We start from the raw sequence: 72,089 nt of genomic DNA, 5'->3' as shown, positions 1-72,089 counted from the left end.
AGCAATCACCAGAAAATCGTAACGTGGGCAGCATTCACCAGAAAATCGTAACGTGGGCAACAGTCACCAGAGAATCGTAACATGGGCAGCAGTCACCAAAAATTTGTAACGTGGGCAGCATTCACCAAAAAATCGTAATGTGGGCAGCAGTCACCAGAAAATCGTAACGTGAGCAGCGTCCACCAGAAAATCGTAATATGGGCAGCAGTCACCAGAAAATCGTAATGTGGGCAGTGTTCACCAGAAAATCATAATGTGGGCAGCGTTTGCCAGAAAATCATAATGTGGGCAGCGTTCGCCAGAAAATCGTAATTTGGGCAACAAGGAGTTCATTGGGCAAGACTCCCTAACAGTGCTACTGCCTACTGAGTGCGCTCTAGTGGCTGCCTCGCAAGCGCTTTGAGTCCGACAGGAGAAAGGCGCTATACAAAAAAAGGAATTAAAAAGGAATTATTAACAATCACCAAAAAAATCGTAACGTGGGCAGCGTTCACCAAAAAATCGTAATGTAGGCAGCAATTACCAGAAAAAAAATGCACCTGTAAAAAAAAAAAAAAAAACAATTGACTCACCTGACAGAAGTCTCCTCTCCCGGCCGGTCTCTGGCATGCAGCTCCCACGACAATCCTCCAGCAGCAAATCTCCCATGCTGATAGGCAGAGAGCAGGGCTACGGGAGGATGGTGCCCCGAAGCCCTGTACTGGAGACACAAATAGTCTCCAGTGCAGGGCTTCGGCAGCCATCTTTCAGTAGCCCTGCTCAGCCTCCCAGGAGACTGCAGGCTGTGGGGAATTAACTGGTTGAACACCTGGCTGGGGGGTCCCAGAATTGGGCGGGCGGCAGCGCTTCCCCCACACACGGCGGGCGTGCCCCAGAGGGGCCCCGAGAATCCCTGTGGCTGATGGGTCACATCCCCGGTAGTTACGCCAGTGCCCCAGGGCCTTCAACCCCCCACTTTACTCTCTAGTTATCTGGCTGGCAGTCACTGCCATGTATCCCCTTTTCTTATTTCTCTCTGCTTCAAACACAATAGGGGAATGATAGCTGAGTGAGTTGTGTGCCCCCTCCTACACTGCGCCCTGAGGCCGGAGCCTCTCTCGCTTCTGCCTTGGCCCGCCCCTGCTTGGGTTGCACTGTTACTGTAGTGGGCCACGGGACGATCTATTTTGCACTGTTGCCAATAGCGCGGCCATACGGTGGACTGTGTTGCACTGTTACTGTAGTAGGCCACGGGGTGGTCTATGTTACACTGTTGGACAATTATTTACACTACTGCAGTGAGGCCATATGTTGGACTGTGTCGCACTGTTAGTGTAGTGGGCCAGATGTTGGCTATGGCACACTGCAGGACAAAATTTTGCACTATTCCTCGGCGGCAGTGAAGCAGGTACGAACTCATGCCTCATGCCTCACATGCCACCCCACCCTCCGCGTACCACCTACACCAGATCACAGCTCCTAGAATGGGAACCATACGCAGCTCTGCACTCAGTAGACAAGCTCCTGCTCAACTCCGTCTGGAGCCATATCCAGAAAATCACTGCTGCTGTGTCAGGGCCAGGAAGAGACCAACAACGGAGAGGCTGTCGGACAGGCGCCCATGTGAGGCTGAGAAAGAAAGGACTGCAATCAGCCATCCCAGCGGTCTTCCTGGCAAATGTCTGCGCCCTCCCTAACAAGTTAGACATACTGCGGCTTCTCAGCAACAAGAGGGAGCTTGGCAGCAATACCCCGGTCTTCTGCTTCACAGAATTGTGGCTGCACAACGGCATCCCTGAAAGTGCCCTAAATCTCCCAGGTTTCAGCATCATCCGGGCGAATCGCGACAGCATCCTCTCTGGTAAAAGGAGAGGGGGCGGCATCTCTTTTTACATCTGCTCCACCTGGTGCTCCAGCACCTCTGTACTTGCCAAGAAATGTTTCCCAGATTTTGTACTCCTTCTTGCAAACTGGGAGTTTTCCTCCTACGTCCTTGTAGAAGTGTATATTCCTCCCGACACTGAGGACAAAACTGCCCTGCACGAGCTTAGCGATACCATCGCGCAGTTAGAGACGTCCCTTCCGGACTCACTGTTCATTATCATGGGGGACTTAAACAGGGCCAACCTCCGCCAAGAGCTGCCATGCTTCCATCAGCATGTCACCTGCACCACTAGGAATGTTAACACTCTAGACCACTGCTACATGGTGATGAAGAATGTATACAAAGCCACCCCGTGGGCAGCACTAGGCTCATCTGACCACTGCCTCATCCACCTGACACCTACCTACAGGAGACGCCTGGAGACTGCAAAACTGGTCCCAAAATCCACCAAAGTATGGTCAAATGATGCTAAACTTTAAGCCTGCTTCAAAAGGTACAGACTGGAAGGCAAGTCCTTTCTGTAGGTTGAGATGGATCTATATAGGTAGATGTTACAGGGGTCCAAATATGTACTCTCAGGGTTAGCCAATTCTCGGATTCACGATCACTAATGTACAAAGAAGGCAATGATACAGTAAGTGTCCAGGATAGAGATATGCAAAAACTAGGGAGGTGATACATGACGAGGTGTACAAGTGTACATATAAATGCACCTCAGTGAAAGGACTTGTGGGCGGATCAGCTAAAAATAGTGCTAATAGATTTGGGCGCGGCTATATTTCTAATGTTAATTATCGTTTTTGTAAATTTACACTCAATTTTGCATATGTTTGGGCTCAAGTGCCTAAAATCGATATTTCACGTAAATTGATAAAGTAAACTCGGTAATATTCCTAATTGTGTTGTGGAATCGGTAATATCGGTAATTTAAAGTTTATGATAATATATCAGAATTCAGAACGAATATCATAACGCTAAATAAAGAAAAACGATGTCAGTCATAACGATAACTTAAAAAGTCTTTTGGTGTAATAACGGTAAATGAACATGTTTAATGATGGAATGTAAGCAAATTCTGTCCAAATACATATAATTTTGTAATTACGAAAATATAACATTCACTGTACAGATGTAATACCGATATTTGACATTTCTATTTACGATAATATATAAAGTATTTACGATAATTTAGGGATAGACACCACCAGGGGGGTGGTTAGGGTTAGGCACCACCAGGGGAGTTTTAGGGTTAGGCACCATCAGGGGGGTGGTTAGGGTTAGGCACCCCCAGGTTAGTTTTAGGGTTAGGCAGCACCAGGGGGGTGGTTAGGGTTAGGCAGCACCAGGGCGGTGGTTAGGGTTAGGCAGCACCAGGGGGGTGGTTAGGGTTAGGCAGCACCAGGGGGGTGGTTAGGGTTAGGCAGCACCAGGGCGGTGGTTAGGGTTAGGCAGCACCAGGGGGGTGGTTAGGGTTAGGCACCACCAAGGGAGTTTTAAGGTTAGGCACCACCAGGGGGGTGGTTAGGGTTAGGCAGCAGCAGGGGGGTGGTTAGGGTTAGGCATCAATAGGGGGGTCTAGGGGTTAGGGATAGGTACAGGGAGGGTTCTGTGTCAGAGTAGGGTTAGGTACATTTAGGGTTAGCCACCACCATGGGGGTTTACGGTTAGGCACCACCAGGGGGGTGGTTAGGGTTAGGCATCACCAAGGGAGGGTTCTGTGTGAGAGTAGGGTTGGGTTAAGCTGTGTTGTTGAATTACATTACGATATTTAACGTTATTATATTTTCGTTTTCATCTCACATCAGTTTTATACCTGTAATAATAATAGTCAGAATTATCGATTTTACATTACAAATACCGTTAAATTATCAATATTTCGAAATTACGATATTTTTCTTTTTCCGATAAATCGCGCCTAAATTTGACCGCGACTTTTTCAAATGTACGCCTTGTGGGGCATCTCCTTATGCGTGGCTACAGATCCATCAGCTGGGCTCCCTCTGCTGGTGGTTTTTGGAACTCATTTGGAAATGGACCTCATCTCATCCATGGATGTCCGTTTATGTTTCTGTTTTCTCTCTTGGCATTTGGCCACCTCAAGATATTCATAAATTATGGACGCTAAGTTTGAGCGCATACTAAGCATGATAAGATAAGTCCAGCAGTATATGGACACTATGCATTGTGCCTACTGCATAAATTGTAATAGCTGTGATCGTGATATAGGCATCTGGATATGGCAGTGCGCCCCTCACCATGGGTGTTCATGCTTTGGGTTCTGTCGTGCTGATTCTACTATTAGTATTTTGTTTATTCTATTGCTTTGATCATCCTTGTATAAATTCATATAATAATGTTGTTTATTTCAAACATTGTATAATACTTTGTAAGTGTTTTTACCTTTATGGGACACCGTAGTTATGCCATGGAGACTGCTAGTGCTCCAAGTTGGCATAACATCCTCCGGTGGTGACGCACTTTCGCTTGCCGGCTCAACAGCCTATGCACGCTGCTCACTATGGGTAAACACAGACTTCCATGTAGCGCCATTACGAATGCGCTCCAGGCTTGGGTCGGCACGGACTATTGCGCTCCATTGCACGTCATCATTATAGTCTGAATGCGGACGTATTTCCGCTTCAGCTTCAGACTCCCCCTATTTTGAAATTCTGTCCAATCAGTGCGCCACTTTGCCGGAAGCTCCCAGCTTTTAAGTGACTCCCTTCCCACAATGCATCGCTCCTGAGGAAGTGGTACTTGGAAACACGCCATGTGTTGAGCATCTTGCGTGCCTCCCGCTGCCCTTACTTTAACGCTGCTGGGGCTTTCAGTATCGGTACACGTATGTATATACACCCTTATTGGTTTTGCAATTTTGATCCCTATATGCAATCTCCATCCATCATTACCTTATCACTCATGTTCTCTGAGCATATTGTTTACACTGTCACTGTTTGCACCTTGGTTACTGTATCCATTAATGTTTGCACTTTATTACAGAAACTAGACCCGGGTCTGACATTGCCTCATATTGGGCATAATATTTGAACCGAGTTTGACAATTCATGCAGGCTACAGGGCTTATTTGCACATTGAGGTGGTGAGGCACAGTCGGATATATTTTTCCCACACCATATGTATTGTGGTGAGTTGCTGCTTGTCAGCTGTGTTGGTTTTAGATGATTTTATGTATTTACAGAGTGTTTAACCTTCCTGGCGGTAAGCCCGAGCTGAGCTCGGGCTATGCCACGCAGGAAGATATCTCAGCCCCTGGTGGGGCGATTTTGCCCAATTAAAGTGCTGTGCGCGCAGCTAGCACTTTGCTAGCCGCGCGCACAGTTTGATCGCCGCCGCTCTGCGGGCAGCACTATGGGCTGGATCGGAGGCGTCTGACGTCAGGACGTCGGCTGACGTCCATGACGTCATTCCGATCGTCACCATGGCGACAGGAGAAGCCTGCTATTGCTATTGATGCGCCCTCTAGTGTTGTTTCATGTAGCTACCACTCTGGTAGCTTTACATGAAACAAAAAAAATAAAAATAAAAAAAAAATGGATTTCTGCCTATTTGGCAGAAAAAATAAACCGCCAGGAAGGTTAATAAAGATTTTTACCAGTATACTTTTGAATGGTGGTGCGGCCTGTTTTTCCAGGACCTCTTTTTCTCTTTTTTGATAATTGTAGTGCTATTAAAGTTAATTTTATATTAATTTGTCTCCATTGAGGTAAGCCACCTCAAACTTTATTTTATTGTTTTTAATTCATTTTATTATTCTCTGGGCGCCTTTTTATCATGTTGTGCATTGTATACCCAGCCCGGCTCAGGGTAGGGGATACCCATGGATACCCTTTACGGGCTCCTAGGGCCTTTTTCTCAAAAAGTGCGACGATCTCCGGCTAGCCTGGACCCCCGAGTGGAGACGAGTTTGTTGCCCTTTTGCAACCTCCCTTTGTGAGTACCCTCTGCTCATATTTTTTTGCTTCTTCTATCATTTGTGACGTACTGCACCATTTGGGCTCCCAGTGTCTCTGTGTTTTTTCATTCCAGGGTGACTGTTCACCCTCTACTTTGTCTACTCTACTTAAGAGACTCACAAGCTGTTTGGTAGGGACTTAGGGCTGCTGCACACTGCAAGCCCCCTGCTCAGCTTGCAACTCCCAGCATTGAACACGCCGAAAGCCTCAGTGACCTCTATTGCAGATTTGAAAACCAGGTGGCACCCGCAGGGCCTCCAGAAACTCCTGCCTTCTCTTCTGCCTTAGATATCCCACATCCAAGGCCTAGGTTCTCAACGTGTGGTACGCGTACCCCAGGGGGTACTTCTGATGATTCCAGGGGGTACTTCTGATGATTCCAGGGGGTACTTGGGTTTAAAAAACTTAACCAAGAACAACAAATTTAGAGTTTTAGAAAAGGATAAATACTATTTAAAAAACACCAAATTAGTGTTTTAGCTAATTAAAAGCAATTGTAAATGCTTAGAAATTGTTTAGAACCAATTATCATGTACTATGAATAAATATATATTTCTCAAGGGGTACTTGGAATAATGTTTACAATGCTAGGGGGTACTTTGCAAATACAGGGTTTGAAAAGAGGTACATACCAATCAAATGTTGAGAAACACTGTTCTAAGGCACCAGATGAGGGTAAAAGTGAGGAAAGCCTCGGGCCCGGATGGTGTGTCACCAGCCGTCTTGAAAACCTGCGCACGGCAGCTCGCTCCTGTTCTCTCCTCCATCTTCACCAAATCCCTCCAGGAGGGTAAAGTCCCTGCTTGCTTCAAGAGGTCCACCATCATTCCTGTCCCCAAAAAACAGGGTGTCTCCGACTTCAACAACTTCAGATCCCGTGGCTCTCACATCTGTTATCATGAAAACCTTTAAAAATACCTATTCAGTTTTATGACCCTTAGGGGACGCCATCCGCATCCCTCCTGCCGGTAATGAGGTCGGAGCTGGAGGAGAACTTAGAGCTGTGCAGCCGCACTTGTGGCTGTGAGAACTGCGCAGCCACAGGCGGACCTGGCAGCCATCTTCAGAGGGGCAGCTGAGGATGACCCGAGGGATCTGGTCGGGACCCCCACGAGCCTGGGAATTGCTTTACAAGTACGGCAGAATGGAAGGGGGGATGCGGATGGCGTCCCCTAAGGGTCATAAAACTGAATAGGTATTTAACTTTTTTACCATCTTCACCTCGTAAGTCCTTTAAACTATCAACTGAGGCTCTGCTGGCAAACACTCGCAATCCAGTGCAGGGTACTTGGGCGCAGCAGATGCCACCATAGACCGTAATAGGAATTACGGCTATAGCGGCGCACAGTGAGTACCTTCAGTGCCGTCAGAAGACGGAGCTGATGTTACTTTAAAAACACTGTAATTCGGCCTCTAGCAATAGCTGGAAGCCAAATTACATTATTCTCCACCATCCACGTCGACCTAGAGGGGTAATAGTAATTAACGTCGCCCGGAACTTGTGCAGCAGCAGGATAAGCCATACTGGCTGTATCCTGCTGGGCGGCGAATCCTCTCATACTCTCTGCCGGACCCGTTCCAGTTTGCGTACAGTGCTAACAGGTCCACCGATGATGCCGTAAACATCTGCCTGGAGCTCATCAATGAACACCTGGATAGACCAAACTCATACGCCAGGATCCTCCTTCTTGACTTTAGCTCGGCGTTTAACACCATCTGCCCTCAAATACTTCAAGAGAATCTTGCTGCCCTTGGAGTCCACCCTACCCTACGCCTGTGGATCACAGACTTCCTAAGCAACAGATCTCAGGTCGTCAAGCTGGGCACTATCATCTCACAACCAAGAACCACTAACACAGGGGCCCCTCAAGGATGTGTACTGTCACCACTCCTATTCTCCCTATATACTAAGAACTGCAGATCCACGGCAAACTCTGTCAGAGTTATCAAATTCGCTCATGACCCTACCATAGCTGGCCTCATCTCCAGAAATGATGAGCAGGAATACTGCCAGCAGGTTGACAGAATTTGCAACTGGTGTAAGGAGAACGGTCTGGTCCTCAACACTGCGAAAACCGTAGAGGAGATTGTTGACTTTAGAAGGCACGCTCCTACCCCACCTCCAATCCGCATCAACGGCACATATGTTGAATGAGTTCCCTCTGCACGTCTCCTGGGCACTACAATCTTCAAGGATCTCACTTGGAAAGCCAACACAACCTCCACCCTGAGAAAAGCTCAGCAGAGGCTATTTTTCCTCCGCCGTCTGAAGAAGTTCGGTATGGCTCAAGACCTCCTGATGAGCTTCTACTCCGCCACAATTCAATCTGTACTCTGCTCCTCCATCCTGGTCTGGTACACTGGCTCCTCCTCCAGCGACAGATACAAACTACAGAGGGTCATAAGATCAGTGGAGAAAATCATCTGGAGACCACTTCCCCCTCTGGGTCAACTCTACAACGCCAGACTGCGTTACAGAGCTCTGAAGATCACCAACGATCCCTCTCACCAAGCTTCCGCTTCTTTAGTTGGCTTTCCTCAGGCCCTAGGTTCCAGTCCATCTCCACCAGAACCACAAGACACATGAACAACTTCTTACCTCAGCTTTCAACTCTTTAAACTCGGGATTGCTCTGCTGCTCGCTGTACACAATCTGTGGTTGAACTCCGTGCTGACGTTATGTTTGAACTGTTGTTTTACATTGATAGCTTAACCCATTCAGGTTCTGTCGTTTTCACGTGAGAAATGTTCACCTCCCATTCATTAGCCTATAACTTTATCACTACTTATCACAATGCACTGATCTATATCTTGTTTTTTCCGCCACCAATTAGGCTTTCTTTGGGGGGTACATTTTGCTAAGAGCCACTTTACTGTAAATGCATTTTAACAGGAAGAATAAGAAAAAACGGAAAAAATTCATTATTTCTCAGTTTTCAGCCATTATAGTTTTAAAATTATACATGCCTCCATAATTAAAACTCACGTATTGTATTTGCCCATATGTCCCGGTTATAACACTGTTAAAATTATGTCCCTATCACAATGTATGGCGACAATATTTTATTTGGAAATAAAGGTGCATTTTTTCCGTTTTGCATCTATCACTATTTACAAGTTTAAAATAAAAAAAATATAGAAATATTTCATCTTTACATTGATATTTAAAAAGTTTAGACCCTTAGGTAAATATTTACATGTTTTTTTTTTTTTTTATTGTAATGGTTTTTTTTTTGTATTGTAAACATTTTATTTGGGTAGTTTTGGGAGGGTGGGAGGTAAACAATAGATTTATAATGTAAATGTGTGTTAATTTTAAAAAATTTTTTTTTACAGGTGTAGTATTACTTTTGGCCATGAGTTTGTTTACATGACGTCACTCTAAGCGTAACATACGCTTACAGTGACGCATCGGGAAGGGAACGGCCAGAAAAGGCGCAGCTTCTGAGAGAAGCTGTCGCTTTTTCAGCGGGGGAGAGGAATCAATGATCGGGCACCGTAGCCCGATACATTGATTCCCTGGCTACCGAATCCGCGGCCGGGAGTGCGCGTGCACGCGCGCGATCGGCCGCGGGAGCGCGCCGTAGCGCGCATGGTTCCTGGACGTAGAAACTACATCCAGGAACCAAAATAGGTTAAATTGATGTCTTCTTGTATTGTATGTCCTTTTCCACACAAGCCCTGTACCTGCCAAACCCAATTCCGGACATGACCCAGTTGTACTTGGCGAAATAAAAGATTCTGATTCTGATACAGACTGCTAAAGTACAGTGCAATCAGAATGTTCACCACACTCCTGATTGAATCCACAAGCTGCAGTGTGAGCAGCTGTATAATCTATTTCATATATCAGTAGTCGAGGAGGCACTCCATCAAGCATACCTTTTTCATAGTCAATTAGCCCTTTAGGATAAAGTCCATCATTAAGTTTCTACCCTATAATCTTCCATGGTCTCCAGAACCGACCCTTTGGGATTGCTTTAATGGCAGAGAGACCATCAGCTTTGGGATGGTAATATACTTCACATTGACGTACTGTATATGCTCCCTAGAGATAGATTGTGGTGGGGATTCTGTGTTATATTATATTGTCAGTGTTGGTAACTATTATATATGTTTCTGTTACAGCCTAATGATTGTATTACATGCAAAAATATTTCCTGTTGATTTGATGAGTAAACATTTAATGCAGTGCACTGGAGGTTGATGGACTTTATCCTAAAGTAGGCATTGATGGGCTTTGTTAATTAGAATATGGAGGCAGTTTTTCTATTATTATTATTATTATTATGTTGTACTTATATAGAGAGTCCCATTATCCAAAGCACAACTAACCAGCAGTCTCAACCAACCAGCACAGGCTGTACTCACCAGCAGTACTCACAGTGGTGAAGGCCAACTTCTAAGACCCGGTTCATATTTGTACAAAATACTGTCCATTTGGCGGAGCTAAATGGATCCTAACGGAGTTGAATGGATCCTATGTCAATCAATAGGATCCATTCACATTGCTTCGTTAGAACAGATCCACAAGTTTAGGGAGGCTGCAATAATTCCAGAGCAACTGATGCATCGCATTGACCGTGCATTAACAGGACAAAGTAAAAACTGATGGCAAATAAAAACTGATCCGTTTCAAGTTAATATACTTTCAATTACTATATTTTAACATTTCATACAGAGTACATGTATGTAACTAGAGTGGGGTATAGTACTGTATTAGCTGGGCCTATTTTTAACACTCAGTCTAAAGCAACCAGAAAGCACACTTATCGGGTATCAGTTGATCCCCATCAGTGCCGGATAACTGAGACTCTACAGTATGTTTTTGTTGAGGTCTGTACACCCGAAGAAGGGGGGCATTATTGAAACACGTTGTATATTTAATTCATTTATGATACATGCAAGCTTGATGAGCTATTGGAGTGCCTCCTCGATTACTGATACATGCAGCTGGTAGTTGGGGGGGGATGACTCGCAAGAGGAACATGCATTGGTGTGCAGGAAAAGATGTTACCTAGTTAAAGGCCGAATTCAGCACACTGTTATTGGAACATACACAATGTAACATGCCTGAAGATATATGTTTTCATACGAGCAGCACTATGTTGGTGGCTGTGTCTACATTTGGCTGCAGTTCTGTCACACACAACTTATACAGTTATATTTAGTTATGAAGCTTGATCATGTGTTTTCCTGTAGATCTAAAAACTTCTTCATCACAATCTTCTACAAAAGATAAGAAGGAAGTCAAAGCATAGAGGAATTAGTATCTGACAACAACAGTCCATTTCTGATTATTATAGTGAAAATATATATCAGATATGAACTTTTGATACGTAAGTAGCTGAGGGTGTCTTAAGGGTCATACACACGCTCAACCAAACTGGCTGATTATCGTCTGACTTTAGTCTGTGTTGCTGACAATCAGGATGTGTACGAGAACACACGACTAAACGACCAACTGATAACAGGCAGTTTGCCTGATCCAACCGTCAGATCTAGTCACGCGACTTCTGGGCTGATATCGTGCAGTTGGTCGTGTGTGAAGAACGTGTACTTGTTTTCATTGCGGCCATATTGTGCAGTCCGCCATTCTGCTTGCGCGCGTAGTGTGTAAATGAGTTGGTTGTTTAGTCGGTTTTGTCGTGAGGATGAACAGGTCTTTTGTGCGATTGATCATGTCATCATGTTGGTCGTGCGCTTGTTGGACGTGTGTAGGAGGCTTTACACTGGCTTGATTCAACCATGTCTACCACTTTTATAGAGATTAAATAAGCTTGCTTGGCAGGAATTAGTCAGAAGAATGTCTCCTGCTATAAAGGAACATTGCTCTGATACAGTATTGTCAGTGCCAAGTCTGATATTGAGGATAAAAGGTCAGAAGTTTATTATTATTTTAACCACTTAAGTCTATCTGGATGGATATATCTGTCCAGATAGCCTGCACTGCTGCCGCTGCCTGAGGTGCACGATCGCGCTCGCTCCCGCCGTCTTTCATTAGCCCGGAGATCAATGAATGGGAACAAAGTGATCTAAGTCCTTGTATGAAAGATCGACACTGTCAAAGAGATGGCTCCGTCTTTCACAAATCCCCTTCTGTCCCAGCTTCACATTACTTCCACTTTGCATAGGAATACTATGCATGCAGAAGTGAGCCGTGAGGGCATCTTGTGGTCAAATAGTAAAATTACATCTGGAAATAAAATTTTCAGATAATGACATTGTTTTACTTTACCTTTACCTCCCACACTCCCCAATAGCTACACAACATTTTTTTTTAAAGAATAAAAAAATATATACAATAAAAAAATACAAAAATAGTTACCTTAGGGACTGAACTTTTTTAATATGTATGTGGTAAAGTATATTACTGTTATTTTTTAAATTATGGGCTTGTAATAAGTGATGGACGCAAAACTGAAAAAATGCACCTTATTTCCAAATAAAATATTGGCATCATACATTGTGATAGGGACATAATTTAAATGGTGTAATAACTGGGAAAAATGGGCAAATAAAATACATGGGTTTTAATGATGGTAGCATGTATTATTTTAAAACTATAATGGCCGAAAACAAGAAAAAAATGTAATAAATTCATTATTTCTCAAATCTTCCTGTTAAAATGGATTTAGAAAAATATAATTAGCAACATGTACCACCCAAAGAAAGCCTAAATGGTGGTGGAAAAAACAAGATATAGATCATTTCAGTGTGATAAGTAGTGATAAAGTTATTGGCGAATGAATGGGAGGTGAAAGTTGCTCGGATGCATAAGGTGAAACAACACTGAAGGCTGAAGCGGTTAATAAAGAACGTGTCATGAAACTAGTTAAATCTCTTAAAGGGAAGATATGCACAGACTATAAAAGAACAAACTGCACTTACCTCGGGGTTCCTCCAGCTCCTGGTAGTCGATCGGTGCCCTCGCCGCAGCTCCTCTCCCTCCCGGCGTCCAGCGGTGAAGAAGCCGACCTCGCCAGGTCTGCTTCCGGGTCGGCTTCATGTGCGCTCCACGGCGTGGGTCACAAGGTGTAAGTGACCTCATCTGGTCTCTACTGTGCATAAATATGCTGGATCCACATATCTGCAAGGTGTGTTGTCTGTTCCTCTCCTCGTTACCACTGGCACCTGTTATTTCTTTAAAAATCTGACTTTTAGCTAGTCAAATTTTCAGACAGGAAGAGGCAATTTTGCAGTAATGTCCCAGCCTATCACACTCCTACTGCAAAAAGGTGGGAATGAGAGGATGAGAGGAGGGCACATGGCAGCAAGCCTGCCTCTTCCTGTCTGAAAATCTGACTTCAACCAAAAGTCAGATTTTTAAAGAAGTGGTTATGGGTCTTTGTAGGGGAGGGGGCAGGAGAGGAATGGATACCAGCATGGACATACCTCTGTGCTTAGCTTGGGTAGCTTTTGCTTAGGTCAGGTATGCTTTCTGCTGAGACAATGCAACAAACTGATGCTTTAAGCTGAAAACAAAATCGCCATAAGTGTGTCACTAGAATATAAAATAAGCAGTGAGACATAAGATATGTGCTGATCATTGACTATACAGGGGCTGGGGTAGCTTATTTTAGACTGAAATGACACAAGTAAGGTTAAGTACATAATTTGACCTTAAAGTGGAATAAAACTCTGACATAGCATTCAATAACAATATGTTTTCCTACTTTTTATTACCCATACAATTATCATATTTGCGTAATATTGTCTGTTTACAAATTACAAGTTCCTAAAATACAGTTTATGTGCTCTAAAACTTGACATTGCATTGTATTGCATAGCTGCTGTATTTATATATTAAAATCTATCTAGAGATAATTCCTCACCTCTCTCTGCTTCTCAGCTCAGTACAGTTCAGTTTCAGCATACTGCTGGCTGTATACTAATTGTAGCTAACAAAGGAATGTAAGCAAAAGATAATGTTATCACTTCTTCAGATGTGGCCAGAAGCTTTCCACTGAAGCAAGGAGCTTTCCACTGAAGAACAAAATGCTGTGTTTAACTGAACGCTATTCTGCTACACTTTTTTGTGGTAGTAGATTTTACTCCATTTTCAGGAGCCAGGAGGAGCCAGGAGGCCGCAATAGCAGCATAGGGGGTGATATACAGGCTGGGAACGCGAACAATCACTCGCGTTCCCATGCCTGTCGGCCGGTGACGGCCAAACCGGAAGTGTTCGCCGGCGGGTGCAGGAGCATCTGAGCAGGGCTGCGAGGGCACCGATCGTCTGCAGGGGGCTGAGGGAAGCCCCAGGTGAGTTCATCTCATTTTTTTTTTTTTTGGTGACTTTAGGTTCTCTTTAAGTATTAACTGGTTAGATCGTCTAGCAGTCCAGGGGACTCTTCTCCAAACATTCAAAAGCATCAGTTTTCTACCCATAACCTTATTTATAGTCCAACTTTCCAAGCCAAATGTTACTACTGGGATGACCATAGCTTTAACTATCCTGATCTTTGTTAAGTCTCATTATTAGATCATTTCCAACGGGTCAGATCAGATTGCAATACATTTTGCAATAGATTTTGGGTACTTATCAATGCAAAATCTATCACAAAATTGATCAGAAACAATTTGGACATCTACACACATTGAAATGTCGTATCAGATCACCAGTTGATCTGATGGAAAATTGTACCGTGTAGATGAGGCTTAAGGATTTTGACATCTCTATCCTTTAGTATCTTGTCCAATCTTGTCCATAGCTTTTCTTTTAAGCAACAAGAGTCTCTTAATCTAATGGCTGCAGTCACCATCTCCAGAAATCTTCGATCCCAGGAAGATGAATTTCTACTTTTTTTCCATCTATTTGCAGATGGTTCATTGGAGTAGGTGACATGACTTAAGTTGTCTTTATGTTAAGCAGTAGACCAGCTTTGGCACTTTTTTGTTTGACATTCATGACTAGGCTCTTCAATTCTTCCTTAATGTCAGCCATCAGAGTGGTATCATCGGCATATCACAGATTGGTAATATTCCTGCCAGTTATTTTATTTCCAGCACGTGACTCTTCCAGGCCAGCTTTCCACACTCCATATTTGGCATACACGTTAAATAAATAAGATGACAACATGCAACCTTGTAGCACTCCTTTACCAATTGTGAACCAGTGTTATTCCACACTCTGTTGTACTGTAACTGTTGCTTCTTGATTTGTATATAGACCTCAAAAGGCAAATTAGATGGCTTGGTATCCCTATTTCCACACACTCACACTAAAAAACACCATCTCAGTCTATACAGAATCACCCAAGTCAGAGTGAGTCCTTCGTTTCTTCTTCTTTTTTTTTTTTTTCCATAGGTGTCTAACCTATGTAGTTGGAGGTATTTAACATGAGTGCCATATATTAGCCATGCCATGCTATATGGGCATCCTCCTGTTCTCTGCATCCGCCACCCACTGATGACCCCGCAACACTGGTACGTGCCCAATTGTACAATACTGTACTTAATGAATTTGAATAACACAAACTTTATATTTGCTACAACTAATCCAGTTAAAGCGGACCTGGACTCAGAACTTCCTCTCTGCTCTAAAAGAAACGCAACAACATAATAACCTTTAAAGAGAAACATTTCTTTGTTACAGCTGATACAAATTCTACAATAAATCTGAAGTTTTTCTGCTTCCTGCTTTCATGGAAGCAGACATATGGTTAACATCCTGTGCTATCAAATTAGCTTATCTGCCGTGGCAGTCAGCTGAGACAGGGGAGAGATCAAATTACAACTTGTGATTAGACACAGATGAGTGGGAACTAGACTGGCTAAACTCTCTAAATACACACACTGTATGTTACAATTTTGTTACAGTGTGTGGTAAGGTTAAAACGCTAGCAAAATCGCTCCATGCAGGTTTTAATGAGCCATTAAGCCAGCGTTTATATACTTTACATTGAAGCACTAACGCTCCCAAAATGCTGCATGTCCTGCGTTTGCGATTTGGGGAATCGCAAACGCTCCAGTGGAAGTTGCCCCATCCATTAACATTAGCTGAGCGTTTTGGCAAAACGCTAGCGCTTTGAATCGCTCCAGAAATGCTCACAAAACTGCTCTTGTGGATTCCAGCCCTAACTCTCTCTGAGTAGCTGGAGCACTCTTCTGCTTCGGAGGATACAGACCTGCAATTTGAATTGTGCCCCTGCCCTTGGAGTGCCAACACTTTACACTTCTCTATGCCCCATGTATAAACAATATTGACTCCAGGTCTGTAGTAGTTTCCTAGTGTACTCCAGACAACAGCCGATAATCCCATTAAACAATCTACATCCTTCAATATCCTGATGTTGTGTTGGTAGGCAGTCTGAGTTTACTTATGACACCTTGTTTGGTGACTTGCATTTTAAATGCAATACACATTTACACAGCAGGGGGGCATCAGTGGTAGGGGGGGAAACCTACTGGAGGCTCTACTCCTAATTGTGAAACATCACTAATTCATTGTCATTTAAACAGTAGCAAATCTGTCTCCTAATTAAGGTTGAATAACACCACTTCAACAAAAAACCTACCAGCCAGATAGGGTGTTGCACCGAAATGCATACAGTCATTGCCATGGACAATTCATCCAAATACAGGAAACATGGGCATGTCTGGACAACCGATGATTCTAGTATTTATATGTCGGGATTCTCAACCATATTGGGCTTTTGCAGTTCTGCTGTAAATCTATTATTTTGTAAAACATCATAACTTGGTGAATTTTATTGTACTACCTAGACCATTCAAACCAAGCTTTCAGAACAAACAAATTAAATTCCCTACTTTATACTTTGAATGGTCAGACAGATATATTTTGCCCTCACTAATGTTTACACACTCATCTAATTATTGTCACCTGTTGGGGATTGGGAAATGATCCCTCGGGTGAAAATTCAGGGCCCGATGTTGTACAGAGGCATTGCTAGCCTTCGGGCTAGTGATGCATTTTCTGTTGCTATGTAGGGGGGCTGAGCAATGACAATTGCCGCATGGCAAAGCGGATTCCCGTGGGCGGGAGATTTAAAAAATAATGCCATCGAGGCTGCTTGGGTGTTTTTAAAGGTCTGACATGTCGGATCCTTAAGCAACATCAGGCAGATACTGTACACACACTAGACAAGCAAACAACCATCTAATGTGTGTACTTACCTTAAAGGATACCAGAGCTGAAAATACTTGGAGAAACGGGGGGAGCGGGTGTGTATAGAGTGAGCTGTCCTTTCTCATCTAAAGCCCCTCCCCCGGCGGCCTCTTCCTGGTTACCGGAGTCGGACTCCACTGTGCAGGCACTAGCCTGGCTTGCGCGCATCCCTCAGCAGCCGCAAGCGGTCTGCGCATGTGCTTGACTTCACGATTACGTCATGTGCAAAGTGCTTCTGGCCGCTGTCCTGCCAGGGGGCTTTAGATGAGAAAGGAGGGGGATACATGAGAATGGGGGGAGCGGTGGCCATCAGGACAGCTCACTCACTATACATGCCGGCTCCCCGTTTCTCCGAAGATTTTCGTCTCTGGCCTCTTTTCTATGGATGCAGGTAGCCGGGATGCTGAACTGTCCAACAAGCAAGAAGTTCAGTCTCCTAGCTACTGGCCAAAAGCACCTTTTCGCTACAATGACATGCAGCAGAATGGCAGCATTTGGTAACCCCACGCTGTCAAGTTTCACATGCCTAGGCGTTACCCATTGGCCAAAAAACCAGCCAATGTTGTCTGAGGTGCTCAGATGCAACTGCATAGGGCACCTGTGCCAAGCATTAGCATGAGCCTGGCCAGTGAACGGGAGCAGCTAACATGAAGTAAATTCACTGCCTTCTTCTGTCTGTGGTAAATTCACCGCCTTCTTCTGCTGGGAATACACCATGAGTTTTTTTTTCGGCAGATAGATGGCTCGATAGATCATTTCCGACAGGTCCGATCTGATTTCAATCGTTTTTCTGAAAGATTTTCTCATAGAAGTGAATGGAGATCAATTGGAACTTCGTTAGGAAAGTAACTGACAAAAAAAACTCATTGTGTATTACAAGCATAAGGCCTCTTTCTTACAGACGGATCAACTGTTTGCTTGTTGAGCGCCTTTCAACTGCAATTTAAGGCCTGGAACCCACTACAAAACGCTATCGCTAATCGCAATTGCTAGCGTTTTGTATGAGCCGTTTGTAAGCGATTTCATGAGAGTTTTCGGAGCGATTTTAAAAAGTAATTAATTTGCCAGCGGTTGTGTAGCAATTAGCGTTTTTAATTCTGATTAGTCCTTTCAATTAATTTTCATTTTGTTACAGCGTGCAGCAATGTAAAAACGCTTGCAAAATCGCTCTGTGTAGGTTTTGGCAAGCGATTATGCTAGCGTTTATATACTTTGCAGAAATGCTAACGCTAATCGCTAACACTCAAAAATGCTGCATGTCCTGAGTTTTGCGACTTGGTAATGGCAATCGCTCCAGTGGAATTTGGCCCATCCATTAACATTAGCTGAGCATTTAAAGGGAACCAGAGAGGGGAAAAAAAGGTTTTATACATACCTGGGGCTTCCTCCAGCCCCATACGCACGGATCGCTCCCACGCCGCCGTCCTCTGCTGCCTGGATCTGCCGGTACCAGATCCCGTCATTGCCGCCAGTCGGCCGGCGGACGACCTCTATAGAAGTACGCATGAGGCTGCCTACTGCGCAGCCGCATGCGTACGGGTATGGAGGGAGCGCCTGTGATGCGGACAATTGGCCGCGTCCGCCAGAAGTGACGGGCCCGGTACTGGCGGTTCCAGGAAGCGGAGGATGGCGGCGTGGGAGCGATCCGTGCGTATGGTGCTGGAAGAAGCCCCAGGTATGTATAAAAGCTTTTTCTATTTTAATAAGCCATTCCACTCTGGTTCCCTTTAAGGAAAATCGCTAGCAGTTTGAATCGCTCCTTAAATGCTCAGAAAATCGCTCTAGTGGGTTCCAGCCCTCAGGCAGCTCAGTGGTGGGGTTTGTAATCCCAGGCATGTTATGAATTTTACACACAGTGGGGTAGCCCTGCTGCAAAAAAAAGCGACATGTTGTGTTGCTAGAAAGCACCCGGCCGGTGCACAGGAGGACCTGACAGATGCTGAATTTACCGCCATCAGCCTCTTATTTGTAACATGTCACAGTTGTTAAGATTTGTAAAGGATCCATTGGATTAGGCTACATTCACACTGACACGTTCGGTGCATTGCGTCAGACAATATAACCGCATAACAAATGCGTTGCATTTATACTGTAATGGTATGTTCACATCGGCGCGTTAGCAGAACGGTGCAATGTATTCTGTTGGAGTAATCAAAGCATGCTGTGCGCTAGCAGATAACGTGTGTATTTACAGTTGCAGAAGCATAGTTTTTACAAACGATATGCTTTACTGCACGCATTGCTCATGTACTGCACATAGTGACATTTCCCCTCCATCGATCCTGTTTTCACAGGGTATGCAAAACCGCAGTGTGAACCTCGCCTTATGGTAAGTCTACACTGAATGTATTTGTATTGGGATGTGCATAGCCTCTTCCAAAATCGTATTTAAATTTGAACAATTCAAAATCTGCATGTAAGAAAATTACATGAAATCCCCTCACATATGAATGCTGCTGTAAATGCATTTAAAGAGGGACTCTAACCCAGGATTTAACTTCATTCCAGTAAGCACCCCCCCCCCCCTCTTTCCATGAGAAATCTTTACCTTTTCTCAAATAGATCATCACTGAGGTCTGTATGGCTGATATTGTGGTGAGACCCCTCCCACATTGTGATGTCATGACCATGGTCCTGACAGTTTGCTGTCTGTGAGCCTTGTTGCACTGTAGGAAATAATGGCTATTTCCAACTGCCAAACAAGCAGTATCTCCCTCTGTGCATAGAAAATATCCTGTTGCAGAAGAAGTGATAGTCCTATGGGGTTATCACATTAGGCTACTTGCACACTAATGCTACGTACACACATGCGACAACGATCGTTCGTTGTCAACGACGAACGATCTTTTAATTGACGAAAGAACGACCGAAGTAAAGTTAGTTGTAAAAAGTATGTAACGATCACATCGTTAGAACGAACGTTACACCACGTAAAAGCACTTAATGCGCCTGCGCATAAAATTGTAAAGTTCCTTGGAGAAAAAGTGAAATGCGCATGTCCAGCCTGGTACGAACGATCGTTTCCAACGATGGGCCACTTTTGCTAACGATCGTCGGTGGTAAAAATCCGCCAAGACAGAACTTTGTTTTGTAGCGATTTGCCTCGTTCGTCGTTTGCCTTAATAGTCGTTGGTTCGTTTTTTGTAACGATCGTCGTTGGTAAAGATCGGGGAACGATCGTTACAAACGACTATAGTCGCATGTGTGTACGCACCTTTAGACGTTGCGTTAGGTGCCACGTTAAGGTCGCATAACGTGCACCTAACGCGACGCCTGGTGCTCTTCTATGTGGACGTCAGAGTGAGCCGCATTGTGCAGCTCACTCTGGCGTCCGTGATGCCGTGATGCGTACTCTTGTGCGCATGCGGCACCACGTGGTCCCGCCGGCCAATCACCGCACAGAGCGGCCGCTCCAGGAAGTAAACACTGCACGTCACAACGTGCAGTGAATATTAATTAGCCATGTGCCTGGCCGCTCTCCGCTCCTCCCCAACCTGACTGAGCATGTGCAAACAGTCTAACGCGGCTTAAGCCGCTCTAACGCCGTAGCATGCTGCACTTTCGGGAGAACGTGCAGCATTACATGTAACGCAACGTGGGTAGTGTGAACAGCCCACTTGTGCTACATTGCTGTGCGTTGGGGGAGCGTCCCTGTGTGTAAGCAGCCTTAATCGTGGTGTGGCGGCTCCAATCAGGACGACGCAAGAGTAGCTGTGCATCAAGTGCATTTAACCCGAAAGTGAGACATACTTCCATTGTATGCGGTGCGAACTTTGAGGACCGAAAAGGTGCGATTATAGGACAATCACATCACAACGGAATGTGAAAGGGTACGCAATGCATTTATCACATGCTGGAAGAAAAATCACATACATGCAAACTTTTTCTGGACTCCATTTGTGATTTTATTATCAATTACGTAGCAGCTGAGAAAAATTGTGGATATTTTTGAAAATAAAATTGCGTATGGTGTACGGAAGATGTATTTGCATTTTCGCATAGCTCAAGTGTGCTCCCACACCAAAGATTTCTAGCAATGCCTTAAAGTTTGTATACCCTTATCGATTTTCCAATTCCCCCAAAAAAGCCTGATTGATTAAAAATTCCAGTCCATTTTGATCAAAAGTATCAGCTGGATAGGATAAAAAATAAGTCGATTGGTGACAGAGCAGGAGGTCGTAGAATCCACATCCCATAGTGTTGCACTGAACAGTGCAATGCTGCAATTCAATCCATTTTCAGCAGATTTCCTGACGCAATCTATTGAAGCAGGGAACACAGAATTAAATGTGTTTTTTCATACAGCAGAAAACGCATGCAAAATGGCCGCACAAAAATTGCATTGGGATGCGTTGTGATTTTATGTGCATCTTCAAATTGCACAGCAAGTTCCTTCTTCCCACAAATTGTATGCAAATTGCATGCAGTTTGCATGCAATGCAAGCTATAGGAAATGCATTTTTGAAAAAAAAAATGTTTTAATTATTAAAAATGTGAAATGGAAATGCACAAAAAGAAACACATGAAAAATGAAAATGCTGTGAAAAATATGGAAATGCACATGGCAGAAAACTCATGGTTTTCTGCAGACAAGTCTGCTCCCAGCCTGGAATTCAGTGTGTTTGCGTGGAAGGATTGATTCCACTATGAATTGATTCTGATCGCGGAGGAATTGATTGCTTTGCCACATCGGCTGGCAATCTATCAGGCTAGGTTCACAGTTTCCTGTAACAGCAGCGATGTATCAGGAAACCGGTGCCACGCGTTATCCGCACATTCTGTCGCATATAGTCAGCATACGGTGAAGCATACTGTCAATGAAATGTATGCTTCGCTGTCACTGTGAATGCTTTTTGCAACAAGGCACTGCATGCAGTACATTACAATGCCGCACATCATTATACCGGAAAGTACCATAGGTGGTGCATTGCAACGTGGCAAGCCGCAACGCCCCACTGTGAACGTAGCCTAAAGGTATGTAACTACGACGTGACTTTTCGCTCAACTTTTCCAGTGACTACAAATTTTTGTACAAAGAGCAACCATTGCTGCGATTTCGCAACATGGGTACTTGTGTGCGATTAAATGAACAATGTTTTGCAACGCGCACCCAAATATGACTGTCACCGCAGATCGGATCTTTAAAGGATACCAGAGCCCAAAATATTAGGAAAAATGGGGGGAGCAGGCATGTATGGATCCTGATGCCCACCATTCTCCTCTGCATCCCCCCTTTCATACCTAAAGCCCCATCCGGCAGCCTCTTCCGGGTCGCTGGAGTCGGGCATCACTGTGTCTGTGCTGGCCCAGCTGCACACATCCTACAGCCTACGGCTAGGAGCGCTCTGCGCATGCACATGACATAATTGTGATGTCATGTGCAGAGCTCTACCGTCCACAGTCGCATGCTGTAGGACGCACACAGCTGGGCTAGCACAGGGGGAGCGGTGGGCATTACGACAGCTACCCATACATGCCTGCTCCTCGTTTCTCCTAATGTTTTGGGCTCTGGTATCTCCCGTGCAAAGTGCTGTGATCATTTGAACTCCCGTTCATACCCGTCGTTTGCTGTTGCGTGTTCCCATGGTAGGAAGATGGATAGGGGAACAATCGTTCGCCGGGTCACATCGCTGTGGGTTCCTCGATCCATCATCAGGTAAGTATGCTGCTTGAGGGCTCGTTTCCACTATCGCGAATCTGCATGCGTCCAACGCATGCAGATCCGCACATGTAATGCAAGTGGATGGGCCTGTTTCCACTGTAGCGTTGTTGAGGTGCGTTTTTTTCAGCGTGAAAAAAACGCACAAAAGAGCCAACGATTTCGCCTGCGTCGGGAATCCGTGCGAATCGCCGCTAATGTATTTAATAGTAAAAACGCATGCGTTTGTTACATGCGTTTTTACCCGCGATTTCGCGTGCGATTTCGCACCTTTTTCAATTTTATTTAGCCCTGGCAGTGTCATGGTTAATTTCGTATGGCACCCTGCCATGCAAAATCGCAGGCGAAATCGCGGGTAAAAACGCATGTGGAAACGCATCCGCATGCGTTTTTACAAGCGTCGGAATGCGGCCGAAATCGCGTCGCAACAGTGGGAACGAGCCCTAAAGGGATTCTGTGGAGTGCAAAAAAACAAAAACAGACACTTACCTGGGGCTTCTATCGGCCCCCTGTAGTTGTCATGTCCTGCGTCGTCCTCCAACGATCCTCCATTCCCCACCGCTGGCACTGGTCAATTATTCGTCTAACACAGGGGTAGGCAACCCGCGGCTCCAGAGCCGCATGCGGCTCTTTTTGACCTTTGCCGCGGCTCCTAGGACGCGGCTCAGCCATGGCTCCGGTAGTGTGACACACAGTGGCTGCGGCGCACGTGTGAAGAGTGCTGCCGCTGGCCGGCAGCCTATCAGAGAGGCCGCCGGACCGGTGCAGTGCAGGGCTTCGGGCGGCCATTTTCCCGTAGCCCTGCAGTGTAATGCAGGCAGGACGTGACGTCGGGAAGGAAGTGGGATCGTGGGAGTTGCGCACCACAAGGAGGTCGGGACCGGAGGAGATCGTGACAGGAGGTCTTCTGACTAGGTGAGTAAATGGGTTTTTCTTTTCATATCTGCTGAAGGATTGTGCATATTGGGGTCATATCTGCTGAAGGATTGTGCATATTGGGGTCATATCTGCTGAAGGATTGTGCATATTGGGGTCAGATCTGCTGAAGGATTGTGCATATTGGGGTCAGATCTGCTGAAGGATTGTGCATATTGGGGTCAGATCTGCTGAGGATTGTACATATTGGGGTCAGATCTGCTGAAGGATTGTGCATATTGGGGTCATATCTGCTAACGATTTGTGCATATTGGGGTCATATCTGCTAACGATTTGTGCATATTGGGGTCATATCTGCTAAAGATTTGTGCATATTGGGGTCATATCTGCTAACGATTTGTGCATATTGGGGTCATATCTGCTAACGATTTGTGCATATTGGGGTCATATCTGCTAATGATTTGTGCATATTGGGGTCATATCTGCTAATGATTTGTGCATATTGGGGTCATATCTGCTAATGATTTGTGCATATTGGGGTCATATCTGCTAACGATTTGTGCATATTGGGGTCATATCTGCTAACGATTTGTGCATATTGGGGTCATATCTGCTAATGATTTGTGCATATTGGGGTCATATCTGCTAATGATCTGTGCATATTGGGGTCATATCTGCAAACGATTTGTGCATATTGGGGTCATATCTGCTAACGATTTGTGCATATTGGGGTCATATCTGCTAACGATTTGTGCATATTAGGGTCATATCTGCTAACAATTTGTGCATATTGGGGTCATATCTGCTAACGATTTGTGCATATTGGAGTCATATCTGCTAACGATTTGTGCATATTGGGGTCATATCTGCTAACGATTTGTGCATATTGGGGTCAAATCTGATCCTGTATATAGCATTGAGGTAAGAAACAATATATGCAATGTTAGATTTGTTTTATAATGGTTTTGCGGCTCCCAGTTTTTTTTTCTCTTTTCGGAAACGGGTCCAAGTGGCTCTTTATGTCTTAAAGGTTGCAGACCCCTGGTCTAACAAGACGCATAGTGCACGCTCCCGTTCGCTTCTCTGGGAGCTAACTGCGCAGGCGCAGTACAAGGTTTTATCGTAAAAACTGCCACACAGCTGCAGTCTTGCTAGAGGAATAATTAGACCGGGACCAGCGGCGGGGAACTGATGATCGTAGCAGGACGGCGCAGGGCATGACAGCTAAAGGGGCCGATAGAAGCCCCAGGTAAGGGCCAGTGCACACCAAAAACCGCTAGCGGATTGCAAACGCTAGCGGTTTTTAAAGCTGTTTTTCAGAGCGATTGTTTAGAGAGATTTTCTAATTATGCCTAGCGTTTTTTGGAGCGTTTTTGTGTAGCAGATTTTATATTTTGTTACAGTAAAGCTGTAACTGAACAGCTTCTGTAGCAAAAATGCTTGGAAAACTGCTCTGATCTAGCATTTTTTCAGAGCAGTTTTCCACTTTCCTATACTTTACATTGAGACAGAAACACCTTAGAAGTCTCAAAAATGCTGCAGGACCCGAGTTTGCGTTGGGGGGGGGGGGGGGGGGGGAGGGGATAGGGAAGAGACGCTCTGGTGTGCACCAGCCCATTGACTAATGTTTTTCTACCCCCAAGCGTTTTAAAAAACACTCAAAACTGCTCTTGGTGTACACTAGCCCAGAGTGTCTGTTTTTGGTTTATTTTTTACACCCCACAGAACCCCTTTAAAGGAAACCTAAAGATTGAAAAAAAAAGACTTTCACTTACCTGGGGCTTCTGCCAACCCCCTGCCCACACCGTTACCATACACTCCTCCAGTCCCCCGCCGTGGCTCACTTTTACTTTCTGCAGTTGCCATCCACTGCGCCTGCGCAGCCCTGGCCGTGCGTGTCCTTGTAGAGACCTTCTCATACTGCGCCTGCACAGGACGCTCCCGGCGTTGTGAGCGGGAGTGAGGATGTGCGCAGCCAGGGCTGTGCAGGTGCAGTGGCCGTTGACTTGTAAGTCAGAGATGAAGAAACAGAGCCACGACGGGGGACTGGAGGATCGATTGCTAACGTCATGGGCAGAGGGCGGCTGCGGGGGGCTGGCAGAGGTTCCAGGTATGTGAAACCTTTTTTTTTTTTTTTTTAAATCTTCAGGTCTACTTTAAGTGTAAGGCCAGTTTTAGAGAATTACGCTTTGGCGGTGGGAGAAGAGGAGACTCCAAAATCTATGAATATGCAGAACTAATATTTGCAACGTGGACTAATTGCTTCTGATTTCTAGGATTTGTAAATTATATCTTAAAATCAAATCTTAATTTAAAGCATTAGTGTATGTGATTCTTTCTATAACTTTTGGATAACAAATATGGAGCATATCAGGACACATCAGTTATATTATCTCTTCTAATCCACGTTAACAAACAGAGCTGAATGGTCTGGAGGAAGGTGTTACTCCCAGCTTCCAATAGGCTTAGACTGAATGACCAGTTAAGAGACTTGTGAATATGCATTAGCTATTCAGAGCAAACCAATAAAAGCTTTCTGACATTGGATGTTGTCAGTGAAGTTTGGAACACACAAAGGTTACCCATGGCTGGCCCTGTCTTTTGTGGTTTGGTCTTGCTGCTTGTACCTGAGACAGCTAGCTTTATGAGCCACAAGCCAACTGGATTACAAGAAAATGCCAATAGGAGTGAGAGTGAAATGAGCAAAAATGTGCTCTCCCATCAATCACCCAACTTTATGATGAGTCTCTACCAAATCTTCCGTCACTCAGAGACAAGGCAAAGCATAGAGATGAGACCAGACGCTCTACAAAGGACTCCGTCTGCTCCTCAAGCTGATATTATTAGAAGTCTGGCTGCTAAAGGTAAGATCAGCTAGTCTAACTTCTTATGAAATACCTTCACGTTTTTCATGTATCAGGCTGGGATCACACTTGTTTGTGCAGAAAAACATGCATTTAAAGGGTACATGTACACTTATGCGCTGCTGTAGCAGTGCAATTTGGAACAATCGCACCACAGCCCAAAAGTTGGACCGCGTATTCTAGCTATGGTGTAATTGAAGGTTAAAAAATTAACACGCGACTTCTGGTGCACTTTTGGGAGTTGCAGGGTAATGCACTGCATCTTCTGTGCCACCCAGGGCACTTCCATTCATTGCATCACACTACAAGCAGCGTGCCCTATCTCTTTGACCAAAATGACCACTGCAACAAGCTTTGGTGGGGAGAGTACCGCAGTGCATCATGATGCGGTAAGTGTAAGGGCCCGTTTCCACTATTGCAGTGCGGAATCACCGGTAATTAACCACGGACGACATCGCATGCGATTTCGCATAGGTTAGGATATATGCGACTTTAACCATGTCACTGCCTGTGTTAATTTACATTAGTTTATATGCGAAATCGTGGGAAAATACGCATGCCAAATACGCACACGATTTCCCTATTGTATGCATTGCGTGCGATTCGCATAGCGGTGTGCGGAGAGCGAATTCTGACGGCTCTACCGTGCAAATTTTCCCCGCACACAAAAACGCTCAGTAATCTGGACAAGTGGAAACAGGCCCATCCACTTGTATTGGCTATGCGAATCGCGATAGTGGAAACGGGCCCTAAAAGGACCCTCACGTGCATTTCTGTGTTTTTGTTTGCGGTTGTGGAATTTTTTTTTTTTTTTCCCCCCTATTTGCCTTTTCAACAAGAAGAAAAATCTGATCTATTCTTTTAAAAAAAAACTATCAAAACTATGCTTTTTTAAAATTTTTCCATAGGAAAGCATTGCATGCGATTTGCATACAGTATTCAGTAAGAAGGAAATTGCTGTGCGGTTTTGTTTTTCCGCACACACAAATGCTTTGGGGATTGCACACTAGTGCAATTTTTTTTGTGCGGTCGATAGACTTACATTATGTGCAATTTTGCATGTGAATTAAATAAGTGTGTGTAATGCAGAATACTGTTGACCGATCAGTTATATTAAAATCTGCATAAATAAAACTCCTAAATAGAAATAAAACACAGTAGGAGTGTGTTACAATGCATATTATTATTATTATTATTTTTTATTTTTTTTTATCACTGCCAATCAGGTTCTGATCAATGTGCCAATAGCGCCTATTTGAAATGCTCATATAAGTTTGATGAAGGTCAGGGACCCAGTAGGAATTGTGCAAGCACTGTATACAGTGATTTCTAGACCGACTGCAATATTACATAAACTTTATTACACTTCAGGTGTCCTGATATCTGGCTTTTGCCTGTAGACCCCCCCCCCCCAGGGGAAGAGCTCTCTAGCACCAATCAGAGAAGTACCTGTGACTTCTTCTGCGGCCCAGTGCACACCAAAAACCTCTAGCAGATCTGAAGCAGATTTCAGAGCGATTCTAGGCATGTTAAGAGACGGTTTCTAAACATGCCTCGCGTTTTTGTGTAGCCGATTACAAATATTGTTACAGTAAAGCTGTTACTAAACAGCTTGTGTAACAAAAACACCTGGAAAACCGCTCTGATCTAGCGGTTTTCAGAACGGTTTTCCACTTTTCTATACTTTAACATTGAGGCAGAAACTCCTCAGAAATCTAAAAAATGCCGCAGTCTCTGAGTTTGCTTTTGAGGAAAAAACGAGCCGCTCTGGTGTGCACCATCCCATTCACTGTCATTAGCCAAGCGGTTTTCCCCCTGGAAGGGTTTTAAAAACTCTCCAGAACCGCTCCGGTGTGCACCAGCCCTGCTAGGGAGCGGAGCTACAAGCTGAAACAGGACATCAGGACACTTACAATCTTTATTTTAAAAATCAAAATACTCAGCCCACAAATCGCTGCAAAATCACTTTGAAAAACAATTTTGTAGCTCTACTATAAATTGTATTGAGTGCAAAAGCTCCCAAAATGCAGCATGTCCTGCGATTAACCCTAAACACAATCGCAGTAGTGCAGTGATCTGCAAACTTGGCTCTCCAGCTGTTAAGGAACTACAAGTCCCACAATTCATTTGCCTTTATGAATCATGACTGTAACTGTCAGACTTCCACAATGCATTGTGGGACTTGCAGTTCCTTAACCCTCTGGGCGATACAATTATATCGCCCAGGAGGTGGCGCAGCACTATTTTTTTAAATTTTTTTTATTTTTTAAATCATGTAGTGAGCCCAGGGCTCGCTACATGATAGCCGCAGCGCAGCGGCATCCCCCCCACCCACTCCGATCGCCTTCGGCGATCAGAGCAAGCAGGAAATCCCGTTCAGAACGGGATTTCCTGCTGGGCTTCCCCGGTCGCCATGGCGACGGAGCGGGATGACGTCACCGACGTCATTGACGTCGGAGGGAGTCCAGATCCACCCCTCAGCGCTGCCTGGCACTGATTGGCCAGGCTGCGCAAGGGGTCGGGGAGGGGGGGGACTGCACAGCAAGCGGCGGCGGATTGGCGGCGAGCGGCGGTGATCGGAAGTTACACGCAGCTAGCAAAGTGCTAGCTGCGTGTAACAAAAAAAAATTATGCAAATCGGCCCACCAGGGCCTGAGAAATCCTCCTGCGCGATATACCCCGAGCTCAGCTCGGGATTATCGCTCAGGAGGTTAACAGCCGGAGAGCCAACTTCACAGATCACTGCACTACTGGGTTCACCACCATTGCAATACATTGGCAAAGTGAAACAACAAACATGCCTCAATTCACTGATCTCTGCTCGGTAAGTGTAGCGGGGCAGCAGGCAGGCAGGGAGCTGTGTGTGTAACTCAGAGGTTGTCTGTCCGATGCAGCCTGTCATTCCTTTAGATGTGCAGCAGCCACCGGGGGAGCTGTTCTGTATGCTACAATACAAATATGCACATCTAAAGGGATGCAGGGATGCCCGCAGAATTGTCAGCTTCCTCTGATTTGATAAAATGAAAGACCCACCAGCATCCCTGTCACATCCAATCACAGTGAGAAGCAGGCTGCATGGCTCTCCCTGTTGGCTGCCTGGCTCTCCCAACAGGTTGTCTGTGAAATCTACTGCACAGAGACAGCATGGGGAGTGCCAGTTATCGGCTGCTGTGAGCTGGAGAAAAAAAAAAAACGCCTTTGGCCGGTAAATGACGTGCGGAAATCTTTGTGAATTGACATTTCCCGAGGTAATTACCGCACAAGTCAGTAATTTACCTCACTAGTTGGGAACTGTGATTTTCTGATAGATAGGTTTAGTGAATTGTAACTTGGGAAGGTGATCAGTAAAATCTGTTTTGCCGATCTGAAGGTGATCGGCAAAAAGCTGTTTTCAGCATTACTGAATGTGGTAATGCTTTGTGAATAGAGCCCATTATATCTAAAGATAATAATGCTAACATTTGATAGTATTTTTCTCCTGTCAGGACTTGCAGCGCTTGAGAGCTGCAACCACTAAGGCTACTTTCACACCAAGACGTTGCGTTTTAGAGGACGTTAAGGTCGCATAACGTGCCCCTAACGCAATGCATGGTGGTGTTGAAGTTGGACGTCAGATTGAGCCGCGTTATGTGGCTCTCAAAGCAGCAACTCCAGGATAGTGATGGGAAGTCCGGATCTTTTTAAGGATTCGGATCATTCGAATCGGATCATTCGAATAGGGAAGCAGACTGGGTGAAATGATTGCAGGACAGGACTTTCCCTGCACTGTACATTCTGTATGTTCCTGTTTCTTCCAGACAGACATTGAGGGCCTGTTTCCACTACACGCAGATTCTGCATGCAGAAAACTGACTCCAATGAATGTCTATGGGCCTGTTTCCACTGAACGTGATTTTTCTGATGCAGATTTCCCATCGGCATTCATTAGAGTCAGTTTTCTGCATGCAGAATCTGCGTGTAGTGGAAACAGGCCCTCACTGTGAACTGAATCTTTCATTGTGGTGATCCGGATGATTCGACTCACAAAAAAAGATCCGGATGAAATGAACGATTCGTTCATGATCCAGACAACACTACAGTCCCACCACGAGTCACCACAGTGCAGTGAATATTAATTAGCCATGTGGCTAGTCACTGAGCATGTGCAAACAATCTAACGCAGCTCTATAGGGGTATAACGTACAGCATGCTGCACTTTCATTTAACGTGCAGCGTTATACCCTGATGCAACGTGTGCACTGTGAACAGCACATTGATTTTACAGTGCTGTGAGTCAGGCTGCGTTACTGGCTGCTGTAACATGGGACTTTAACGTCCCACTGTGAAACCAGCCAGAGTGTGCAATATGCCGCCCCAGAGCTTTAGGGCCCTTTTCCACAAAGAAGCTAAATCTTTCTTACTATTTCTACTACTGTGATTCTTCTGCTATCCGTCAGCAGTACGGTGCAACTGCAATGTGTTTATGATTTCCCACAGAAGAAAGGGGAGGGGGGGAGAGGTGGTGAGGGTTGTTAAAATATTTTGAATTGCCAGATTTGCATAGCCGCATGATTGCTGTGCAATTTTCCTGCACGCCTATACTTTGTATAGAAGCTCAAGTGCGCAAAAAAAATGCAGCAAGATGGCAATTGCGTTTGGGAAAAAGCACACAGCAAAAACCTTGCATTTATGGTAATGTAATAAAAAAAAAAAGTACCCAGAATTTTGCAAGCGGAATCAAATCAGAAAATGCCACTTGTGGAAAATAGCCCTTAGACCTGGAACCCACTAGGAATCTCTGCAACACTGTTTGCAGTGATTTACTATTGCGTTCGCGATTCCCCATAGCTTAGAAATGGTGTACAGTAACCTGTACAGCGCTTCCAATTTGCGATTCACTTTTTTTTTCTTTTTAAATAAACTTTATTAAATGTTAAACTTATCGGGTGTCGGATGTCTGCCTTCAGTCCATATCCCCACCTTCTAAAGGAGGAGGTCATAGGTGCTTCCCTAGGACCAATCAGATAAATGCCTGTGACCTCTTCCTTTAGGGGGTGGAGCTACTGACAGAAGCAGGAAATCCAGACACCTGGTGAATATAATAAAGCTTATTTAAAGAGAGTCTGAAGCCAATATTAAATATAAAAACAGATACTTAAGGAGAAGGAAGGCTCTGGGTCCTAAAGAGAATTTCTGTTCTCCTCCCGGTGGCCACTTTCCCTCGCAGGTGCCCTGTTAGCAGACCACAACCAGAAGGGTCATGGCTGCTCTCTTCCAGGTTCAGGAGACTTCGGCAGCCTTCAGAAGTGCTTGAGCTTTCGAATACGGGCCGCTCCATACTGTGCATGCTCCGGTGCCCTCTCTGGCGCACTCGTGCATGCACAGTACAGAACCGCCAGTCTTTGAAAGCCTGATCAATTCCAAAGACCACAGGATCAATTGCGGCTACAGCCGTCAGGATATAAAAGTAATATATGTACCTGGGGTTTCCTCCAGCCCCAGGTCGCTCCCTTGCAGCCGTCCAAAGCTTATTGGATCCTCCTGTAGAAGCTCCATTACCTTCGCCAGTCGGTGCAGGCGCAGTCTGCCCACACCCGATCCCCGTCACACTCCCGCAGCTGAGAGTGTTCTGTGGTGGTGCCTGTGTATGGCAGCCATCGATGCCCCATTTACCCCATGCGATGTCACTCGGTTTATGATTTTTCTTCAATCACTTGCAATTAATCACAAAGGCGTGTTTGCAATACATGCATTTGATCTATTTCTCCAAATTGCACATAATTGTATAAAATCATTGTAAAATCGAAGTCCTCAACTTATTACTAAACTTATTAGCATCTCATTGACCATCCCTACTTCCAATCTGTAAACCAGCTGATTATCAGTCCATGCAGACCCCAGTTCCAGCTCTCTTCGGGCTTGTTCACACCTAGGGCGCTTACAGGGTTTTTAAGTGCAGGCGATTTTCAAAATCTCCCTAGAAGCGCTTGTGCAATGAATCTCTATGAGAGTATTCACATATGGGTGGTTCGATTGTGATCTGCTCACCAAAGCGCTGCCTGTACTATTTTTGGGGCAATTTGCCTACAATGGAAGGTATAGGGAAATTGCAAAGCGTTTAAAAAAGTGCTTTGTATAGCGATTTCCCGAGCGCTTTTTAGAATAAATTGTATTCTTTTTACGGGTCAAAGAGTTCACTTCCTGTCTGACGTCAGGAAGTAAAAAAACAAATTGCTCTGCAAAAGTGCTTAGAAAAGCGCTTTACTAAAAATCACTAAATGTGCATGAACTGTAATAGTGAACAATACTTTTCATTGACTGTATGATTTACTGTACCCGACGCAATGCAAGCTTAACATGTGGCACTGCTGTCTCGATCCGTTGCGTTCCTGCTGTCACAGGGAAAGCAACAGCCACTGTGAACGTGGCCTTAAAAAGGAACTGTTGCAAAAATCTTAAAATTTAAACCGCCTACAAATAAGTTTATTTCTTCCAGAGTTAAATGAGCCATAAATTACTATAAGTGATAGCAACATAGGAGAAAAGTAAGTATTAGAAATCTGACATTACAGACGGGTTTTTCGAGTAGTCCATCTCTCCATAGGGGATTCTCAGCATGGCCTTTATTCTTTATAAAGACATTCCCTGAAAAATATTTATACAAAGATGCTGGCCAGCCTCCCTGCTTGCTGGCTGCACACTTTTTTTTTTTGGGCAGTTGGACGAAGCAACTGCCATTCACTAAGTGCTTTTAAAAATAAAGAAACCCTGAGAACCCCCCCCCCCCCCCCTACTACTTGGGCAGCATGGTGGCGTAGTGGTTAGCGCTCTAGCCTTGCAGCGCTGGGTCCCCGGTTCGAGTCCCAGCCAGGGCACTATCTGCAAGGAGTTTGTATGTTCTCCCCGTGTCTGCGTGGGTTTCCTCCGGGCACTCCGGTTTCCTCCCACATCCCAAAAACATACAGATAAGTTAATTGGCTCCCCCCTAAAATTGGCCCTAGACTACAGTACTTACACTACATAATACATACATAGACATATGACAATAGTAGGAATTAGATTGTGAGCTCCTTTGAGGGACAGTTGGTGAAAAGACTATATCTATATCTATATCTATATATCTATCTCTATATATCTATCTATATATCTATCAGCGCTATATAAATACTAAATAATAATACTACTTACTGTAAGTGACAGCAACATAGGAGAAAAGTAATTTATGGCTCATTTTACTCTGGAAGAAATGTACTTGTTGTTTGAATATGGTTTACATGCATTTAAATTTAAGATTTTTGCGACAGAGGTCCTTTAAGTTGACAGCCAGTGTTAACACATAGGCTAGTTCATATACACTTTCTGCATGTAGGTAAAACAAATACAACATGTAGCATTTTTCTACATATGTTTCTCATTTACAATCATGGGCTATTGTGCCAAACTGCGCACTATGTAATGAAGGCGAATGTGTGCGTGAAAATGCTGTGCATGCTGCAAGTGTGATTCCCTCCATCAGGGAAGTCTCTGGCAGACTGAGGTGTGAATATAAACACTAGGCGTGGCTATGCTCTTGGGTTTATTGGTGGAGGACAGCAGGTGGCAGATAGCACGCTCCTGTACTTATCTGTAGGAGGAACACCAATGATTGGGCAGTTTTTCTATTGTCCCTTTTCTCTCTAAATGTAATGACAGCGCTTGGAAATTTTGGTACACAGATGTATCTGATAAATGAATACTGGTAACAGTATTGATATTCTACTATCGCTTATCATAACCTAACCCTCACATTAGAGCATGTGCAGTGGCGCCATCACATGACTTGGGCACTAGTGAAGCCGCTAGTTAAAAAAATTATCAGCAATTTACATTACCAATATTTTACTATACACTTACCCAGCACCTATTCTCACTTGAACCCTCCCCCAGTGCATAAAACTAACCTCCCACCTAATGCCTAACACTAACCCCCCCCCCCTCCCTCAAGTGCCTAAAACTAACCTTCCCCTCATAATTCATAACACTAACCGCAGTATCCACCGCTATTTGTAGCCCAGCTAACTGTTTGGGCGCCCAATTACTGATAATTCACACGAGCAGTCTGATCCCCCTGCACCAAATGACTTGATCTGTCACATAACCCCCTCCTATGCCTAACACCATCCCCTCCTACCTTTGCCTAACACTACCCATAAAGGGCCCTGAAATTGGCTATATCATGCCTCTATATTCTGCTTTTCTGAAAGTGGCATACATATATACACCATAGTCTGTTCTTGCAAATATAAACCACATTGAGGCTGCTTTCACAGTGGGACGTTACAGGTGCACGTTAGAGCAGCCTGTAACGCAGCCCAACTCACAGTAATGAAAAATCAATGGGCTGTTCAGTGCCCACGTCGTTCAAAGAAAGTGCAGCATGCTGTGCGTTATAGGTGGTTTTAGCTGCGTTTGACTGTTTGCACATGCTCAGTAAGGGGAGAGTCCGCTATTGTTCCTAGCCACATGGCTAATTAATATTCACTGCACTGTAGTGTTGTCCAGATCATGAACAATTCGGATCTTTGATCCGGATCTTTTTTGTGAGTCGAATCATCTGGATCCTCACAATGAAGGATTCGGTTCACAGTGGATGTCTGGAAGAAAAAGGAACTGCAGCTTCTGTGCACAAGCACAATCTTCCTGCTGCATCTCTCCCTGCCCCGTTAGCACCCTCAATGTGCCCTCATTCTCACTCTACTGCACCCCTGCTTCCCTAGTAAAATGATTCAAAGATTTGGTTCAAAGATCTGGATCTTTTCAATGATCCGATTCGAATCATTGACAAGATCCGGACTTCCCAGGATAGCACCAAGAGCCTCATAACGCAGCTCAATCTGATGTCCAACTTCAACACCACCATGCGTTGCGTTAGGGGCACGTAGTTATGTGACCTTAACGGACCCTAAAACACAACGTCTTGGTGTGAAAGAGGCCTAAATGTAACTTTCATTTTAAATAAACTTCAAATAAACTGGTAAAGTTCATATTGTGTGTGTTTTTTTTGTTTTTGTTTTATTTTAATTGGCATATAACGTGCTCAGTGAAGAGTTGTTTTACTTTGCCGAGTTGTTTCTTCACTCAAGATTTCAGTGAATTACAGAATTTAGGAATGCTGGTATTTTTGGTTGCGTCTGCAGTCAGATTGTTTATAAAGTTGCTTGAAGCAGTTTTGGCTCAGAAAGCTAAATAGTGGTATTTTGGGACCAGTGGTTTGTGTTCTACAGTGCTGCTCTTTTTGTGCTTCTCTCCCCGCAGGCCTGTGCAGACCAAGTTAAATCTCTATGCCAGACACAGGTCACAAGCTCCAGCTACACACCACACCAATACACATCCTTTTCAAAGCTTGTCTGAACTTCTCTTCATCAGAAGATTGTTACCACACCAGAGCACATTAAGAGCTTCCACAGGCATTGTTCTCTTGAGGCATAGATGAGACAGACCTATAGACATCCTGACTAACCTCAGGCTTTGCAATCCACATCCAGCATAATAAACTCACTATATACATAATTGAATTACATCAGTTACATTTTTTTCTGCTGTGATTGAAGTATGGTATTGTGTAGTACATAAAAGCACTGCCTTGCATAACAAAACTGATACTGAAAGTCTTGTTTCATTTCTTTTTCTATTTATGTCAACTTACATTTGCACATCACATCAATTGTAAAAGACCCTTATATATAGTTGCATAGTTAGCTTAGTTGAATAATGCTTCATACACACTTGAGATAAAAGTCTGTGGAAAATGCAAGATCACAGACCAATTTTACCCCCTTCCATATAGTATGAGAGCCATACTCTACACAGTCTATTCTATGGAGCTGCACTCCCCATCAGATAAAATCTGTGTGTAACAAGATGCTGCACACAAAGATGCCCGTATCTGCAGATCCTCATACACACCTTGTTTAACAGACTTCATCTGCATATCTGGCAATCATCTGCAGATCTGAAAATCCATCCTGGTGGATCTGATCTGCAGATGATTGTCTGTTAAACCAGGTGTGTATGAGGATCTGCAGATCTCATAGACTATGAATGCATTTTGCAGAAATGGATCTTTTGCAGGAACAGATCTTTTGCAGATACTGATCTTTTGAATGTGTACAGCATCTTTGTGTGTAGCATCTTACAAAGATTTTATCTGATGGGGAGTTCAGCTCCATAGAATAGACTGTGTAGAGTATGGCTCTCCTACTACATGGAAGGGGGTAAAATTGGTCTGTGACCTTGCATTTTTCAAAGACTTTTATCTCAAGTGTGTATGAAGCATTAGGCATCCATCCAAGTCCAATCAGAATAATTAATTAAATGATTAAACATTAGGTACCTTTTCTCTCCTGCACCCTCACCTATCCCAGATGATCCCGGGGAAGGCAAAAAACCAAAACAAAAACCTTACAAGGTTTAGGCCAATTAACCTTTAGGCCTGGAACCCACTGAAATCCGCAAACGCAAAACGCAACCGCTAGCGTTTTGCATGAGCGGTTTGCAAGCGGATTCATGCGAGTTTTCGGTCGCGTTTTGCAACAGTGTATTTTTTTCCTCAGCGGTTTAGTACCGTTTTGCGTTTCGCGTTTTTATCCTGATTGGTCCTGTGAATTATTTTTAATTTTGTTACAGTGTGCTGAACCGCAAAACGCTAGCAAAACCGCTCAGTTTAGGTTTTGCTGGGCGTTTCTGCTAGCGTTTCAATACTTTACATTGAAGCGCTAACGCTCCCAAAATGCTGCAGGTCCTGCGTTTGCGTTTCTGGGAAACGCAAACGCTCCTGTGGAAGTTGCCCCATCCATTAACATCAGCTGAGCGTTTTGGCAAAACGCTAGCGTATCGCAGCGCTGCCAAAATGCTCAAAAAAACGCTCTTGTGGGTTCCAGCCCTAAAGGTTGAAAAAAATTCTTCCCCACTTCAAGTGGCAGTCAGGTAAAAAGTTTTATTTTCCCTTCCGGCGCTCCACTGCACGCTGCGTTTTTGTTAAAAGCGCTTTTCCAGAGTGGTTTTGTCATTCACTCCCTGGCGCAAGTCAGGAAGTGAACTTTTTGACCCGGAAAATAAATACAATGTATTCTAAAAAAAAAACACAATCGCCACATTAAATCGGTTTTGTGAGCGTTTAGCACTCTTCCTATTCCTTCCACTATAGCAAAAAACGCCCCAAAAATGGTACAGGCACTGCTTTGCAGATCACAATGCGGACGCAACGTGCTGATATGAACCTTTTCATAGAGATTCATTGCACAAGCGTTTTGTGGGCGATTTTGAAAATCGCCTGCACTGGAAAAAATGGCAAAAACTCCCATAGTGTGAACGAGCCCTGAATGCAGATATAACATTTGTCATAACTACTTCCTGTGGTAAAGTATTCCCCGTCTTAACAACTTTTACTGTAAAGAACCCCTTCCTAAAAACATGGCAATTTTTATTACTTTTTTTATTTTATGCATCCCAGAATTTAATTTGCTTTAGCCGCTCCTGCTTGACAATGAATATGGTTTAACTTGTTATCAAACGATATTTCCAAGTCTGTTCCCAGCTGTAAGCTATTTATCTTGTGTTGCATTACCATGTGCATGTCCAAGGTGCATGGCCTTACATTTATCTACATTTAATTTCATCTGCTTTCTGTCTGCCCATATAGCCATGCTGTTGAGATCCTTTTGTAAAATGTCACTATCCTGCTTAGTGTTTATAATTCTGAATAATTTTGTATACTCTACAAATGTGGTAACATTAATCTGTAGTCATTCTGCTAAATCAGTAATAGATTGAAAAAGATTGGACCCAGTACAGACCCTTGTGGGACCCCACTGCTAACCGTTTCCCATTTTGAAGATTACCTGTTTACCACCCCTGTTCCTTCTGTCCCTTGACAGGTTCTCTATTTACATACATTCTCCTAGTCCCTGTATCCTCAGTTAATGCAATTGGCTATAATGGGGAACAGTGTCAAAGGTGCAAGTACACTACTTCTATAGCTTTCCCAAGCTCCAAATGTGCATTAATTACTTCATAAAAGCGGAGCATGTTGGTGAGACGAGACATGCAAACCCATGTTGATGAGCTGAAATGAGATTATTCTGCGCTATGAAGTCTTGTATAGCATATCTCCCCCACCCCCCGGGTCTCCAGTGCCCACCTGCAAAAAGCGCCTGGCTAGCGACAGGCTCCTTGTCACCAGCTGTCTATTTACCTTCTGTATGTCATTCAATGCGCACTCCCCCGCCTTTTTTCCTGACGCTGCTGCCTCCTGTGAGCTTCCTCCAAACGGAAGCTAGGCCGCGACTTGGGAGGTGCTTCCTGGGTCGTGGCTTAGACTGTCGCTAGCTGTGCGTGGTCTATTAAGATTTCAAATACCCGCCTCGGGTTCTCTTTAAATAAGGGAAACAGACTACCCAGAAAGCTCATAGTGAACCAAAACTCCTAGTAGTAAGGGGCTGCAAAGTACCAAAATAAGGTATAGAAACATTTGCTTTACATAGGGAATTGATGAACTTGTTAACTTATCTATAACTGATCTCAGCTCCCTTAATACTTGAGGTGGATGCCATCTGGGCCAGGTGCCTTATCTAGCTTGGTTTTATGTAAGTGTTAGGATATTCATGCTCAGTGCGGTAGACTGGCAACAACCCGGAGCTGTACAATGGGACAAGGGTATCACCTTGGTGAATATAGAAGCAAAGCATTTATTTAAAATCTCAGCTTTAGCTTGGTCTTTCCCAATTGAAGGACAACTGAAGTGAGAAGCATAGAGGCTGTCATACTGATTTACTTTTAAACAATACCAGTTGCCTGCTGAGATCTTTTTGGCAGCCACCATATCCCTTTTGCTTTAGTTGTCCTTTTTAAAGTAAGTCTGAAGCCTAATTTAAAGGGACTCCTAGCACCTCTCATGGGTATGCCTGGAGACTCTGACCAGTACTGCAAAGTACTTAAAGATGCATACCATTATGTAGCTTGTGCTGTCCTCTTCACGTGATGCCCGAATCGTCGTTCTACACCAAATAGTTTTAGTTCTTTTTCAATTTAAAAATAGTGGCTGCCATCTTGGCTATGTTATAACTTCTGGGTCACCCCTGTCTTCTCTGTTAGAGAAGTGCATCACTGAATGAAGCAGGAAGAGGAAGTGACATACATGGCCATTGCAAGAGGCTCCTCCAGAGGTGTTTTAGCACAACATTGTTGGAAGTCGTCTGGTTTAACCTCCTTGCCGGTTATCCCGAACTCAGTTCGGGGTAACCTGCGCAGGAGGATTGCTCAGGCCCCGCTGGGCCGATTTGCATAATATTTTTTTTTTGTTACAAGCAGCTAGCACTTTGCTAGCTGCTTGTAATTTCCGATCGCCGCCGCTCGCCGCCAATCCGCCGCGCCCTCGGCTCGCTACATGATTTAAAAAAAAACAACAAACAAACAAAAAAAACCTCCTGCGCTGCCTCCTTGCCGGAGGAATTGAACCTGGCAAGGAGGTTAAAGGCATGCCCATAAAAAGTTGCTCGGTGTCTCTTTAAAAATAAAAAACAGATGCTCGCCTAAGGAGAGGGAAGACTGTCATATAGAGCCTTCCCGTTATCATCCCGGTGTCCTCACTCCCCCGCAGGCTCCTCAGTTTTGAATCTCCTGCTGCGGGAGACTTAGGCAATCCTCGAAAGCACTCGGGCTTCTGAAGACTGGCGGCTCTGTACCGTGCGAGTGCACGTGAGAGGGAGCTCGGGCGTGCGCATTCCAGAGCTACACTTCTTCGGAAGCCTAAGTGCTTCCGAAGACTGTCGAAAGCCACTCAATGTGGAAGAGAGCAGTCCGCAACAGAACGGTCATAAACTGCTAACGGGAAGCCTGTGGGAGAACAAAGAGATCGGGAAGGCTGTATAGGACCCAGTGCCTTCCCTCTCCTTAGGTGAGTATCTGTTTATTTATTTAATTTTTAATTTCACTTCAGACCCCCTTTAAGTTCCCTGACTGATCTTTCTTCCATGTCACTTGTGTTGTGTGGTGGTTTATAACATACAATAATAAGCTTATGATGACAATTCTTGCTTCTGGCTTGAATAATTAGCCACACATAATCCATGCTGTCATTCTTTAGTCATGTCTTCCTTCATAACTGAGGAGGAGGGTGATTTCACAGTGCATCTGTTGCAGTGTGGTGCAAAGAAAATTTTCTATCTATTTATCTATCTCTCTATCGAAGTTGTTGGTGCTTTGTGGATTCCGTCAAAATAACATGCAGTGAAATGTGTTACCAGATAATCCATATGCTAATGATTGTGGTGTAAGCATACATCTATGGACAGTATGCTTCACTGTATGTGCGGCCTAGCATTAGTAAGGTGTGATGCAACTGTTCAACACCATTGCATTGTTTATTTATTTATTTATTTATTTTTTCCCCCCACGATATGTAATGTGTATATTGTGTGACTAAAAGGGAACCCAAGGTGAGAGGGATATAGAGGCTGACCTGTTAATTTCCGTTTAAATAATGCACATTGCCTGGCTGTCCTGCTGATCCTCTGCCTCTAAGGGACCGTTTCCACTTTAACGGCGCTGTGTCTGCGAGACGCGTGGCTGCTTTTCCGGGTCAGCGGGATCGCAGGCGAATCCCATGAGCCGTGCCATGCACGGCTATGGGAATCTCAGACTCCCGAGCGAATTCTGCAGGGGGTTCCAGTCCAATTGCTACCGCAAGCGATTTGGCCGGCGGCGCCATTCTCCCCATGGCAGAGTTTCCCCGTGCGATTCATGTGCGGGGAAACTCTGCGGAATCGCTGCGGTTTTCGCGATAGTGGAAATGGGCCCTAATACTAAAGGCCTTTTTCCACTACCCTGCGATTTTGATTCTGATTACAAATTGCAAGGTACATTAAACTCATGGAAACTGCAGCAGCAATTTCCATTAGTGCAATGTGATTTTGGTCAAAACACAATTGTCGTCCTGCCGTGTTTTGGATGCGATTGAGCTTTACTATGAGTATAGTAGCTCAATCGCATGGTGGAAATTGAAACGCGATTGCGATCGAATTTCATAGTGGAAAAGAGCCCTTAAAGCCATAGACCCACAACAAGCATGACTATCAGATGTCTGACAAATCTGACAGGATTAGCTGCAGGCTTGTTCTAGGTGTGTAATTCAGACCCTACTGACCTGAAAGATCAGCAAACTGCCAATTGTCAATATGTCGTGATATGAGGTTCTTTCACACTCAGCAATTTACGTTGCGATCACAAAGCTGCCGAAAAGTTGTATGGTACGTTAGACATGCGGTGCGACTATACAGTGAAGTATACAGTACCATGAAAGAATGCTTCACTGCTGCTGTAAGGGCCTATTTCCACTACACGTGGATTCCGCATGCAAGTTTCTGCATCAAAAATGCAACACATAATAGTAAATGGAGCTATTTCCATTCAATGCGAATTTCTGGATGCGGTGCGTAAAAATCTAGATAGTATGCTGCATTTTTTCCGCATGCGGGTGGGATCTGGAAGTGAATTGCAGCTAATATACGTCAATTGGGCCGCATATATCGTGTTACAAACACGGATATTTGGTCTGCAAACGCGGATTTACCCAGCAAACACATGACGTGTTGTTGCTGGGCAGTTTTCAAATCGCAACGTGCATTTTCGCATAAAAGCACGTATGCTGAACACGTATCTGCATTAAAAACCGATGCAGATTTCCATACACGATTAGAATGTGTGCTAGTGGAAATAGTCCCGAAAATGTGCTTGTTGCCCAGTAAACTCACCACACTTAATGTGACAGCCCCATAGGAATACCATTGCAATGGGTTGGGATGTGATATCGTCCGCTGTGATGGAACGCAATGGACACAGTGTAAAAGGAGCCTTCTAGTTGCCTGATGGAAATCCATCCAAACAAGAAGAGAACATTGAAACTCCATGTAGATAGTGTCCTGGCCCAGGCTGCATTCCAGGGAAGATGTGTAAATGCATAAAGACAATGGTCCCCAATACACATGTGTAATTGAAATAACTTGAAATGTGCAGAAATGAAACCTATTAAACATTTTAACCAATATGGACTATTGTGTAATTTCAAAAATGCATAAACCAACTGAACAAACAGAATGCCTCCTGTATATATGCAAAAATGCAAGCTGATTAGTAACGACTGCCCATTAACTTTCTATGAGGATTACATAAGTGATTAGGGCTGTATGGATTGTTAGCTTGTTTGCCTCCCTGTTAGAGTGGGATGTGTGAAGACGGCCCCTACAGGCAGAAATTTACACCTTGTCCAAATCAAATTAGTAAAGTCTAATCCAAGCAGTCCTACCAGTGAGGTAACAAGAGGTACACAAGAGAAAATGAAATGCAACAGGAGGTTGACACTGGGTGCTGCTCAAACAGGAGCGGCTATTGTATGATGTATGTAAATATTTACCTCTACTCCTGGATAAAGTACATTTTGAGAAGCTGGGTGCAGCCAAGTGAGGGCAGTCAGATGTTGTGTATGTATAATTCAGCAGCCCTTGTATTCTTTCAGATGGAGTATGCCAACAAGTTCACCTATGAACAGGCTTGCTCACCTCAAGTCTTTTTTGTAAGGACAACTTGCTGACAGTTCCATGAGTCACATGATCAGGAGCGCACCTACTGGACATAGAAGGGGTGGGACATATACTTTAGAAAGCAGAAACTGATTGGATAATCAGCATTAGAAATTACATGATCGATTACACCTCTATAAATGTCTCAAAAGACTAATGATGTTACCAATTTGATAACCTCATGTTCGTAAAAGGTTGATCAAATTGTGCTCATTACAGTTTTTATTTTTATGTATGTAATTTTTTTTTATTTTTTTTTGTGTGTGCCAGTGCTGTAGGTCATTTAAGTGACCGGAGCTGCAGATCACCAATTCAGGTGAAGTAAATGTATTGCCAACAATATACGTGATTTCTCACCAAAATAACTTTTTAAAGTGAATCCAAGGTGAGAGTGATATGAGCGCTGCCATATTTACTTCCTTTTAAACAATACTAGTTGTCTGGCAGCCCTGCTGATCCCTTTGGCTGCAGTAGTGTCTGAATTACATAAGAAACATGCAGTTAACAAACATGCAGTTCATCTTGACAGTTCTGACAATATTGTCAGAAACGCCTGATCTGCTGCATGCTTGTTCGGGGTCTATGACTAAAAGTGTTAGAGGCAGAGGATCAGCAGAACAGCCAGGCAACTGGTATTGCTTAAAGGATACCACAACTGAAATGTGACATGATGAGATAGACATGTGTATGCACAGTGCCTAGCACACAGATAACTATGCTGTGTTCCTTTTTTCTTTCTCTGCCTGAAAGAGTTAAATATCAGGTATGTAAGTGGCTGACTCAGTCCTGACTCAGACAGGAAGTGACTACAGTGTGACCCTCACTGATAACAAATTCCCCTTTTTTACCTCTTTCTTGCTCTCAGAAGCCATTTTCTGCTAGGAAAGTGTTTTATAGTTGGAATTTCTTATCAGTGAGGGTCACACTGTAGTCACTTCCTGTCTGAGTCAGGACTGAGTCAGCCACTTACATACCTGATATTTAACTCTTTCAGAGAGAGAAAGAAGAAAAGGAACACAGCCTAGTTATGTGTGTGCTAGGCACTGTACATACACATGTCTATCTCATTATGTCACATTTCAGTTGGGGTATCCTTTAAAAGAAAATAAATATGGCAGCTGATTACTACTTTTTATAAATATGTGAACTGAAAAGTGTTAGTTCTGCACACATAGTGGCACTTTTCTGGCAATCAGCTGATGGCAGCACGGTGGTTAGCGCTCTTGCCTTGCAGCGCTGGGTCCCCGGCGAATCTCAGCCAGGTCAAATTCTACAAGGAGCTTGTATGGTCTCCCCGTGTCTGTGTGGGTTTCCTCCAGGCACTCAGGTTTCCTCCCACATCCCAAAAACATACAGAAGTTATTTGGCTTCCCCTTAACTTTGCTCTAGACTGTGATACATGCATTACACAATACATACAGACATATGACTATGGTAGGGACTAGATTGTGAGCCCATCTGAGGGACGGTTAGTGACAAGTCAATATACTCTGTACAGCACTATGTAATATGTTGGTGCTGTATAAATACTTAAAATTCATAAATGGTCATGTTTATAAACAGGGCCCAAAGTGTTTTTAGTCGAGGGTTGCCTGACGTTCCATCTGTGGAATAACTATGCCCACTATGCAGGCACCAGAAAGGGCCCGTTTCCACTATCGCGAATTCGAATGCGCATCCCGCATGTGAATTTGCATGGGCAATACAAGTGGATGGGACTGTTTCCACTTGTCAGGATTTCTGAGCGTTTTTTTCTGTGCAGAAAAAATCTGCACGGCAGAGCCATCAGAATTCGCATACCGCTATGAGATTTGCATAAAATGTATTTAATAGGAAATTCGCATGCGGTTTTGGTATGCAAATTTTCATGCAAATTTGAATAGAAACAATGGAAAAGCACACACACTGCCATGGTTAAATTGGCATACATAGTCATCCATGTGAAATCGTATGCGAATTCGCATACAACCGCATGCGAAATTTGCATCCACATGCAAAAAATTTTTCTGCGGGGATTCCCACCGCACAAGTGGAACCGGGCCCTTAGGTCCATGCATGCGCTGTAGCTCAGAGCCGCTAAAGCACAGAGAAAAAAGCAGTGCTACGGTGCAAGTACCGGCCATAGTTTGCTCCTGCGATCGTACACTGAGGCTGCAAGCTCCATATTCAACAAGCATCCAGGCCATGTAAGACATGCATGAGCCAGCAGGCTAGAAACGGAGGTGGAAAGAGTTTTTTCAATACCACTAAATTGCGAAGTCCTGTACAAGCAGTACACGAGTCATCTACATTTTTTTTTGTGTTCCTCTTTTAAGTTGGAACACCATGTCCTGCCGCCCGGTGCTGGAAGTTATGGAAGGGAATAAGTGTGAACCCTACTGAGGGACTGTGGGTGACCTGCATTGTTATGTACTCGGTAAAGCACAGTGGAAAAAATGTCAGCACTATATAAATGCATAATGGTTATAACACCATGACTGTGGTTTAGTGATAAGCTGGGCTAACTTTATTAATAGCACAATTTGTCCCTTTGATGTTCACGGGTTGGAAGTCATCTAAGAAACAGAAATTCAGCGCCACGTGCATCTGATGCAGCACATACTCCTCTTACAATTTTGGTGTGGGCAATGGTGTTACTACAATTCATGCGGCCGCCAATGTTCACTCCCGTCCCTTCGGTGCCATTCACAGCCTTGGGGCCCATCTCACAAGGACCGTAAAGCAAGGGTGGCCATCACAATCTTCACACCCATAACATGTGTAGCCACAAAAACACCTGATCTGAAGTATAGTCCCCTGTATCGGAGGAGGGGAAGGTTAGTATTGAGGGGGGGGGGGCACAGCTCTGGACCCCCAGGGGCTGCACCCCTCTAGGTATGCCCCTGGTTGTGGGTCCGCTGCAAAATTGCAGGATGAAAGCTATTCATTTTAAAGGCAATATATTTTGCAGTGCAGAAAGACTTGTGCATATGTGTGAAATGGTCCATGCAAGAGCATGGGGTGCATACAGCATATCTGTGTCTAAACATTGCATCCTATTTCACAACACAACTGTTATAGAGTAAAAGCAAAACCGAGACTAATGTAGGTCAACCATAGTGCTAAAAGAAAAAGCATTTCACCAAATTTAACAAAATAAGTGTGTTGTATGATAAAGTGATGTACTTTTTTAATTCCTGTTTATTTTTTCACCAGTTGTAGAACTTGAACAGACAACTGACAGATGCATTCTTGTCTTCGACTTCTCATCTCTCAACTATGATGAAGAACTTCAGTATGCAGAGGTACGATTTGGAAGATCTCTAATGCCAAAGTCGCTTAGTGATGGAATGACACTTAAAGTTGATATCTTTCATCAAGACGCCACATGCCACGATGCTCATGAGATCTGCCAAAACTATGTGTACTTGGGCTCAACAAGTACCTGTAAGACAAGATCCACAGAAAGCTGGCAAGTTTTGGAAACTACAGCAATAGTCCATAAATGGTTTGAAAGGAAAGAAAGAGTTGATGCAAACACGGCTGTTGGTTTAAAAGTTGGTGAAAAGGCATACAGAGTAAATGCCAAAAGAAGATTCAGGGAACAAAAATCTGAAGATCAGCAGGTGCTGATGTTTGTGTATTCTAATATGTCCAAGAAGGAGAAATCATCAGTGACCGCCACACTCTTGCTAGATGCCACACAATCGAAATATCTAGCAACTATTCCATTCCTGAGAAATATTGCATCAAGAAGATCGAAAAGAAGTCTAATGATCAGAGATCGCATTAAAGATCTTAACAAAGTACCAGTGGCTAACAGTGAAAACAATCTCTGCAGGAGAGTGGACTTCATTGTAGATTTCAGAGTGATTGGCTGGGGTGCCTGGATCATTCATCCAAAAAAATTCAATGCCTATCGGTGCGAAGGGACCTGCCCAAGCCCTGTGAATGAAAACCTGAGACCAAATAATCATTCGTATATGCAGGTAAGAACTCATTATACATAAGCTGCATGCAGACCATGTCCTCTTCAACTCTAACCATTAATGGTCAGATGGGGGAAGATTTTTTTTTGCGGGTCTGTATGGCCCACTTCCAATCATCTTTACCCACTCGCCCACCCACCAACAGTCCTCCAGGTTTGTTTGTCCTTTGACAGTCACTGTTGTTTTCCAAATAAGCTGGTGCTTTGGTCTCCCCACCCTCCTCTGATCCTGTATCCACAGAAATCAACATGTACACTTATCACTATCATCTACTATAAGCTAGACAAGGGCTACCAACTTGTAAAGCCTAAGGCTGGTTTCACAGTGGGACGTTACAGGCGCACGTTAGAGCAGCCTGTAACGTACCCCAACGCACAGCAATGAAAAATCAATGGGCCGTTCACAGTGCCCACGTTGCGTTACACAGTAACGCTGCGCCATTACACAACATACTGCATGCAGTACTTTGTAAGCTGCAGAGCCGCGTTAGACTGCTTGGACATGCGCAGTAATGTTGGGGAGGAGCAGAGAGCGGCCAAGCACATGGCTAATTAATATTCACTGCACTCAGTGACGTGCAGTGTTTACTTCCTGGAGCGGCCGCTCTGTGCGGCGATTGGCCGGTCGGGACCACGTGATGCCGCATGTGTCCAAGAGTGCGCATCACGGACGCCAGAGTGAGCTGCACAACGCGGCTCACTCTGACGTCCACCTTAGAGAGCACCAGGCGTTGCGTTAGGGGCACGTTATGCGACCATAACGTCCACTAAAACGCAACGTCCTGGTGTGAAACCAGCCTAAAGGTGGACCATATTACAGCACATCTAAATTGGACCAAAAAAGATTTCTACTTGAAGCTTCCAGCTCCTTGGGTCTCCTCTGTTGTGCCGGTGCCCCCTCTGCACATGCTGGTCCTGTCTGTGCACCACCTCAATTGCACTTCCGGTTGCAGGAGCATTCTGCACATTTTGCGGTTAATTTTTTTTTTCTGAGAACTTTGCAGCACCTCGAGGAGGTGCCTCTACCACACCGCATATGCACAGTGGCCTTCGACTGGAGTTCTAGTTGCAGATCTTTCGAAAGGGTGTAGTAGCACAATAATGGGCAACTGGAGGACACAGAGGGAACTGAAAGACTACGGGAAGCTGGAAGAAGCCCCAGGTAAGTATAAATCCACTTTTTTGGTCAAATTCAGGTGTGCTATAGAACCTGTCACTGAAACCATACTTCCTAAACATCTCTGGGATGTCATGGGTCGATTCAATATACAGCAGCATCTACATCCAGGAAGTGTTTCTGATGCTGAAACCAGGAAAATTACCATAAACGTGATTATTCTGAATGATTTACTGCACTCTACTATGTCGTTGCCTCTTTTAAGTAGAAAAATGTTAGAAGAAAAACAGCCCATATACTTCCTGTACATATATGCAGCATGTTCTCAGCATGCAAATGTCCTTAAATGTGGTATATCTCCCAATTCTAATATAGGGGTCTGATCAAGACCAGAAAAGGCTTGTGAGTAGAAAGTTGCCTGCTCAGTGATTGTTTTATATATTAAAAAAATAATAATTGTAAGCTCTTCCGTCATTACCATTTTCCTGTGACTAGCTAAAGAGTTCATGCAAATAAAGAAAAAATGCAAATTTCTCCTATATTAACCACTTCAGGACCACAGTGCTAACCCCCCCCCCCCCCCCCTAAAGAACAGCCTGTTTTTTATTAATCTGCCACTGCAGCTTTAAGAGCTCTCTTCTGTTGGTGGGGTCTGATCGCCGTGTTTATTTCATTTTTTATAAATATTTTTTTAAAATATTTTTTTTACTTATAATAATAATAATAATTCTTACTATTTTTTTTTCGAAAACTCCCCCCCCCCCCCCCTCCCCCAGCCAGCCAATCTGGCGATCGGCTGTCATAGGCATCTGCCTATGAGAGCCGATTGCTCTCTAATGTCCCAGGGGACAGCCGTGTCGCACGGCTGTCTCCAGTACAGCGCTGCTGCTTATCGCAGTGCTGTGTAAATAGATGGCGGTTAGACTGAAGGCGGGGTGGAGCTCCGCCCCCCAAGCGTAAGATGCGTGCGATCTCCTGCAAACTGCAGCCCCAGGACTTGATGCCAATTGGTGTTAGGCGGTCCTGGGGCTGCCGCCGTGGCCACACCCAATGGCGTGGAGCGGTCTTAATATAGTGGAGATGCTAATTCATAATTCAGTGCCACGGAATAGGTTGGCAATGTATAAATCAATAATTCAGCTTTGTCAATCTGTTTTGAACCTGATGAATACATTTTGAAGAATGATCTTTTCAAAAGCAGAGGCTACAAAGACAAAATGGGGAGTGCACTCTCAGAAGAATCACAAACCATGACTACAGCCGCCGGTGGAATGCTCTCACCTGGGTGGTTGGCTGAAAAACCCCTATGGGTGATCCAGCAAGCTCGCTTTGTCCCACTAAGCCAGGGACTCGGCTCAACGGTTCAAGAAGGACTTCGACAGCCAACCACCAGGAGCTGTTGAGTGGGGCAAAGCGAACTTGCTGTGGATTTTTTTTTTTTGAGTGCACTCCCCATTTTGTATTTGCTGCCCTTGCACCTAGCTGCACCTTAACCACTGGATTTGACAAGCTCTCCAATTGCCGTACGTACACACACGTACACACACGTACACACACGTACACACACGTACGTGTACGTACACACACACGTACGTACACACACATGTACGTACACACACACACGTACGTACACACACACACACGTACGTACACACACACACACACACACGTACGTACACACACACACGTACGTACACACACACACACACGTACGTACACACACACACACGTACGTACACACACACACACACGTACGTACACACACACACACACGTACGTACACACACACGTACGTACACACACACGTACGTACACACACACACGTACGTACACACACACGTACGTACACACACACACACGTACGTACACACACACACACGTACGTACACACACGTACGTACACACACGTACGTACACACACACGTACGTACACACACACACACACGTACGTACACACACACGTACGTACACACACACGTACGTACACACACACGTACGTACACACACACGTACGTACACACACACGTACGTACACACACGTACGTACACACACGTACGTACACACACGTACGTACACACACGTACGTACACACACGTACGTACACACACGTACGTACACACACGTACGTACACACACGTACACGTACACACGTACACGTACACACGTACACGTACACACGTACACGTACACACGTACACGTACACACACACACACGTACACACACACACGTACACACGTACGTACACACACACGTGCATACACACACACGTGCGTACACACATACGTACACACACACACGTACGTACACACACACACACACGTACGTACACACACACACGTACGTACACACACACGTACGTACACACACACGTACACACACACGTACACACACGTACACACACACACGTACACACACGTACACGTACACACACACACGTACACACACGTACACACACACACGTACACACACGTACACACACACACGTACACACACACACGTACACACACACACGTACACACACACACGTACACACACACACGTACACACACACACGTACACACACACACGTACACACACACACGTACACACACACACGTACACACACACACGTACACACACACACGTACACACACGTACACGTACACACACACATGTACACACACGTACACGTACACACACACACATGTACACACACACACATGTACACACACACACGTACACACACACGCACACACGTACACGCACACACGTACGTACACGCACACACGTACGTACACACACACGTGCATACACACACACGTGCGTACACACGTACGTACACACACACACGTACGTACACACACACACACACACACGTACGTACACACACACACACACACACACGTACGTACACACACACACGTACGTACACACACACGTACACACACACACGTACGTACACACACACACACACACACGTACGTACACACACACACGTACGTACACACACACGTACACACACACACGTACACGCACACACACACACACGTACATGTACGCACACACACACACACGTACACACATGTACACACACACGTACACACGCACACACGTACGCACACACGTACGCACACACACACGCGTACACACACACACGTACACACACACACGTACACACACACACGTACACACACACACGTACACACACACGTACACACACACGTACACACACACGTACACACACACGTACACACGTACACACGTACACACACACGTACACACGTACACACACACGTACACACACACGTACACACACACGTACACACACACGTACACACACACGTACACACACACGTACACACACACACACACGTACACACACACGCACATGTACACACACGCACACACGCGCACACGTACACACACACGTACACACGTACACGCACACACGTACGCGCACACACGTACGTACACACACACACGTACGTACACACACACACACGTACGTACACACACGTACGTACACACACATGTACGTACACACACACACGTACGTACACACACATGTACGTACACACACACACGTGCGTACACACACACATGTACGTACACACACACACACGTGCGTACACACACACACGTACGTACACACACACACACACACGTACACACACACGTACGTACACACACACACACGTACGTACACACACACACACACACACGTACACACGTACACACACACACGTACACACACACACACACACGTACACGTACGCACACACACACACACGTACACACACACGTACGCACACACACACGTACGCACACACACACACGTACGCACACACACACGTACGCACACACACACACACACACGTACGCACACACGTACACACACACACGTACGCACACACGTACACACACACGTACACACACACGTACACACACACGTACACACACACGTACACACACACGTACACACACACGTACACACACACGTACACACACACGTACACACACGCGTACACGCGTGTACACACACGTACACACACGTACACGCGTGTACACACACGTACACACACGCATACACACGTGTACACACACGTACACGCGTGTACACACACGTGTACACACGTACACACACACGTGTACACACACACACGTGTACACACACGTGTACACACGTACACACACACACGTGTACACACGTACACACACACACGTGTACACACGTACACACACACACACGTGTACACACACACACGTGTACACACACACACGTGTACACACACACACGTGTACACACACACACACGTGTACACACACACACGTGTACACACACACACGTGTACACACACACGTGTACACACACACACGTGTACACACACACACGTGTACACACACACGTGTACACACACACGTGTACACACACACACGTGTACACACACACACGTGTACACACACACACGTGTACACACACACACGTGTACACACACACACACACGTGTACACACACACACACACGTGTACACACACACGTGTACACACACACGTGTACACACACACGTGTACACACACACACGTGTACACACACACACACACGTGTACACACACACACGTGTACACACACACGTGTACACACACACACACGTGTACACACACACACACGTGTACACACACACACACGTGTACACACACACACGTGTACACACACACACGTGTACACACACACACGTGTACACACACACACGTGTACACACACACACGTGTACACACACACACACACGTGTACACACACACACGTGTACACACACGTGTACACACACACACACGTACACACACACACACGTGTGTACACACGTACACACACACGTACACACACACACACACACACACACACACGTACACACACACACACACACACACGTACACACACACACACACACACACGTACACACACACACACACACGTGTACACACACACACACGTGTACACACACACACACGTACACACACACACACGTACACACACACACACACGTACACACACACACACACGTACACACACACACACGTACACACACACACACGTACACACACACACACGTACACACGTACACACACGTACACACACGTACACACACACACACGTACACACACACACACGTACACACGTACACACACGTACACACGTACACACACGTACACACGTACACACGTACACACACACACACACACACACGTACACACGTACACACGTACACACACACACACGTACACACGTACACACACACACACACGTACACACACACACACGTACACACACACACACACGTACACACACACACACGTACACACACACACACACGTACACACACACACACACGTACACACACACACACGTACACACACACACACACGTACACGTACACACACACACACACACACACGTACACACACACACACGTACACACACACACACACACACACACACACACGTACACACACACACACACACACACACACGTACACACACACACACACACACACGTGTACACACACACGTACACACACACACACACACGTGTACACACACGTACACACACACGTTTTTCTTCAGAATGTATTCATGGGGTTCACACGTCCCACAGACTGACTTAAAGATGAATAATTATAAATTTGCCTTTTTAAAATGGAAGATTTGCATTTTTTTCTTTTTTTTCCCCAAAAAAAATTATCGGTTTCAATTTTCAGATATCCATTTCTGTGCTTGAAAGGCAGTATAAATTGCACTTCTTGGCAGACAGTACTGTAATTCCATCAGACAATACTGCTCAACAATTCACTTCTCTGTATAAACTTCCATTTTGAACTTGCTATCTGTTGAGTTTGACCTTCTGCAAACTTTTCACATCCTTAGGCCCTTGCTGTGAGGAAAAGCATGATAATCCTTCATTCTTCCACACTCTGGGAGACAATCAGCAGGAAGTCCTGTTCAATTAGCATCTGACCAGCTTCATATTTAAATAGAAAACTGTTAATGGCTCTCGTTAGTAAAGTTTACAGATAGCAGCAGACCTTAAACATACATAAATGGTGAAGCAGGTTAGTGAAGCTGCTGAATAGACCTAAAGGATGTGCTTGCTGCAGATCAGCTGCCAAATAAAGGCAGTATGAATGTTTTCGCCGTACAGTATTAAAGGACATAAGTAAAACATACATGTCTTTTGCGTCTGTAAAGATCACTCAGCAAAGTTCACTCTACATATGTATGATTAAACAAGCCAGACTTAGGACAGAGGGCTGGTGCACACCAGAGCGGTTCTGGAGCTTTTTTTTTTTTAAACGCTTGCAGGGGGAAAACAGCTTGGCTAATGTATTTCAATGGGAATTGTGCACACCAGAGCGTTTTTTTTTTGTGTGTGTTTCCCCCCCCCCCCCCCCCCCGCAAACACGGCGGGGTTAGATAGGGGGGGTTATGGCCGGTCGGGGGCTGCAGCATTTTTTAGAATTCTGAGGCATTTCTGCCTCAATGTTAAAGTATAGGAAAGTGGAAAAACGCTCTGAAAAACGCTAGATCAGAGCGGTTTTCCAGGCCTTTTTATTATAGAAGCTGTTCAGTAACAGCTTTACTGTAACAATATTTGAAATCTGCTACACAAAGATGCTCGAAAAAACACTAGGCATGTTTAGAAAATGTCTCTAAACATGCCTAGAATTGTTGTGAATTCTGCTTCAAAAACCTAGCGTTTTGCGGATCTCCTAGAGGTTTTTGGTGTGCACTGGGCCCGAGCGAGTAAAGGTGCCCATACATTAGAACAATTCTGGGCAGATTCGACCAAGAGACAAATTTATCTCTAATCGACTCTGATTAGAGATAACTGTGTCTGTAGTCTAATCTGCCCATACACCACAGGCCGATTACCGTCCGCTTTCAACATGAAATCATCAGGGAATCTGCTGAGCCGACGTGTCCATCCTGCCACTGCCCCCAAAATGTATAAATGTATGTAGTGTATAGTGTATTTATACATTACCTGTCCTGTAGCAGCTTCCGAACGGTGTCCATCCATCTCGCCGGGTAACAGCCGCATACACGCTAGCGGCGTATAGCATCTGACGTCACTCTATGCGCTGCCGGCGTGCAAGCGGAACCCGACGAGATGGCCAGAAACCGCGTGGAAGCTGACACCGGACAGGTACTGTATAAATGCACTACACTACATACTCGTTCGCAGTTCGGCCGCTGTACCGCCGCGCACCCGACCAACCAACTTCGGCCCAAAATTTTCCAGCATGCGCGATCGACCGTGCGGCCAATTTCTGTCCCGAAATTGGTAGCTTTCAGTCGGGCATGCACTTGGCAGCAGCAATTTTCATCCAATTCGATTATAATAATCAAATTGGATGGTCGATTGGTTGGTCGGCTAGTGTATGGCCCCCCCCAAGCTAGGGTTGAAGGTTCTGCATTTTCCACTCCATTTTTCATTAGACTTGCATTATTTGCAGTACTTTAACTTGTTCCATACACAGTGTCTTGGGTCCCTTGTGTGCGTAGTGGCGAGTAGATGAAATCTACATGTGGAAGGCATAACAGGCCATAAACATAAGTAAATGTCAACTACCTGTGTTCCAGAAAATGTGGAACTTTTTTTTTAATTTTTTTTTTTTATGTAAACAAAATGTTTTAAAGTACTAACAGTCTACCTATCTAAAGGAAATTTTTTTTGATGCAGGTATGTTGAATAATTTACTACATTCTACTATGGTGTTAGTCTTTTTAAAGTTACAATTGGAAAAATGTTTAATTACAGTTAAGTAACAATGTAGCAATTTACATATAGCAACAGAAAGCAGTGAATTATTTGACGGGTTTTCCAGGTGGTCTGTACACTGTGCATAATGACCACCTGGAAACCTGGTGGAAGAGGCAACACCTTGGGCCATGGATCGCTGTAGTCACAATACTGCTGTAGAAGGATCTCTGGAAAATATACCCATTGTTTGCACTGATAAAAGAACCGCTGGCCAGGGCTCCCCATTGGTCCTTTAACTGACCAATGGAGAGCCTCAGCGTTATTTTTAAAAATGCTCTGTCTGTTTTATATTTGACCTGTATGCTTTTAATCAGAGGATTTGTTCTAATTGACTGTGCTAGAGTCTCTATTAATGAATAAATATAATGGGACAGTGGCCACTTGATATGTAGTATTGGATAGTATAAAGGTGCCTGATCTACAACCTGACACTTACATAGGCCTAAGGGGATGCACAAATATTGCACTCAAAGCAATATTTCAATACTTCATGGAAATTTCAATAAGCCCTGTTGAAGGCCTTCTATGTCCTAAAAAAAAAAAAAAAACCCAAAACGCTTAAAAAAAAACAAACAAAAAAAAAACCTCCTATCTAGTTTCTTATGATGGAGTGGGTGGAGAGACTTATGAAAGGTTACTGTATGCCAAAATGGTAGTAGGAAAAATAAAATCACTTCCCGAATCCCCTTGATCAAAGCGGGAAATTTTGGCAGAAACTTTGAGCACCAAATTTCAGTCTAACCTGCAATATATATATATATAATGGCGCCTATGGCGGAGCACCAACATTATTGTAATTGCGGCGGGGTTGGCTGGGGGAGGGGGGTGTTAAGGGTTAGGCATTGGTGGGACGATTAAGGTTAGGAATCGGTAAGGGAGGGTTCTGTGTAGAATAGTTAGGTTAAGTTGTAGTGAAATATCTGTATTATTTAGATATTTCACTATGATAATTTACACTTTTAAAACCTTAAATATCAGTAAATGTTACTGATATTCTGCTAGGTTAAATCAGGTACCCAAATTTCCCTGCGCCCCTTTTTTCATGCAAGCCCTATACTGTAATTACTTAATGTAAGGGAATATAGCAGAATAGAACTCTGAATGTAAAAGTGGAAAATACAATTTTCTAAAGTATTCAAGACAAAGATACCAGCTAAGGAATATATATATATATATATATATATATATATATATATATATATATATATATATATATATATATATATATAATTAATCTCTCTTCTGTAGCACTGTACAAAAAACAATATTGGGGAGCACAGATACATGAGCCATTACAACTACAATCGGGAAATCCAGCAGTGCAAATGCATACACAGTTGATGTGTGATTTGAGACCTCACCAATACTGGTACAAGTTCATATAACTTACAGCCACGTAATAAACACTAGGAGGTCCTTGCCTACAATCTAGATCAAGGGTGTCAAACTCAATCACATAAAGGGCCAAAATCTAAAACCTAGTCTAAGTCGTGGGCCAAACTGTTTGAGAACATTCAATAAATGTTAAATCTTAAAGTGGCTTAACTAAAGCAACTGTGAAGGGGGCACAAAAAATGGCAAGGAGTGCTGCATTTGGCCCACAGGCCTTGAGTTTGACACCTGTGGTCTAATTGGGTGGAGACACAGGGGTTAGAGCAGACATGGGCAAACTTGGCCTTCCAGCTGTTAAGGAACTACAAGTCCCACAATGCATTGCAGGAGTCTGACAGCTACAGTCATGACTCATAAAGGCAAATGCATTGTGGGACTTGTAGTTCCGTAACAGCTGGAGGGCCGAGTTTGCCCATGCCTGGGTTAGAGGATGAGTTCGGGAGCCTCCACTGTGACCTACAGCAAATTATAGGCTTGTCTGAAAAAGTGTGTTTTTGAGAGTACAGTACATTTGGAGGTCTTCAGGCTCAGAGCATGAAGGACAGGTTGTGGGAAAGAGTTTCAATGGAGAGGTAATGCTTGTAAAGGCCTGGATGCGGGCTATTTTAAATTATCTACCTACCCCACCCATGACCGTATACAGTATATTGCAAAGAGCAATATTCTTCAACGTTAAAGAGGAACTCCAGCCTAAACAAACATACTGTCATTAAGTTACATTAGTTATGTTAATTAAAGTAGGTAAAATAATCTCTTACCCACACTGTTTTAAAAGAACAGACAAATGTTTGATTTCATGATGGCAGCCATCTTTTTGGTTGAAAGGAGGTGACAGGGAGCATGAGACACAGTTCCAACTGTCCTGAGCACCTCTCCCAATTGCTAGGCAACGTGAATAACATAGGAAATCCCATCATGCTCTGCACAGCATCATAAAAAAAAGCCCAGGCTTGTTTTCTTTGATTTGTGGAGCTTACCTAAAAATGCAGCTAAAAAACACCAAGCCTTTTCAGTTCTGCTGAGTAGATTTTTAGTCCGGAGGTTCACTTTAATGTAGTAAATGTAGTAAAATTGTCTACGTTCTGTGTTCCAATTGCAGAGCTTGCTCAACTTGTACCACGGTGAAAAAGCTCCAGAAGTTTGTTGTGTCCCCGTCAAGATGAGCTCACTAAGCATGGCATACTATGACGCGATCGATGTCACCTTCCAAACCCATGAAGCCATGATAGTGGAAGAGTGTGGATGTCAGTGAAAGGACTGGAAAACCTACAGACTTATAATCTCTTACCAAAAGTGCGCTCTGCCTCAACCCGATCTTAATCGACCAAGGTCAACCCCTGTGTGCGCGCTCTCCAGGCAGCCACACACCACAGAATGGGCGGTTGTATTTCTGATCATGTAAAATCTACATTACAGGCCGTGCAGTGGTCACTCCAAGATAACAGACTGCTGGGTTTACTAAAGGAGATGTGACTAAAGGAATAGTCACAACAAGCTGATGACGATTTGTATTATTATGTATAATTGTAAATATGTATTTTTATTTATTTTTTAATAGTTTGTACAGAAATATTTAAAATAACCCTATGTTAAAAATAGACAAGTCAAACCAAAATGTATATGTTTTGAATTGTGTGGTGAAGCTTGATATCCTCTGTTGATTTCAGTTGACGTCTGTGTAAACCGAATGGGGGAAAAAAAAAAGTTTCACTTACCTGGGGCTTCTCCCGGCCCCCAGCAGCCACCCTGTGCCCATGTCCTCCTGAGACCATCCTCTGGTCCCCTGCAGCAGCTACGTTTTTGTTTTCTTCCGACTGATCAGACCAATGTGCCTGCACAGTCCTGGCCGGGCATCCTCGATCATGCTCCCGTGGCCAGGAGCATCCTGCTCATACGTGGAAATATCATACTGTGCATGCGCAGGACACTCCCGGCGATGGGAGTGTGATCGAGGACTCGCACAGCCAGGGCTGTGCAGGTGCAAAGGCCATCGACTGGCCAGTCAGTGGAAAATGAAACTTAGCTGCTGCAGGGGGCTGGTAGGAGCCCCAGGTAAGTGAAACTCTATTTCCCTGTTTGGTTTAGGTTCACTTTAAAGTACAACTGAAGTGAGAAGAGTATGGAGGCTGCCATATTTATTTTTTTTAAAACGTACCAGTTGCCTGGCAGGTCTACTGATCTATTTGGCTGCAGTAGAGGCGGAATAACACCAGAAACAAACATCCAGTTAATCTTGTCAGATCTGACAATGTCAGAAACGCCTGCTCTGCATAGGCTTGTTCAGGGCCTATGGCTAAAAGTATTAAAGGCAGAGAATCAGCAGGTTAGCCAGGCAACTGGTATTGTTTAAAAGGAAATAAATATGGCAGCCTCCATATCCCTCTCGCTATACTTGTCCTTCAGGTAGTCCCTCATATTACATAGATATCAAAATTGCATCATTAATGGGCACCTTAAAGTACCCTTTCAAAGTATTTACTCGATTTACCCTACTACTGCATACAGTAGATTTGGTAAGGGTTCCCATTAACGGTACAATTCCATGGCCGATCAGTAATTAATCAGAAATCAGTTGTGCCCATTAATGGCTGAATTCCTGCTAGAAAATTCGATCAGATTAGACTCATAGGATTGATCTGAAAAACAGATGATCGTTTTAATTAATCTGATCAAATTGGCTAGTTGGAATTTGGCCCTTTAATGGCCACAACCACTCATTTCCAATTGATTACCATGATCGATCATCTGGGAAGTTTTTTACAATCAAGATGGTATCATTGATGGACATATTAGTTTAGGACAAAAAGGCAGAACAGGGTTTACTTTCTCCCACATTGGGAATTGCCCCTCCCTTTTTTGGAGATTTTCTTTAACTTCATGTCACATCTTTGGAACAAAAGGCGAGGAGGCTTCTTTTACCAGGGACACAGACCGTGCTGAAATCTGACTCTTAACAGTTCTCCACACTCTCAAAACTGTCTAGTTCTTCTTCCACTTACAAATCTACAAAAAAGGATTTAGCGATTTAGGTGAAACATTTTTGCTGATGTTAGTACTTCCTCTATTAACACTGCAACTAAAGGTGTGCCCACACATCCAATTTTGGCTGTCCAATGACTAGCGATTTTCATGTAGTATATTACCTACACAATCTGTTCATAATATTCAGAATCTGTTGGCCCTCAAACTACATGGAAGTAGTAAAATTGTTCAGTGATTGGCCATTAGGGATGATCAATAATATGCAAATATTTGCAAGTTTATGCAAATCTATTCAGCTTGAAAATGGACCAATCAATTTTAAACCTGGGTTTAAATTGATTGGTCAGTTTTCAAACTGCATCTATGTGCATCTCATTGATCATCCTTATTGGCCATTCAAAATTGTTTGTATGCACCATTAAGCCTGGTACACACTTTTTTAATTGTGATTGGCCAATCGCAGACACATTTTCCTGCCTTCATGTAGTATTGAGGGTCAACAGATATTACTATGAGAAGATAGTGTACGTAAAACCTCATACTACATAGAGGTGGTAAAATTGGTCATTAATTGGCCAATCCTAGTGTTTATCAGGCTTTAGTATCAAATGGTCACACACATCTATATCTATATTTGGGTATGTTTGTTTTTGGCACTGTGGTTCATCATGGCACTTATCACTGCACATAACACAAATCTAAACCATTGCACTCCACAAACCTCCCACCAGCCCAATCCCTGCCACTAACTTCATCACACTCTTACACTAACCATGAAAGTTTTTTTTCTTTTTCCTTGTTGTTGAGCTAAAGCATTTCACGATTTAAAGAAAATCCTAGGCAGATTGTAACCTAAAAAACAGATACTTAAAGGACAACTGTAGTGAGAGGTATATGGAGGCTACCATATTTATATCCTTTTAAGTAATACCAGTTGCCTGGCAGCCATGCTGATCTATTTGGCTGCAGTAGTGTCTGAATTACACCAGAAACAAGCATGTGGCTAATCTTGTCAGATCTGACAACGCCAGAACACTTGATCTGCTGCATGCTTGTTCAGGGTTTATGGCTAAAAGTTTGAGAGCCAGAGTATTGGCCAGCCAACTAGTAGGCAACTGGTATTGCAGCCAGGCAACTGGTATTGCCTAAAAGGCCATAAATATGGCAGCCTCCATATCCCTCTCGCTTTAGTTGTCCTTTAAGAAGAGTGAAGCGTCTGATATTCCAGAGGCTTCTTGTGCCCTGCTCCAAACCACAGCAGCTGCCTTGGGACCCTCTGGAAGTTCAGATTCGCACTCCACATAGTGCATGCGCTCATAAACATGGGGGGGAGGGAGAGGGTAGTGTGGGCATAATTACATAGCTGATGAGGACACAGGATCCAGAGGCTTGATTATACACACTCTTGTAGCCCGGTATCCCAGTGTTACAGTTGGGTGCATACACACTTCCAGTTTTACCACTTCCATGCAGTACACGGGCCAACAGATTTTTAATACTATGAACAGATTTTGTAGGTAAGCCCTCCTAAAAGTTCCCATTAATGATCTAATTTTTCTGACCGTCCAGTTAATCTGTTTTTTTTTTTCCCATTTCATTGATTTTGTATGTCAATAATTGGATTGGTTTCAATTTCCTTGCCGTTTGTGGACTCAACAGATCATGTCCAACCAATCTCATTTATCGAATCAACCAGTCGATCGTTGGGAAATAGGATTGTTAATGGGCACCTTTTGGATAGACTAGGACCATAGAGAAATAGAAGTCCTAATTAGTTATCACCATGTCTTGAGGCTGCAGTGTTAAGGAATTTCTTTACTTTATCGGCACAGCAACATTCTTTAATTCACAAAACTTTATCTCCAGTAGGTGGAGCTTAAAATGTGTTTTACGTGATAAATATATATTAAAAATAGTATTGAATGTAATAAAATAAAAAATGTTCCCTTTTTAAAGAGCCAAAGTGCTAAATTCTATTAAAAATGGGACTTGTTTAGCCGTTGTGCTGTTACACCAAAAACAGATGGTTGATCAAATGCCAATTTTTATAACTTTATGCACATTTATATATATTCAATTTGGACCAGTCTAATGCTACGTACACACATGCGACAACGATCGTTCGTTGAGAACGACAAACGAACTTTTAATTGATGAAAGAACGACCTAAGTAAAGTTAGTTTTAAAAGGTGTGTAACGATCTGATCGTTAGAACGAACGTTACATTACGTAAAGCAACTATTGCGCCTGCACATAAAAATGAGAAGTTTCACGGAGAAATTGTGAAATGCGCATGTCAAGCCTAGTACGAACGATCGTTTCCAACGATGTACTACTTTTGCAAACGATCGTCGTTGGTTAAAATCTGCCGAGACAGAACTTTCTTTTGTAGCGATTTGGCTCGTTCGTCGTTTGCCTTAATAGTCGGTGGTTTGTTTTTTGTAACGATCGTCGTTGGTAAAGATCGGGGAACGATCGTTACAAATGACTATAGTCGCATGTGTGTACGCACCTTTAGGGTTGGAACCCACTAGAGAGCTTTTTTTTTTGAGCGTTTAGGGTGTGCTTTAAATCGCTAGCGATTTCCCTAAACGCTCTGTTTAGGGAATTTGTTAAATGTAACAAATTCCACAGTAGCAATTGCGATTAGTAAAATCGCAATCTCAGGACATGCAGCATTTTGGTAGCGTTTGTGCTTCAATGTAATGTATTAAAGTGCTGACAAATCGCTGATGAATCGCTATACATCGCGATTTTAAATTACTGCAAACTGAAAAAAAAACAATTAATCAGAATTCAAATCGCTATCACAATCGCTGCCAAAAAGCTTACACTTTTTAAAATCGCTACCAAAATCGCCGGAAAATACTCATGAAATCGCTAACAAAACGCTACTTAAAAACCCTAGGGATTTGTAGTGGGTTCCCGGCCTGAAGCTGCAAACGTTTTTCTTTTTAAATTGCATCTTATTGATCATCCTTACCTTTAGGGCCGTTACCACTATCGCAGTTTCCGCCGCGATTCCGCAGTTTCCCCGCACATGAATCGCACAGGGAAACTCTGCCATAGGGGATAACGGCACCGCGGCCCGAATTGCTTGCGGGAGCGATTCGGCCGGAACCCCTCGCAGAATTCCAGGCGGAGGATGCGAATCCCATAGCCGTGCATGGGACGGCTCATGGGATTCGCCTGCAATCCCGCCCACCCGCTCAGTGCCGGCGTGCGTTTGCGAGATGCACGCCGCACTAGCGGAAACGAGCCCTTATATTCAGTCAGAGAAAAAAAATTCCTGATCAGGCTTACTGTGGACAATAATTCCGTTTGTTTTTTTTATAAATGCCTGTTTTCTGTGTGTCAGCCATCAATAGGAATCATATGTAGTGTATAATGTGCAATCTTATCCCCACATGTGAGATCCACATTAAGGCCCCATTTTCCACTAGCAATTTTACATTTAATTTCATTGAAGCACAATCGAAAGTAATATCGCTCCAAGAAGCAATTGCGATTTACAAACAAAAATGTAGCGGAAAATACTTTTCATGATTCCTTTGTTTAAGTAGCAACCCTAGCAATTTAAAAATCGCTAGGGTCCTTTTACACTTACTGCATTGCGGTACTCTCCGTCACTGCAGCTTGTTGCAGTGGCCAATAACCGAGCATGACACACTGCCTGTAGTAGGATGCGACAGAAGTGCTCCGGGTAACGCACAAGCTACAGTGCGTCACTTTAATCCTGGAAGTCCACTGTAAGTGCCATGTTTATATAAAAAATGTTTTTTCTTGAGTCACACCGTAGCTGTAACGTGCGGTGCAAATTGTCTGCTCCAGTGCAGTTCTATTGTTCCAAATCACACCGTACCTAGTGTAAAAGGACTCTCAATGTGAACCAGCTCATTGATTAACATGGCCTGACACATTTGGTGCGATTCTGCATGTGGGCAATTCCCTCAAGTGTGACCATTTTCTTAACTTTTTTCTCCTGAGTTCTGTCTTAGGAGATAAATTTTTTCATCCTCTGTTTTAAATACCTTTTTACCGCTCTGCATGATGGCTAGACATTTGACATTTTTAAGGGAATCAGACCACCATTTTAGGTTTCTTTCAAAGCCCAAAAAATATTTTAGCTTTTGGTAGTATAGAAAGCAGAACCATTTCTGAGTTATTACTGCTCTGCAAAGATGGTCAATGAAGTGCTATGAATTCCCTTGTAAGGTGCCCATCAGTGATACAATCGTACCAAATCTAGGCAGTAGAAAGTGAGTGGTAAAGTGAGTGAATATACTTTGAATGGAAATTTCAGCTAGTCTCTCATTACATAGAAGTGGTAAGATTGTACAATCTAGAGAAGACCGACACATGAATGGGTACCTTTTAGGGCCGGTTTGCACTGAGCAGGACGCTCGCAAACACTTGTAGTAAGGTGAGCATGCTTTGCCATGCATGGCTGTAGGGATCTGTGTTGTAGCATGCCATCCACCGCAATGCGAATCAGATGGCAAACCATTGCAGGCAACTCTCTGGCCGGGGAAACGCTGAGGATGCGGCCCCTTACACTAAGTGCATGCAAATTGTAAGCAGCTTGGAATAGGGTCAGTCAAAAGGGACACTGACCGTTGGAGGAGACTAGCTGACAGGCTGTTAATTCACCTCTTGTCAACTGCCCCTCTGTAAAGAGGCCTTAGAACCTTGGGCAGATTTACTTTTACTGTGTTGGTTTCAGGAAACAAGAAATGTAATTCAATATTTTATTTTATTTAATTGCTTCATGTTATGTTAACTAAGTCATTGAGTCAAGAAGTTAAAGTAGGTCTCGCCATCAGTAATTTTCTAGCTTGAACTAAAAGCTAAAGGAAAGGTTTGGGTTTGAGCTGAACGCTTGTGCTCCTTGTGACAAGGCAAGAGGGACAGCAATCAAATGTAATTTTCTCTTCTTGCCCTGGGGCGGGGTTTAGCAGATCGCCCGCGCATCTCCGCTTGAATGACGAAGCTCTACTCCGTCATCAGTCTCCCAACGGCAATCGCCGCTAGGAGACTGTTAGACGGTGAAACTGCTGTCTATTTACATTGTATTTAGATCGCAGCGCTGTACTGGGGACAGCCATGTGACACTGCTGTTCCCCTGGGAGGCACGGGAACGATCGGCTCTTATAGGCTAATGCCTATGAGAGCCAATTGCTGTGATTGGCTGGCAGGTGGAGGGAGGGATATATAAATAATAAAAAAAAGGGCTAAATTTTATTTTAAAAATATATATTTTTTTTGTAAATAAAACATCCCAGGAGTGATCACAGCCCACCAACAGAAAGCTCTGTTGGTGGACAGAAGGGGGGGGGGATAACTTTGTGTGCTGAGTTGTACGGCCCTGCAGTGAGCCCTTAAAGCTGCAGTGGCCTAAACTGTGAAAAATAGCCTGGTCACTAGGGGGGTGTAAGCCTACGGTCCTCAAATGGTTAAAAGAAAATAAACATGTCAGCGTCTGTATCCCTCTCACCTCAGGCTTCCTTTAAAGGACCTCTGTTGCAAAAATCTTACAATTTAAAATGCATGTAAACATACACAAGTAGGTACTCTTACTTTTTTCCCTATGTTGCTGTCACTTACAGTAAGTAGTAGAAATCAGACATTACCGACAGATTTTGGACTGGTCCATCTTTTTCATGGCGGGGGGTGGGGATTCTTTATGTTTAAAAGCAGTTTGTGAATGGCAAATACTCCGTCCAACTGCCAAAAAGTGTGCAGGGAGGCTGGCCAGCATCTTTATAAAGACAGGCCTGAAAAAGATTTATACAAAGAATAAAGGCCATCCTGATAATCCCCCATGAAGAGATGGACTAACCCAAAACCTGTCAGTAATGTCAGATTGCTACTGCAACATCGGAGAAAAGTAGTGTATGGCTCATTTTACTTTGGAAGAAATGTACTTCTTATTTGTATGTTTTAAATTTTAAGATTTTCGCTACAGTTCCTCTTTAAGAAAGGAATAAAAGAGCACTATACAATAGCAAAATAAATAAAAAGCTCATAAACTAATTTTAACAAAATGAAGCGTGTCTAAGTGAAGCTGTAGTATTGCCTTACAAAAAACCTTTTTGATTGTAATTCTTATGAAATCTGGCTGTATTTGGCTAAATGTAACAGTAGACTGGATTGAGATGCATGGTTAATGTAATCCTAATGTAAAAAGTGTGTACAGGAACTGAAATTTTACATGTATGAAAGTTGTATATAATAACTAGCTTTGTAAGTACTGCAAACTACTTTGTAAGTAGAATACCTTCTATGGATGTTATAAAAGTGATTTCCATATGTGCTTGGTGTCCTGAGAACATTTTTGCTGTCTTTCATGGGATCACGAAAAGGAAATAGAACAAGGATTACTTCACTATTCTCTGCATTTCATCACCTCAAAAGTATAATATAATCTTGACATTTTACAAAGTTTTCTTGTGCAGGTCCGGAACCAGAGCTTCAAAACAAAAACAAATATGTGATGATGAATGCTCTGGTTTCCCTTATCTAAACCCTCTTATATAATACTGAGCAGAGACACAACTGGTGACTTAAAGAGACACTGAAGTCTCTCTTAAAAATCCTTTTTGTATTACAAAATCCTCTTTAACATATTAGCCCTACCTAATCCACCGCATCCCTGTGGCTGTAATCTATCTAAATGCCCCCTAACTCTCCCTCCCCCGCAAAATCGACTTTCTTGGTCGTGGATTTTGCTGCCCTGTGCGCTTCCGCGTGAGGCAGAGCTATGAGCCGCAGCTCTGCCTCTGCACGCGTCTGTCAGCGCGTATCTCAGCCTCTCCTAGTGAAGGAAGAGTGAGAGGGACAGGAAAGAGACGGCGATCCGGGCTGTAAGACGCGCTGAGAGGCAGAGCTGCGGCTCATAGCTCTGCCTCTCACAGAAGCGCTGCCCGGATTGCCCCCCAGGGAGTTTGGGGGAATTTAATTAGATTACAGCGGCGGGGATGCGGCGGAGTAGGTAGGGCTAATATGTTAGAGGATTTTGTAATAAATGGATTTTTTTTTTCGTTTGACACACAATTTTTATTGATTAAATTCACAGAACATGAACAGCTGAGTAAGAGACATTGAGTGATCAATATACATAAACACGTATAGGTGTCTCTATGAGAACCAAAAAATGTATATAGCAGGAACTATGATGTGTTTTCTTCGGTCTGATAATATCAACTTCTATTAATATCATAATGATATAGGAAGCTATGAAAGATTATAGTAGCCTAGATAAAAGGAGAAAGGAGCCTAAAAAAAAAAACAAAGAGAAAGAAAAAAGGTCTATTTATGTAGGTCTGTCCTCTTGTCTAATGGCTGACAATTGAGATATAATATCCTCAGGTCCCAGCTGCTGGGACGAGCATCCCGTTTAATCATGGGGGAATATAGTTCAGAAAGTATGTTTCCCATGGATCCCATATTTTATCATATCTGGATTCTGTGTCTCGTAATAGGGCTGTTAAAAACTCCATTAGTTTAGTCCATCTAATTTTGGCCGTGATTTCAGGGGTTGTGGGGATACTGAGACTACGCCAGTGTGAGGCCAAAGAAAGTCTGGTGGCAGTCAAGATATGGGTTATTAGTCTCATGGTATGTTTTTTGGTTTTGGGGATAGGTTTGCCTAATAGCATATATATAGGATCCATGGGGATATGAATACCTGTTACTTTTAGGATCAAAGTTTGGATTTCTGCCCATAAGGGTTGAATGACAGGGCAGACCCAATAGATATGTTCCAGAGTACCTACATGTCCGCAACCCCTCCAACAAGTATTAGGAACGTCATGATAAATCTTAGCCAATACTTCAGGAGTTCTATACCATCTGAACAATATTTTGTGGATATTTTCTTTCACCTGTGTGCACATAGAGGTATGTTTGGCATTTTCTCAAATAGAAGACCAGTCTTCTAAACTTATGGATCGACCTAAGGTTTGTTCCCATCTTGTCATATATGCGTGGTTAGGTTTAGTGGAACCAGACTTATCAAGTAGCAAGGCCTATATTGATGAGATAAGGCCTTTTTGGTGCCCCTTATGATCACACAGACATTCAAATGGGGTGTAGTTGAGTAGAGGATTTATGCCCTTGGAAAGGGATTTCAAGAAATGATAGGTTTGATTATACTCCATAGTAAGCTTAGCTGTTAATTGTATTTTATCCTCTAGTTTTTCTTTAGTTGCAATATTTCCTGTTAACACATCTATCCAATTAATGAAATTAGTGTATTTAAGAGTAAACCATCTACCCATAAAATCTTCAGCCATCCCAGGGGTAAAGGCTGGGTTTCCCAATATGGGATAAAGTGGAGATATGGGGGATCTAAGATTGGCCGTTTTTGCAGTCGCCCGCCATATTTGCAAGGTAAATTTAATAGTAGGGAGTAGTTGAGCAATGGGAATCTTAGGTGGGGTCTGGGGCCAAATTAATGCTGGTAGTGATATTGGGAAGATGCTCATTGCTTCAATGAGACCCCATTTAGTGTACGTCTTAAGGTCAGACCATTCAGAGAGTTGTCTTAGGTGGGCCGCCTGATAGTATAATTTTAAATTGGGTAATCCCAGACCTCCTTGTTCCCGAGATGCCATTAAAATAGTAGAATTAATTCTGGGTTGGGAATTGTTCCAAACGAACTTTAGAAAGGCACGTTGTAGTATTTTGAGTTGTAGAGGTGGTACTCGGACAGGGAGGGTCTAAAAATAGGTATAATAATCGCGGCAGTACATTCATTTTGAGGGAGTATATTCTGCCAATCCATGATATCTTAAAAGCCGTCCATTTGTGCAGGTCTGAGAGTATAGACTGGATTAGAGATGGGAAGTTTGCTTTATATAGGGTAGAATAGGAGTGGGTTAGGTGAATACCTAAATATTTGATAGCATGTGTCTTCCAATTGTAGTGGAAAGTATTTTGTAAGGTGTCAAGTAAGTTTTGTGGAATCTTAATAGGGAGTGCCTCAGTTTTTTCTTGATTGAGTTTAAAGCCTGAGATGGACTCAAAGTTCCTTTAATATAGTGTGTAATATGGGGAGTGTAGTGAGAGGTTGGGTCAAGGTTAACAGGATATCATCCGCAAAAAGCGAGATTTTATATTCTCGGATTCCTTGTTTAACTCCTGTGATATCCGGATTCTGCCGTATTGCACAAGCCAGTGGTTCGATACTATGGGCAAATAATAAGGGGGAAAGAGGGCATCCCTGGCGTGTACCGTTAAGGATCGACACTTATCTGCACTCATACCCAATTGATGTGTGCTTGGGCTGTATACTAACGATAAACAAGGCAAGGAAATTCAGCCCTTGAAAAATAGCACTACACCATGTATATAACAAAGATACAAAGGTTTATTTTATATCAATAGCACTAATACACATGTTAAAAACATTTAAAATATGCAGATAGCACCATACCTATTCATCATATAAGTTGATCATATACAAGTATATCATACATGTATAGCCTCCATGGTAAAATAATAATCTATATATCCAATGACCATCAAGATGTTCAATTTAGAACTATCCTGGGTCTGAACCCGGGTTCATGTATCAGAGCTATATAGTGTTACCAGACCAAAAAAATTGTGAACATTTAGAGACACAAAGTGAAAAAATGAAGAAAGGTTATTAAACCAAGTGAAAAAACATAATAATATTATTAGCATTGAATATGACCCTATAGTGTAGGGAAACTGAGTGAGACCAGACGTGATATATAGGTGAATCACATAGAAACAATAGCTGAGATACTTAGCCAGGCCAGCATGGGAGGATGGTGCTGAAAGAAACCCCCGGTGGACTGCCCCACCGGTATCGCGGCCGTCACGCCGCTTTTTCAAAGAGCGGGGGGATCTGCAACAGTAATGGCGCTTAGACGCCGTATATGAATAGCGCCAGCCGGAAGTGACGTCACCGGACGTGACGTCACCGCTAGATCAGCTGCCGCATGGTTGCGGAAGCATAGAGGAAGACGGCGAGGAGACCAGGACCACGCTGGAGCGCAAATACGGAAGTAAGTATCAAAAAGGAGGGATAAAGGAGATAAGCCCTATTGTAGATATAGGGAAATACTCATAGATGCACAACCATACGCCAAACAGATAGGCCAGCCATAATACAATACAGACGCAATAAGAGGGCCAATACATGGTGAACGCAAGGGGAAAAGAACAGGTACAACCTTCAGCACTATATATCTGTCATCTCACTCATTTTCACGAAACAACATATAAGTATATATATATACATATGTATAAATCTCTATATATAAAGCATGCATTGCATAATGTCAGTACACCAACAAGCATGTACATTCTAGAGTCTTGTCAAAACATATATATATCTTTATCAAAGGAGCAGATGAGCAGAAATGTCCTTACAGATCAGGTCCATGGGTGTCCAAAGTAAAGTTCCAATCCAAAAGGAAACAGCGGCGTAAAATGATACAAAAACGCGTCGTACCGAAAAAAGTTCTTCAAAATCTTGAATGTCAGCATACAGAAACCGATTGCTCTATAGTCCATACAATCACAAAATAGGCCAAAGAGTGCCTACAAATGTCCATGGTCCATATAGAGAGTCCCAAAGAAGAAGGGAACAGGAATGGATATATTTATTTTATTAGCAGAGAAAAATCACAAGGATATATGCAAAGGAGGACTCTGAAATATAAGAACAAAGGTATCAATTTCTTAATATTATATACAATGCACAAAACCTATAAGAAACCAGAAAAATCTATTTCTTCATTAAGACCCATAAGTGATTTGGTGTTGAGTCTATAGATCCACCGAGCCTCATTTTGCAGAAGGATCTTAACTATGTCCCCCCTCCTAATAGACAGTTTCACATGTTCAAGGCCACAGACCCGCATTTTAGTGTATGAAACAGCATGGTGGTCCAGATAGTGAGCTGCTACGGAGGTAAGGGTTTTACCTTCCTTGCGGTGTCTCTCGGCTAATCTGATGTTAGATAAGTGTTGTTGTACTCTTTTTCTTAAGGGCATTTTTAGTCTGGCCAACATAGATCTTGGGGCAGGAACATATAAGGGCATAAATTACTCCGTTAGTACGGCAGTTAATATACTGTTTGAGCTTGTATTCATTATTACCTGTTGCATCTTTGATGTTGCTCTGGCTATGCATTAGAGGACATATATTGCAGGCTCCACAGGGATAGCTACCATGGACAAGTGACCCCCGTGTGTGAAAAGATATAGGTCTATAGTGGCTAGAACAAAGCCGGTCCCTTAATGTAGGACATCTTTTTGCAGTCACTGAAGGACGTGGCATAATATATTTAGAAATGTCCGAATCAGCCTGTAATATGGGCCACGCCTTCTCAAGAGATTTATAAATATTAGACCAGTTTTTATTATAGGTGGTACTCAGTCTCACCAGATTTTCATGAATTCGTGGTCTCGAGTTTATCAAGTCACTGCGATTTTTCATCCTAGCTCTATGGAAGGCAGACTTGATCACTTTGTTGGGGTATCCCCGGTCTGCAAATCGTTGTCTCAAAATACCAGCTTGCCTGTAGAAATCAACATCGTTAGAACATAAACGTCTCAACCTTAGAAACTGGCTATAAGGAATGTTATCCTTAAGCGATTTATTATGTGCACTTTTATAATGTAGAAAGCTGTTAACAGATGTAGGCTTACGATAAAGATCAGAGGTTAATGTGCCATCCTTCTGTATGCGTATTGATACATCCAAGAATTCGACCTGCTCCAGAGAAATCTGTGATGTCAAAAAGATATTCATTGTATTATGATTCAACTCAGAAATGAACTTGTTAGCCAACTCTACAGGACCATTCCATAAAACAAGCAGGTCATCTATGTAGCGAT

At 43.8% G+C, this 72,089-nt stretch overlaps 1 protein-coding gene across 1 annotated transcript; it reads left to right on the top strand.

Annotated features, from left to right (window-relative positions):
- The first annotated feature begins 26,145 nt into the window (after positions 1-26,145).
- Positions 26,146-58,621, top strand: LOC137536726 (nodal homolog 4-A-like). Its single transcript, XM_068258948.1, has 3 exons — positions 26,146-26,365; positions 46,153-46,925; positions 58,331-58,621. Exons 1-3 carry the CDS (start codon positions 26,146-26,148, stop codon positions 58,481-58,483), a joined length of 1,146 nt encoding a protein of 381 aa, XP_068115049.1. The 3' UTR covers positions 58,484-58,621.
- The last annotated feature ends 13,468 nt before the right edge of the window (positions 58,622-72,089 follow it).

This window comes from Hyperolius riggenbachi, chromosome 10 (assembly GCF_040937935.1).
Source record: "Hyperolius riggenbachi isolate aHypRig1 chromosome 10, aHypRig1.pri, whole genome shotgun sequence".
Taxonomy (NCBI): Eukaryota; Metazoa; Chordata; class Amphibia; order Anura; family Hyperoliidae; genus Hyperolius; species Hyperolius riggenbachi.
The sequence above is the reverse complement of the archived record's forward strand: the minus strand, read 5'-3'. Positions and strand labels throughout refer to the sequence as shown.

Coding starts and splice junctions, on each gene's coding strand:
- LOC137536726 (XM_068258948.1), top strand. CDS start 26,146: ATGAGCCACAAGCCAACTGGATTACAAGAAAATGCCAATAGGAGTGAG. Junction 26,366..46,152: donor TAGAAGTCTGGCTGCTAAAG/GTAAGATCAGCT, acceptor TTTTTTCACCAG/TTGTAGAACTTGAACAGACA. Junction 46,926..58,330: donor ATAATCATTCGTATATGCAG/GTAAGAACTCAT, acceptor TTCCAATTGCAG/AGCTTGCTCAACTTGTACCA.